Source organism: Gekko japonicus, unplaced genomic scaffold (assembly GCF_001447785.1).
Source record: "Gekko japonicus isolate JY-2015 unplaced genomic scaffold, Gekko_japonicus_V1.1 scaffold3327, whole genome shotgun sequence".
Classification (NCBI taxonomy): Eukaryota; Metazoa; Chordata; class Lepidosauria; order Squamata; family Gekkonidae; genus Gekko; species Gekko japonicus.
The window spans coordinates 71,503-143,200 of NW_015173781.1; the positions used below are offsets into that span (position 1 = coordinate 71,503).

Sequence of the window (71,698 nt, forward strand, 5' to 3'; positions counted from 1 at the left end):
GACTTGATCCATGTTTAATGGATGGGAACTGATCCAGTGGGCACAGTTCTTCTCTGCCCTTGTAAACAGATGGTTCTGTATACAGAAATATTTCCCCCTCCCTACCTCCCACCATCCTCTTACTGCTAAACATTCAGAATTCTGCAACGCCCCTGCTTCAAATTCTGCAGCGAGTATAAACGAAGGAAAGGAAGCTGATGCAAATGTGCAGGGTTTGTTCTGCTCAAAGAATGTGGGTGGGGAAGAAGGTAAGCAGGGAGCTTCAACTGCAGGCACGCCAGCACAGCGATCACACTCCTGCCCCTTATTCAGGCAACATCTGCTTTAACAATAGATCTCTCCTTTTTAAGGTTCCAAAATCTCCCTCCCACTGAAATGTCTGTTTCACATTATTTTCCCCAAGATAAATGGCTTGCATATTTCTATGCTGAATCTCACACTATTATTTCCTGTCCATATGGTGTCTCCAAAACCAGAGAATCATAAACGGAATGACAATACAGGGGAACAGCACAGTGCTTAAACACATGAATTGGGCACCAGATAAGGAGAACTGGGCCTTCATCCTAAACACATTGGCCCTGCCTGATCCTACGGTGCAAAGGCACAACACTACACATGCTTTCAAACTTGTAAAAGACCAGAGAGAGAGAGAGAGAGAGAGAGAGAGAGAGAGAGAGAGAGAGAGAGACGTGCCGCATATGTTCCCTGGCAATAGTTCCAAGCATAAGAAGACAGGCCCAGGTAACCTTCCTGCAACCCCTCACCCTTAACTAAAAGCATCCCTCGCACTTACTTCCCATCTGCACAGGTTAGGACGAATATATATGCAATATATATATATATGCAATAAAATAAATAAATAAATTTCAATGAAAATGATGACGAAGGGTTGTGTACTATAGCGGTGAACAGTACTTGATCACCTGCCAATTCAGTTCTCAATCTGTTCACCAGCTGTGATCAATATGGTCAAACTGTTAGATGGGAGTTTGAACAGTTTTGCAAAAAGAAGAAACACTTTGAATATGGATATATCAATGTCAATTCCAAAAAAGCTAAAATTATATTAAATCCTGGAATCTTTATTCAAATTACAAGCATTAAAAATTGTGGACAAAAATATCACACACAAGCATCTTTCCTATGACCAGGTGTGTGTGACATCCCCATGCATATGTGTAGTTTTACCCCCCAAATTTCTGTACACTAGGAAAAGGTACTTATATATGTAACCAAAGTTGACCGATTTTTATGCACAGTTGTAATGTTAAAATTTTATTATTAATATTATTCGATTGTCAGAATGTTATTATTAATATTAATTAATATATAATTTGATTGACATTCTAGAATTTAATATAATGCTAGGGTTTGGGGGCCCCCTCATGGATCACTGCCTTGTCGTGGCGAGGGGGCTTGCGCAGTTCAATGAAGCTGTGGGCTATGCCGTGAAGGGCCACCCAAGACGGACAGGCCACAGCAGAGAACTCAGACCAAGCGTGATCCACCTGGAGAAGGAAATGGCAACCCACTCCAGTATTTTTGCCAAGAAAACCCCATGAACAGTATCAAAAGGCTAAAAGATATGACGCCGGAAGATGAGCCCCTCAGGTCGGAAGGTGTCCAATATGCTACTGAGGAAGAGCAGAGGGCAAGTACAAGTAACCCCAGAAAGAGTGAAGCGGCTGGGCCAAAGCCGAAAGGACCCTCAGTTGTGGATGTGTCTGATGGTGAAAGGAAAGTCCAATGCTGCAAAGAACAATACTACATAGGAACCTGGAATGTAAGATCTATGAATCAAGGTAAGCTTGACGTGGTCAAAAATGAGATGGCAAGACTGAACATCGATATCCTAGGAATCAGTGAACTAAAGTGGACAGGAATGGGCGAATTTAACTCAGAAGACCATTATATCTACTACTGTGGCCAGGAATCTCGTAGAAAAAATGGTGTGGCCTTTATAGTCAACAAGAGAGTGCAAAAGGCAGTACTGGGATACAATCTCAAAAATGACAGAATGATTTCTGTCCGATTCCAAGGCAAACCATTCAACATCACAGTAATTCAAGTGTATGCCCCAACCACTGATGCAGAAGAGGCTGAAGTGGACCGGTTCTATGAAGACCTACAACACCTCCTAGAACTAACACCAAAAAATGATGTCCTCATCATCATAGGGGACTGGAATGCTAAAGTAGGAAGTCAAAAGGTAACTGGAATAACAGACAAGTTTGGCCTTGGAAAGCAAAATGAAGCAGGGCAAAGGTTAACAGAGTTTTGTCAAGAGAACACACTGGTCATAGCGAACACCCTTTTCCAACAACCTAAGAGACGACTCTACACATGGACATCACCAGATGGGCAACACCGAAATCAGATTGACTATATAATTTGCAGTCAAAGATGGAGAAGCTCTATCCAGTCAGTAAAAACAAGACCTGGAGCTGACTGTGGTTCAGATCATGAGCTACTCATTGCAAAATTCAGACTTAAACTGAAGAAAATTGGGAAAACCACGAGGCCATTCAGGTTTGACCTAGATCGCATCCCTGATGAATATACAGTAGAGGTGAAGAATAGATTCAAGGGTCTGGATTTGATAGATAGAGTGCCTGAAGAACTATGGACAGAGGTTCGTGACATCGTACAGGAGGCAGCAATCACCACCATACCAAAGAAAAAGAAATGCAAGAAAGCAAAATGGCTTTCTGATGAGGCTTTACAAATAGCAGAGGAAAGAAGGAAAGCGAAAGGCAAAGGCGAAAAGGAAAGATTTACCCAACTGAACGCAGATTTCCAGAGAACAGCAAGGAGAGATAAGGAGGCCTTCCTGAATGAACAGTGCAAAGTAATAGAAGAAAACAATAGAATGGGAAGGACTAGAGATCTCTTCAAGAAAATTGGAGAAATCAAGGGAGCGTTCCATGCAAAGCTGGCCATGATAAAGGACAAAAACGGTAGGGACCTAACAGAAGCAGAAGAGATTAGGAAAAGATGGCAAGAATACACAGAAGAACTATACAAGAAAGACCTCGATGTCCTTGACAACCACGACGGTATAATCACTGACCTCGAGCCAGACATCCTGGAATGTGAAGTTAAATGGGCCTTAGAAAGCATTGCTAACAACAAAGCTAGTGGAGGTGATGGTATTCCAGCTGAGCTATTCAAAGTCTTAGAAGATGATGCTGTTAAAGTGCTGCACTCCATTTGCCAGCAAATTTGGAAAACGCAACAGTGGCCACAGGATTGGAAAAGATCAGTATACATTCCAATCCCAAAGAAGGGCAATGCCAAGGAATGTTCAAACTATCGCACAATTGCACTCATATCACACGCTAGCAAGGTCATGCTCAAGATCCTACAAGCTAGGCTTCAACAGTACGTGGATAGAGAACTACCAGAAGTACAAGCTGGGTTTCGAAGAGGTAGAGGAACTAGAGATCAAATTGCCAACATTCGCTGGATTATGGAGAAAGCAAGAGAGTACCAGAAAAATATCTACTTCTGCTTCATTGACTATGCTAAAGCTTTTGACTGTGTGGATCACAACAAACTATGGCAGGTCCTTAAAGAGATGGGAGTACCAGACCACCTCACATGTCTCTTGAGAAACCTGTATAAGGGCCAAGAAGCGACAGTTAGAACCGGATACGGAACAACTGATTGGTTCAGCATAGGAAAAGGAGTACGACAAGGATGTATACTGTCACCTTGCTTATTTAATATATATGCAGAGTACATCATGCGAAATGCTGGCCTGGATGAATCACAAGCGGGAATTAAGATTGCTGGGGAAAAGATCAACAACCTCAGATATGCAGATGATACCACTCTAATGGCTGAAAGTGAAAAGGATCTAAAGAGCCTCTTGCTCAGAGTAAAAGAGGAGAGCGCAAAAGTGGGCTTGAAGCTCAACATCAAAAAAACTAAGATCATGGCATCCGGCCCCATCACTCCTTGGCAAATAGAAGGGGAAGTCGTGGAAGTAGTGACAGACTTCACGTTCCTGGGATCCCAGATCACCGCAGACTGTGACTGCAGCCATGAAATTAAAAGACGCCTGCTCCTTGGGAGGAAAGCGATGGCGAACCTAAACAGCATGATAAAAAGTAGAGACATCACCCTGCCAACAAAAGTCCGCATGGTCAAAGCAATGGTATTCCCAGTAGTCATGTATGGCTGTGAGAGTTGGACTATAAGGAAGGCCGAGCGCCGAAGAATAGATTCTTTTGAACTATGGTGCTGGAGAAGACTCTTGAGAGTCCCTTGGACTGCAAGAAGAACAAATCAGTCAATCCTCAAAGAAATCAACCCTGACTGTTCCCTGGAAGGCCAGATAATGAAACTGAAGCTCAAATACTTTGGCCACCAAATGAGAAGGGAGCACTCACTGGAAAAGACCCTGATGCTGGGAAAGATTGAAGGTCAAAGAAGACGGGGACGGCAAAGGATGAGATGGTTAGACAGTGTCAGCGATGCAACGAACATGAAATTGAGCCAACTTCGGAGGACGGCGGAAGACAGGAGAGCCTGGCGGGAGATTGTCCATGGGGTCGCGAAGAGTCGGACTCGACTGTGCGACTGAACAACAAAAAGGGTTTGGGGGAACTGGCATTGATATTTCCATATACAAGGTTTTTCTTCTTTTTTCAACCTCTTTGGTCACTTGCTTTGTTCTGGGTTGAAAATTTTCTTCCCCCTTTGTTGTTCATTTTCTCAGGTTGAACAGTTTTGACATACTGAATTGCTTCAAAAATCTGATTGTGGAAGCACACGCTCATTTAGATTTCCTGCTGCCCCCCACACCAGCACCAGCACTGTATCTCCTGCCATTACCACATTCTTTAACGTTAAAAAAATTGCACACCATAACTTACACAGATATGAGGTGTGCCAGTGTCCCTTATGTCAGCTTGCCTTTTTATCTTTCCTTAATGAAAAAGGCGGGCAAACTGTTCAGATCAGTAATACATTGAGATTGCACATTCTTGCACCGCCTCTTTAGATTGGGAGTTATTCTGAGGGGAAAGACCTTTTATTCCGTAGGACTTCCCTTGTCACAAGGAAGGGCTGCTCTGATTAGCTGCCGTCATGTGCTCATGGCCATGTAGTACAGAAAGCAAATAGTGCAAGAAAACATTAAACGGGCCTCTGAGGGAGATGCAAAGGTGCTTGGCATAGTGTTTGATTCAAACGCTGCATAAAACAGGGACTTGCTTGCCAACAGCCAGTTTGATCCCAATAAGTTGCGCAAAGTTCTCAGCATGAGATGGGAATAGCTTTGCCAGCTGTCTGCAACGAACTCGCTGGGTAGCCGCAGACAAGCGTCTCTTCCTCGACCTCGGCCACCACACTCTCCATCTGCAATGGTGGTGGAAAGTGCCCTCAAGTCTCAGCTGACGTATGGTGACCCCAGAGGGTTTTCAAGGTAAGAGACATACAGGGGTGGTTTGCCATTGCCTGCCTTTGCATAACAACCCTGGACTTCCTTGGTGGTCTCCCATGCAAGTACTAAACAGGGCTGACCCCCGCTAAGCTTCCAAGATCTGATGAGACTGGATTAGCCTGGGCCATCCAGGTCAGGGCCTATCTGCAATATGCAATAATACTGCCTTACTTTACCGGTTTGTTACAAAGACAATAACAAGATAATATATGTGGATCTCTTCGTACACTCATCTCTACTATATGAATGCTAGGCATTCATTATTACAATCAGTGAATAAGATTTTAAGCCTTTAATGAGCTGGGTAATGGGAAAAGGTGTAGCATTAAGCTAGCTAGGTTACATTTATTCTTTTAAAAGAGATTGCCATTGCCAATATCTTTCAAACCAACTCCTCACCAGGAAATCCCATGGAGACTGATATGTTACCCCTCCCTCTCATACAACAAGGGGCAGCCACCAGGGTGAGTGAAGATCTTTGCATCTTCAGTGCAGAGTCATGTTTCTGCTCTGTGGTGCTGATCAAAATGGTGCATATAATGCAATAACCTGATTCAAAAGCTCCCTGAGCATATATTTCATAAAGTCATGTGTGATGGTGTCATCTTATATATGTTGTACCTCTAAATGGTTCGATGATTTAATTTTTTCCCCCATGACGTCCTGCTGCAACTCAAAATACCCCTTGAAATGCTGCTTCTGGAGGATGGGGGACCCCCAGGAACAGGATGAGGGGAGAGTCAGAGGTCTGCTGCAGGAGGGTGGAAATCGACAAAAATCTACAGATGCCTCTTCTGTCAAGATGGCTAGCCATGTTAGTCTGTGTGTAGCAGTGGGAGTAAGAGTCCAGTAGCACCTTACCAGGGCTTTTTTTCTGGGGGAACACGCCAGAACAGAGTTCTGGAACCTCTTAGACAAAATTATTTTTAAAATGCTTAAAAGTTCATGAGTTTTCAGTACACAGATTGAAAACTTCATTTCCCTCTTGAGAGTTCTGGCATCCCCCCCCCAAAAAAAGCCCTATTAAAAATGAACAAATATTGTGGTAGTGTATGGACTTTTGTGAGTTACTGCTTCAGATACAGCTAGATTTCTAGCCATTATATCTGTATTTGAAGAAGTGACTCACGAAAGCTTATACCCCACCACAAATTTTGTTAGTCTTTAAGGTGCTACTGGACTCTTACTCTTTTCTACTTCTTCTGTCAGTAGACACAATCAGCAGAATGCAGCACATCATCAGCGTTTCTACTGTTTGGGAGAAGGAAAATTCAAAGGAAATATAATTGCTATCATGGCTGACACATGTGGTCCATTCCATATCTGACTACCACACATGCCCAAGGCCTAATTAATATGTTAGCTTTGTGGCTGTCAAAAAGGCCAACAAGTGAACTGACTGTGGGAGTAACTGTTCAGATCTGAGGAGTTCTAGGCCCAGTTGATACATGGCCTTTATGGTGACACTGACTGCTACAGTAAAGCTGCTCCTCTGTGAGGGGGTCACAGACTACAGTGGAAGCATAATCATGTTGGATCATGAGAGTAGCCCACATCATGGACGTACTCATTACACGAATATCTTCCAACCTCCATTTGGGGCTGCTATTGGTCTCAGCCAGAGGTCGATTCGGGGGGGATCGCGGGGGATCACAGTTCCCCTAGGTGAGGTGCAGGGGGCGGGGCACACGAGAAGCCCCGCCCCTTCTTCCGGCCGCCCCCTGCTTCCAGCCTCATTCTGTTGCAGAAGGAGGAAGAAGCAGGAGGGTAAGTTGGCGTCCTCCCCCTCTGCCTGGCCGAGGCCACTCCACGTGGCCTCCGCAAGGACTCCCAGCCCCATCCAGGAGCTTCCCCGAGGTAGCTGTGTTAGTCTGTTGCTGCAAAATAGTCCAAGAGTTCAAATAACACCTTTAAAACTAACAAATAGCACCTTTAAGACTAACCTTTAAGAATAAGACTAACTGAGTGGTGGGTGTGGCCTTATGACACACATCTGGTGATGTCAGGGGGTGTGGCATATGCTAATGAGTTATGCTAATGAGTTCCCCTAGCTCTTTTTCTACGAAACGAGCCCTGGTCTCAGCTATCCATCTGACATTTGTGTGTTATTGACGGGAACCAACCATAAGCAGCAGATTTACTGTAATACTCCACTTTACTGTAATATTGGTATCTTTGACTCTCCAAAACTTATACCCTGAAAATGTTGTTAATGGACTTGACTCTGGCTCTAATATTGCACAGTAATATTTCTGAGTGTACAAAGACTACCAGAATGAGTGGCTTAAAACAACTTTCATATGAACCACCACTAAAGCATGTTGCATACCAGCCTTTCTCTAGAATTAATTAAGGGCATGTGATCTTAGATCATATCCACAGATGTCCAGTTCCTTTAACAGTGTAAAATATAAGGGGATGTCTCTAAACTGTAAGTGCTATTGCTGCACACTCCACACAGTTAATGCTCCCAGATTGTCCTGCCTGTTTATCATCAGCATAAGTCTTGTCCCAGGTACCCCAAACAGGTGACTCTGGGAAGCTCACAAGCAGGACAGGAAAATATCTGCCTTCTCTACTGGCCCCAACAACTGACGTTCAAAGGTATACTCCCTCTAAACATTTAAACATCATAGCATGAGAATATAATGCAAATTTATCCCTACAGCTTGTAAAAAGATTGAAAGATTATCCAGGCTTACTCTTCATCCAGCAATGTGCCTCACCAACAATTCTAACTCATAAGGCATGTACATTTGGGCTGGGTGACTATTCAAATAGGCACCTGAAACTGTGCAGGTTGAGACATTCCTGCAGATATGAGCGTGAAACCGGGGGAAGGCAGGGTTTGGAGAGGAGGAAGGACCTAGACAGAATATGATGGCATAGAGTCCACCCTCCAAAGCATCCAAAGCAGCTACTTTCTCCAGGGGAACTGGTCTTTGTAGTCTGGAGATAAGTTGTGAATCTCCAGGCCCCACCTGGAGGCTGGCAAACATATGCAAAAGTCACCTTTGAAGCTCTGTTTACCTACTAGTTTCTGAAGATTCTTATCCTCAGGCCACACTTGAGCCACAAGGACTAGTACTTGTTAAACAAAGAAACAAACAAACAAACAAACACAGTTTCTCCGTGTAATGCAGAGCAATTGTGCTATGGAAGCCACCAGCCAAGGACAATCCATTGTAAATTTGCCACTTTGGCCTCACTTTCCGAGTTACAGAATCACAGGGCATGACACAGCCAAAGTGAAGCAACCATTGGCTCCACTGAAGGTGAGGTTGACCACAGCATCAGTTACTTTTAATGAATGTTTAGAAATCTCTTGGGAAAAGATTGGCATTATGTTACTATTAATAAACAGTGCAGAGAAAACACAAGGCGTTCACCTTGGATCTGTTTCTCTTGCATGGGCGGGAGAGTACCTCTGCAAAGCTGCCAACACAAATGGGAAGGCCAGGATTGGGCTGGATGGCCCAACCTGCTGCACCTGCAGGAAGCAGCTCAGCAGTTCCAAGAGGACAGCGACAGCGGCTGCAGCAGCAGGAGAAGCCACGTGCCAAGAACACAGGCTGGTTTCTAGGCACATCAGCATGCGCTCAGCAGGGTGCCACTCCTGAAGTGTAGCCTGAGATTGCTTAACCTGCGAGGGTAGCTTCAAGATCCAGCAGTAGGCTGCCTGGGCACAAGTGAGAGTCGCTCCTTGTCAGTAACACATTGGGCAGGGGGTCAACGTCCACACCTTTATTTCACAGTCCCAGCCTCTGAAGCCATGATTTTATGGAAGAGGGGTAGCTTTCTGTTTGGTAGATTACAGATGCCATTACAGATGCCATTTCCCCTATCAATTTATCTGGACCATATTTTTAAAATTTTAATCCTGCCTCTTCCCAAGGTTCAATGCATGTAAGAACAGTGTGCGGAGGTGGCGGTGGCGGTGGGGAGAATGTAATCAACATAATGCACTCAACTGCTGTCTCTTTGTCCTAACCATGAAAAACTAGCCTGAATATATTTCTTCCAAAAAAAATCATGGCTTGCGGAGTGCTTCCAAAAGGGCTTTCAGGCTGTGATGGACTGTGATGGACAGACTGTGATGGACCTCCGAGAGAAGGAAATGAAAAGGTGCTGCTGTTGCTGCCCCTGTGCTTTTCCTGCAGGGTAGGATAGAACTATCGGAACATGAATATCAGTGCACAGAGCACAGTTGCTCTTTCCTAGGGCTGAATTCCTAGGTCCCCTCGTCTGGTCCTTTAACTGGCCTATGAGTTTGCTCTTCCCCACGTTCCACTCTTCCTGATTTCAAAGTTAGCAGGGAGAATTTTTTTTAAAAAATCCAGACTTGCAGCATGCAGTTTGCCACAGGATGTGCGCTGGGCCAATGACGTGATTCCTTCCTACCCAAATAGGGTTGCCAGCCTTCAGGTGGGGCCTGGGGATCTCCCGCTTTTACCACTGATCTCCATCTGACAGAGATCAGCTCCCCCGGAGAAAATGGCTGCTTTGAAGGGGAGACTCTATGGCACTGGACCAGGCTGAGGCCCCTCCCCTCCCCAAACCCCACCCTCTCCTGGCTCCACCCCCAAAGTCTCCAGGTATTTTCCAAACCAGATTTGGCAACCCTATACCCAAATGTCACTCGAGACCACTAATATGCCACATTCCCAGATATCAAGAAAACAAACATCCCAGGAGTTAAGGGAGGGGCTGTGGCTCCAGAGCAGGGTGCCGGCTTTGCATGCCAAAGGTCCTCCGTTCAGTCTCTGGCAACCCCACGCAAAGGTAGCAGGGATCAGAAATGGGAAGGCATCTCTCTGCCTGGAGCTGCTGCAGTGCTGCAGTAGATGGATCCAGCTTGATACAAGGCAGAATATATGTGCGGTTCACTAGGACCAGAATTCTGGGTACGTGAACTAGGACAGAATCACTTGCCCGTGGACAAAGCGGGGGTGGGTGGGATATTTTGCTTTCCCCCCAGAAGGTCCTGCTGCATCCTCAGAAGCTGTTCCTGAGTTTCTCTCAGCAGCTTGATAGGACTTGGAAGAAAACTGCTTTGAGAAGGGGAGCCCCAGAAGTTGTGGTGTGCAAGGGAAGCTTCCTGCCTAGCTCTCTGGATTGCGACCTTCCTCAGAAGGAAGGAAAACATTTGTGGGCGCACTAAACATGGCCTATGAGCCCATCATGGGATGTTAAACCTCTTATTATCTCAGAACCAGGGAGCCCTGTGAAATATGCAATGCATCCCGCATTGTAAAACTGGAACTCTCTTTTCCTGCGGCATCAATGAAAGCTCCTATTCCTGGCTCTGAAGGCAGTGCGTGACAAATTCAGTTCATCACAATGTTCTGAAGCACATCACATGCCTCTGTAATCACATGGATGCCTTCAGACCTTGTGCACACTCCTTCAGGACAGCCATCAAACAGCATTTCAAGCTTCCTGTTACATGCCTTTCTTCCAAACCTCTTGTCACCCTTTTGGAGAGCCAGCTGTGATGTGATGGTTAAAAGCGGCGGACTCTAATCTGGTGCACCGGGTTTGATCCCCCACTCCTCTGTATGCAGCCAGCTGGGTGACCTTGAGCCAGTCACAGTTCTCTCAGAGCTCTTTCAGCCCCACCTGCCTCACAGGGTGCCTATTGTGGGGAGAGGAAGGGGAGGCAATTGTAGGCCGCTCCAAGACGCCTTTGGGTAGTGTGTCATGGCAGGATCAGGGGGCGTGACGCAAGCAAGCAAAAGTCCAGAAGCAGTCCGAGGTCAAGCCGAGCAAATCAGGCAGCAAGGTTCAAACAGGTTTAAATCACAGTCCAAAAGCAGGGTCAGACATACCAGAGTTTCAAGTCCATAAATCACAATGATACCAAAGGAGTCAGAGATGAACGCAGGGTCAACGAAGCCGAGGGTCAAAAGCCGAGGATCAAGCAGATAAGAATTCCACAAGGTCTAGAGCAGAGATGCAAGGATTCAGGTCCTGACAAACGATGTTTGCCAGTACAAATGACTGCTGGCAACAGACTTGGAGATATACAGTGCTAGCTAATCAACTCATTAGCTAGCCGGAAGCGAGGTCAGGATCCTGTCAATATTCAGGGCTAAGAGATCTTCTGGCACGCATGCGTGCATTCTGTCTTCGCTCTCTCAGCTGCTGTCTCCGTACATTCCGGAGCCTGGTTACAGGTGGTGGTGAGTCTGATGACGAATTACTGGGATGCAGCAGAGACTGATCCCTTGCAGGTGTTCCCTGGGAGGCTCTATCCTCCTCACCACTTAGATAGCTTTCAGCTACAGGATCCAGTCTTTGCCTCTCTGCTGCAGTACTGTCCTCAGGAGCCTGTAAGTCCACAGGCTCCTGGCTGGCAGCTGCCTCCTCAGGGGCATCAGCAAGGGCTGGCATGACATCAGCAGGGGCAGGCATGACATAGTGAAAGGTGGGATATAAAACCAACTTTTATTCTTTTCACTGATAAATTACAACTATCAGCTTGCAAACACTTTGTAAGAGTCTTATTGCTCATTTGCCTGGAATGGCAATTCATGTTCCACCTCCACATATAACATGCATGTCCCCAGAAAGTGGAATTATTTCTCCACTACCTATGGACCAAATTGCGGCCGCGTTCAGACTGGCAGTTTGCAGCGCTAGAGAGTCGCGTCAAAGAAGACCCAGAACAGCTTGGTCGCGGTATTCCCATTCACACTGCAGCAAATGAAGCGGGAGGATACTGTGGAGGAAGTGCAAGGGAACATTCGCACTGTTGGCCCGCCCCTGACAGGCTGTTAGTGGCTGTTTCTGTGCTCCGCTGCATGCGCCTATGCGCATGGGTGCCTGCCGTGGAAACAGTCAGCGCCTATTATCAATGACTGCGGGTTGTTCCCACCTTACAGCGATTGCGTTCATGCGTCAGGGAACTGGAATCAACCCGCTCTCCACACGGTTTGCTACCACTTCCACCAGGTACTTTTAAAACTCGGGAGGGAAGCGGTACAAGACGGTACAGGGCCGGCCCGAGGTTGTCCTGCGCTCTAGGTGAGCGCAGGTGCCAACCTCCCGGCGGGGCCTGGAGATGGGAGATGGGAGGAAGGGAGAGCCGGCCGACAGCGAGGTGGTGCCAAGGGAAGCCCTTCCCCTGGACCGCCCGGGGACCTCGCGTGGGGTGTGTGTGGGGCGGCGGCACAGGAGGCACCCTGCAGAGGCCCGTCGGGAAGCCGGGGAGGGGGAGGCGGGGTGCGGAGGATAAGGGAGACCTTCTCCTCCTCTCCCTCCCCCTGTCGAGAGAGCAAGAAGGAAGGAGGCAAGCAGCGGGAGCCGCAGCAGCCTCGGAGCTCCACCGGGGCGGGGAAGAGAGCCGAGCCAGGCTCCCCCCCACCTCCCAAGGCACGCTCTCTCAATGGGGGGGGAGAGGAAGAGAAGGTCTCCCTTATCCTCCCCACCCCACTTTCCTGTATCGAGAGGCAGGGGGGAGCGCGCCCTGCTGCTGGCTGGCTGGCACGGCAAGCCCCAGCACGGCTCCTCGTCCAGTGGGAGAAGGTAGGTGGGCAAGGAGCCAGACTAGGGATCACCAGCCAGCCAGCAGCAGGGCGCGCTTACCTTTGTGGGGGAACTTTGGCGGCCCATCCAGGGCCCGCCACCCTATCCAGGCTCCTCGCCCAGTGGGCTGGGGCTCGCGCATGCCAGCCAGCAGCAGGGCGCGCTTATCTTTAGTCCTGCTGCGACGCCTGCAGCAGCTCCGAGGTGGAGGGCTGGCTGGCTGGCGGGGAGCTCAGGCCCCGGCAGAGTTTTAGGAAATGCTGCGCCGTCGGTGGCGCCGCGGCCTCAACTTTGCGCATGGGGGGGATGGGGAGGAGAGGAGAGGATTGTGTGTATGGAGGAGGGGAAGGGAGGCTGAGAGGAGGTAGGTGGGCCTCCCCCCTCCCCCATGCACAAAGTTAAGGCTGCGGCACCACTGGCGCCGCGCTTTCTAAAACTCTCCCAGCGCCTCAGCGCAGGGGCGCTTCCCGCCAGCCAGCCCTCCACCTCAGAGCTGCTGCAGGCGTCGCCAGGCAGGACTAAAGGTAAGCGCGCCCTGCTGCTGGCTGGCTGGCGCAGCAAGCCCCAGCCCGGCTCCTTGCCCAGTAGGGGAAGGTAGGTGGGCGAGGAGCCGGGCTGGGTCTCGCGTGCACCAGCTAGCAGCAGGGCGCGCTTACCTTTGGGGGGGGAACTTTGGCGCCCCCATCCAGGGCCCGCCGCCCCATCCAGGGCATGGTGCTCTAGGCCAACGTCTAGTTGGCCTAGCAGGTGAGCCGGCCCTGAGTACGGCTGGGGGACACTGGACAGCTGTGCCTGTGTGAACCCGCCCCTTTAATCCGCTAGTGAAATGCTCCTGAAACGTTTGGCTGTCGGGCCAAATTGCCAGTCTGAACGCAGCCTATAAGTCACACTGGAGTTTCATGGCTGGAACTCCCAGATGCGTTATATGTCCCAAAATGAGTGGTGTGGGGTGAATTGGGACCATGGCCCTGAAAAAGTGGGATGTAAGTCTTCCTCCCTTCCCTATGTGCTCTTTACCTGATAAAACATTCAGCTGCTTTAAGATACTTCTCTCTCCCCCCCTCCACCTGGGCTTACAACAGGACTGGGGTAGGGCACATTTGATAGTTAACCCCTACCTTCCAAGGCACTGTAGCCACAATCCATACCAGTCCCTCCTCTGGCTGCTTTTTATGGCCCAGTCAGACACCTGGTGTTCCAATCTTGAAACTCCACCATCGTGTGTAGTTTGACCCTTATTTCTCGGGCCGTGACAAATGGAGATCTGTCATACGAGAGTTTATGCAACCAAGTATACTGCATGTTACTGCAAGAAACTGACATTTGTGAGGCAGGCTGATGTTTTGTCTGCACAACACAGCTTGTATTTTCAGCTCGCTTGCTGACCTTCCTGGGCTTGTCCTGCCAGAATAACTTGTACTCTCTCCTCCATCCAGTATCTCCGAGGAGTCAAGTGAGGACAGTCCCCTCTAATCCACCTTTCAAGGGGTTTGAAGAGATGAATGCCATAACGGGGGGGGGGGGAGTTGAAAAACTGGCATCATTCAACTGGTTTGAGATAATAGCCCAAAATGATGGACTTTGTGTTGGTTTGAAAACTTACTTGGACCTTCACATTCCATGTAGTTTATTCAAGGTTTAAACCCGTCAAAAAGTCAATAGACGGGTTTGAAACACAGGAGCTTCCTGTGTTTCAGGATTAGCCACTAGCACTGAATCAAGCTTGCCAACTTTTATACTCTGAACCAGAGGCACTCCATTTTAGGGCTGACCTCCTCACTTTGCCTTCATCCTCATAATTTTCAAGTGTTGATCATGGATTGTCTCATAGACCCATTCATCCACTCCTTGATCTCAGTGACCTCACTCCTCTCTCATTCACAACTGTGCAGCCCACAGTAATTCTCTTGGGTGGCAAAGTATGGGCATGTCCTGATTTAGGTCTATTAATTCTTCATCTTGCCAACCCTACATGTCATCACAAAGGGATTTCTAGCAGTTGGGGACTGTTGCTCACGGACAGAGAAGTACAGGGAATTCCTATCTGAAAAGAAAGGTTTTCGTGGCCCCAACACCAAGGGGAGGGTGTGGGGGAGGCTGCCGAAGGGCAAGCCCATTATTCCTTGAGCCCCATTAACTCGTTTATGACCCGGGTTTGAATAATATGTGCGCGACCTGGCTTGGAATAAATTGGCCACAGCTTCATTGGTTATAGCTATAAAAAGCCTTGGCACAGCATGGGGAGCTAGATCCTGGACATCAACTGACCCACTGGCCAGTCAATGATCTCCTGGCCACCCCGGCCCACTGGCTGGGACTGTGTGGACCATGGGGGATGACCACCACTAAGTGGTCTCCCCTGTCACCTGAGTGTGAGGGTAGCTCCTGGCAGCCGCTGGGCAGGGCACGCCCCTTGAAATTCCTCACCTCAAGATCCCTTAAGGGGATCACCATACTCAGGAAAATAGGCATGCAGGCCGGCTTTCCTGTGAATGGATCCAGCTACATGCTGATACCACCACAAGAGCCGGACCTCCTGCCATCCGGCTCCCACCAATGCTCCTATAGCTGTAGCCAACCCTATAGGTCAGAAGTGTCGAACTCATTTGTCATGAGGGCTGGATCTGACATAAATGTCACTTTGCCAGGCCAAACCATGTGTGCCACAAAATGCAAGATGAGGTACCAGAGATATAAACTTTATAAAGATGATTTCAGATGCTGAATGGCAATAGGCTTGATTGGGTGTGATATGCAGAAGGGTAGCAGCAGGCATGGAGATATCATCACTGGTAATGAGACAGGAAACCTAGGTCTCAGTTTTGGTCCAGGAGGATTCAGTCCATGAAGATGCAAAGAATGAATGGACATAAGTCTGAAGAAATGAGCAGTGGCTCACTAAAGCTCATAAAAAGGTCAAGGTTTCCCTTGCTTGAAAGCCAGTCGAATTCGACTCTAGGGGGCGGTGCTCATCTCCGTTTCCAAGCCAAAGAGCCAGCGCTGTCGGAAGACTTTTCCATGGCCATGTGGCCAACATGACTAAAAGCCAAGGCGCATGGAACACTGCTGCCTTTCCACCGAAGTGGTAATTATTTATGTACTTGCAGTTTCTTGCTTTCAAACTGCTAGGTTGGCAGGAGCTGGGGCCAGAGACAGGTGCTCATTCTGTCAGACGGCACTAGGGTCTTGAACAGTCAAACTACCGACCTTCCAGCCTGCAGTTCAGCGTCTTAACCTCTGAGCCACCATGGCCCTACTAAAGCTCATACCTTGTCACAAATTTTGCTACTGGACTGTTACTCTTTCAACAGCTATAAGAAACCAGAACATTCAAAAACCAGTGGGGTTTTAACCTTCCAGGGCATTCAGGTTGCTGACCTAAGAGTAGTAGTTCTCTTACAAAGGAATTTTAAAGAGAAATTAGAAAGAGAGACTGATGAATTGCAACTGATAATGAAGCTCAATGCATTCTCCTGGGCTGAATTGAGACCTAGGTTTCTTCTCTCATTACCAATGGCTGCTATTGTTATTTGGCATCTGAGATCACTCTCCAAGATATAAGGACAGATGGACTCACGTTCCGGCTGTATCTGAAGAAGTGAGCAGTGACTCCTGAAAGCTCATGCCCTGCAATAAATTTTGTTAGTCTTTAAGGTGCTACTGGGCTCTTGCTCCCTTCCACTAATAAAGATTGCAAGCTGTGCTGTTAGGTTTCTTTTATTATTATTTTTTCATCTGTTAGAACTGGAAAGGGGATTGCTCCAAGTGAAATAATGTGTTGCTTTCAAAATCCACGCACTGCTAGTGATGATAATAAAAAAGTTTAGAGGGGGGGGGGTTAATGTGAACAAAGACAGCCAGTGAGGTGGGATGGGAGAGATGGAGACCATGTGTTGAACTGGAATATATGGAACTATAAATGTATTTTTAAGTACTTAGCCATCTACTTCCATGGAATCCAATCCAAGTGTTGTAATTCCTAACCAGGGTCTCTTTTAAAGAAAATCCCAGATAGGCAAAGAGAAACCCAATCTTTTCTTTTAAAAAAACAACACAAAAACTTTTCAGAATAAGCCAAAACAATTTCCCATTACTTCCCATTATTCCAGATGCACCTCTTTTCTGCCCCCCTTCCTTTTCTAACGTGTGTGTGTGTGAGAAAGAGAGAGAGTGGTATATTCAATGTGACCAATGTCTGTATGAAAACGCAGTGATTGAAACACCATGTGAAGCTTCGTCCTGGGCTAGGATCCTAATCCCTCAATTACTATTGGTAGCCCAGGAAGAGCCGACCAATCACCAACATCCAGTTGAATGAGAGGGAACAATTGTGATTGTACCTTATTCGTGCAACCTCATAGGTTGTTATTGTAAAATAGGGCGTGGCTACATTAGCCGGGAGAGTTTAAAAGTTGATCTGTTTGGAGTTGAGTTACGAGTTGCTGAATAAAGCTGATTTTTTGCTGAATCACTCTCTGACTCATTTGTTAAGTAGCCGACTTAACAGAGAGAGAGAGAGAGAGAGAGAGAGAGAGAGAGAGATCAGGTCTCACACTAAACAGCAGAGCAGGCTTGTCAGAAGAATCTCACTCTATCTCTCACTGCCCCTCCCCCTCTCAGTATGCATACACAGGAAAGCTTATATCTGGAATAAAACTTTGTTGGTCTTGAAGGTGCCATGGGACTCCCTCTCCAAATGAGGGAAGAGAGGCTAGGCAATGCAGCAGCAGCCCCAGGAGAGGAAGCAGGAGGAAGCTTTTCTTTGCTGCGCACACGTGCGCTCTCTTTTTCCTACCCGCTTGCTTCCTTAAGGAGGAAGAGAGGGCTTTGGAGATGCAGCAGCAGTAATGAATGGGAAATTCAAGCACTTCCTCATGGACTGTATACCAGCCCTGCAGGGGCCAGATATGGCCCACAGGCCGCATGATTGACACCCTTGGTATAGGCCATCCCTAAGACCATGCAGCCAAATATCCATCCCCAGTGAGATAGGTCGACCCTGTTAGGCTGAAACAGACCCTGTTAGGCTGCCAGTCGATGCAAAATGTCCAGATGGTGGACCCTATGGCCCCCATGACCTTCACACGCTTGCCCAACGTATTGGTCATCTTTCTCCTTCCCACATAGATCCGCTCTAGGCAGAGGGCCCCATACCAAGAGCATCGCTCTAGCCAATCAGACCAGAATATGGTCACTGCTGGGAGCTCCTCCCTCAACATCTGCAGGTCCATCTTGGCCCAGTACGCCGTCAATGCCTGTGTGAGCCCCCAAGTCATTTGTACCAAGTTGTATCACTAGTGCACTGGGATGCTGGTGATGACACAAGCAGTGCCATACTGTGGTTAGAAGGGTGTCCCATGTCATACCTCGCTCACTGATCCAAGTAACTCGCACCGTATCGTGCAGGTCAAGGTCCCCGCCCAGCCCCACAAGGCCGCATCGATGTTTGTCTAATACACAAGACTGTGCCAAAAGATCCAAATGGACTTCGCTGGTCGCCTGAAACTGAATGAGTCAATGTTAAGCACCAGGAGTCAGCTGTTGACAAATGTTTGTCTGGTACACCTCAGATTGCCATTTCCCAGTGGCCTGGATACTATAATAGAGCAGCTGCAGAGATAGTGAGTGAGAGCCAGCAGATGCTGAGAAAATACAAGATTAATTCTGAGTAGGAGACGTAGAGCATGGGCTCCAAGTATAAAGTGACCTGATGAAGCATTGAGGGAAACAGATTGTTTACCCAGGAAATCTGTAGTTGCATGGCAATTGTTGGAAGCAGCAGCAGCACTGCATGACGTAAAATAAAGAAACAAAAGAAGAAGAAGCAAGTTCGTGGACTGTAATTGGACTAGAATCATTTTTGCACAGTGAACATTGGTGGGGTACGACCTCCAGGTGGTGGCTGCTATTACATCTGAACTCTGGGCGACAGAGATCGGTTCACCTGGAGAAAACGGCCACTTTGGAAGGTGGACTCTATGACATTAAGTCCCTCTTCAGGCTCCACCCCCAATACATCCAGGTATTTCCCAACCCAGAGCTGGTGACCCTAGGTATAATGCCATAGAGGCCACCCTCCAAAGCAGCCATTTCCTTCAGGGGAATTGATTTCTGTCATATGGAGAAGAACTGCTGTAATTCCAGGATACCTCCAGGCCTCACCTGGAGGATGGCAAGCCTATGGGCTGGTCATTTTGGTTTGGGAGGTTTTTTGCTTGTGCATCGTTTTACAAAACACCATGGTAGTTCTGGTTTCCTCCCCATATCTGGGTTTCACAGCTGAAAAAAATAGTGACATTTTAAAAAATAAAATTGGGCCGCAAAACAAGAAACCCCCACCCCCAAACAAAAAGAACATTTTAAAAGTAAGTTCACCACAATCATGCTGGGCAAAAAAAAAAAAAAAAAATCTGCCTTGTGATCCTTCTAATTAAATATGGACTGTTCCAGAGAAGCACTTTCTACTAGGCAACCAATTGTGTCATGATCACGGGCTGCTCTGATTGGCTGCCTTCCCATGCTCAAGCAGTAGTGAGCTCATTTAGTACATGGTTGCAAGCCTGTTCCCTGGTCATTCCAGGGAGAAAGCACATTCCAGCTGGCTACTGTCCAATGATGCGGCCAGGTGGTATTCCCCCTGAAACAGCGTTCTTCCTGGACAGGAGGAGTGTAACTTCCCAATGGCCCTTTGACTTCCAGCCAGTGGCAGGGGCCACAGTGTCTTTCTCCATGCTTCTGCAGACCCTTGATATTCCCCCACCTGCCTCAGGACTGTCTTGTGTCAATGCAGAGAGACTGAATGAGCTTCACCCACACCGCTCCCTGAGTTGTCCAGCCTGGGAAGCAGTGAACCACAATAGGTCCTTGGAGGGATTCCTTATAGACTCTCTCATACCATGAAGACCCAAACAAAATGCCATATGAAAAAAAGCGCGATTTGCCTGGGTCCATGCACCCAGATGACTATGTCCCAAGAATGCTTGACCCCTAACTCTCTACTTCCCCACAGCCCCGACATCACAATCGGAAGCCCCCAGCATGAATGGTACCACGCTGAGTGGGCTGAATGAGACCATGCTGCCCACCAAACCGGCAGCCCCTTGCATGTGGGTGTGCCTTCAGAGAACAGATGTGAGTTTTGGTCTCGCAGTATTACCATGGAGCCTCTGAATGACACACCCTGAAGCCGGATTTCCAGGCATTCCAACGAGCCAGAGTTCATGGACAACCTACCCAGATCCCCGAGTGCTCCTTTCTATGAATGATCAACATTCTCTGCATTGTGGCAGAGGAAGGTGGGGTCGGATAATGACTCATGAGGGCAACACCACCCTCGGTACCCAAGCAGTTGTTTGCCTGCTCATGTGCACTGTTACCACATTGGTGACTGCACTTTGTTTTATATGGTTGGCAACCAGACCTCAAGTTTTCCTAAACAGACCTGGCCTGTGTGTCTTCCCTGTCTCTTGCATTACTCACTGGGCTGGAGGTTGCTCTTTCGGCTGCCGGCTACCCCCTCCCCTCCACTGCTTACTCCAGTCCTTGCCTTGAGTCACTGGAAAGAGACTTTGCAATTGCTGGTTCCCGCCCAGCAACTCCTGGCTGGCTGCCAAGAAAGCAGGGCGTAGTGTATTCATTCTTTTCTCTCTCTTTTTTTTCTTGAAAGCCAGACTGATTCATAGAAACTGTTTTAAAACACAGTCAAAAGACACCACCCCGTTGCACATCCCAATACACCAGCAGGGGAAACTTATAACCCCGCCAGCCTGGACACTCCCTTCACTGCAGTTTTGGGCTTCAAGGCAACAGGCGTGCAAGACTGCCGGCTCCCTCCACACCAGACCCTTCTCCCTCCAGGTAAGCTTGTTTTCCACATACCTTTCTGCAGTGCTTGAGATATTTGCAAGCTTCTCTTCTTTTCTGGCCCCCAGAAACTCTTGCTTTTCTTTCCTCGGAATCCATGCTTGGAAGTCTCAGAGTGTTTCATCCCTAACAGTAGAGCCCTAAACAAACTTACACCCTTCTAAGCACATTGACTTCAATGGACTTAAAAGAGTGTAAGTCTGCTTTGGATTGCACCACAAGGCACTCACCCCTTTGGAATTTACTCTGCTTAGAAAGTCCAGCTGCCTTCCCTGCAGGAACCTTTCCCCAGGCCAGGCAGATGAGCCCAGGCACTGCAGGGACGCCTTGCCAGAGACAGTCACAACCTGGGTGCTGAGAGAGCAGCAAAAGCAGAAGCCCCTTGTGTGTGTGCAGATCTGAGAGGAGGGTTGGCACATTCCTTGAACAGGACATTTGCAAACTCGACTGGCAGGCAATGTCCTCGTCTCCAGGGGAATTGCAAGTAAAGGCAGTGCTGGTATTTTACCACTCTGGGAAGAACAGGTTACAGCAGACCTGGGCTGAGCTCCCTCCCGAGCCCCACAGCGGAGAGAATTTCATTCAACTTGGAGAGACTCCTTATCTCCCCACTCACAAGACACCCAAGGCACCCTGAGGTTGAACAAATTAAGGAGAAAAGGAGGTGGTGCTGACAAAGAAGAATAGAATTATGCATGCTGAAGGCAGTTCTGTGGAGGAAAACTAGTTCAGGGGATGATTCCCCAGTCTGGCACACTCTCTCGTCCTCACCCGGCTCTCAGCAAGTCCTCTGATTTGTTTCTTCTGATTAGCCATTAATAGATGAACCGTGTGCTTGTTTTGTTGAAACCATTAATTAATGAATGGGTACAATTATTTTATTATTTGAATGTGGCTCGTACCATGGGCCAGTGGTGTTCAGGAATGCAGAGGACATTATTATCTGAGGCATTGTGTGTACCCCACGATGCTCATGCTAAATACTACCTCTACAGTGTTCTATTTTAATTGATGAATACTATCAATTGACTGGAAGTTATCTAGATCTAGAAATCTAGACTCAGCTGATAGCCCTCCTGAGATCTTCCAAGTGGGTTTGGCTCTGCCTGAATTGCTGCCCTTCCTTTGCACCTCAGACGCAGCCACATTCCAGTGGTGGATGAAACCAGAGAGCATTTTTAAGATGATTGCAGCCCAGTCTTATCCATGATTACTCAAAAGTTACTCCCACTGTGTTTATTGGGGCTTGCTCCTGGCTCAGTGTGCATAGGATTGGGGCTATAGAGATCCTCACACACACACACAAAAACCCCTTGTTAGTGAGAGCACTGTTGCTCTTGAGAGACTTTTTAAAAACGCATTTGATCAGAAGAGGGGTGGAGAGATGTTATTTGACTACACTTGCAATCTTCTTGAAGGAGTGCAGCTTTACCTAGATGTGGTCCATTCCAACACATTAGAGAAAGATGGAAGGGGGGAAAAACCAACCCGAAAATCAAGTCAGGAACAAATAAGTTGAGCAACTAGAGAATAAAATAAAATAAAATAGAACTTTTTATTACACATTGCACAGGATTTTAGGATTAAAAACAACATATATAGGGTACCATTAAAAACTCAGGTTGCAGTATACGGTAACAAGATAGAGTTGCACATCCAATAACAGAGAATCACAATAATGATTACACGTGTATATTAATCAGAGGACCCAATGAGTTTTGGCCCTGAGAGCCTTCTTCAGTGGTCAAAATTATACTAACACACACCTAAAACTATAATCTTTTTCAGGCCAGGCAGTTTGTATATGAGCTACTAAAAAAGTGAAGCTCCAAATAATGGTTATAAATCAATTCTGCATAGACTGAGGAGCCCTCACTCATCAGAGATGGTAACAAAGTACTACCATTCTAGTTAAATCCCCAGTGTGGGTTCATGTGCAAACCAGAGACCAAATCTCTTTGGTTAATATAGGCCCCGGTCACACGGGCCAGATATCATGGGGGGGGGAGGCGTGGCTAATTGCCCCGGTGCAGTTTGATCCGCGATTACACGATCAGACGCACCAGCGGCACACCACAGGTCCTTCCCTCAGCAACGGTGGGTAAACGAGGGACTGGAGGGGAATGCCACACACCGGATCAATCACACCATGGGAGTCTGGAGGCAGCCCATGGCAAACGTTTACTAGTACTTTGGAGGTACTACTTTCTTAACGTGCATTTTCGGCAGTAAGCCACGGGTGCGCTCCACTTCCCAGATGTGGGGTGTGATCGCGCCCGGATAATCCGCCCACCATCCGTGCCTCTCCCGCGGCAACTTTGCCGTGTGACCGGGGCCATACATGTGTAACTACTATTGTGATTCTCTGTTATTGGACATGGAACTCCATCTTGTTGCTCTATACTACAATCTGAGTTTTTAATGGCACCCTATATATGTTGTTTTTAATCCTAAAATTCTGCGCACGGTGTAATATAGTTGTATTTTATTTTACCTTTCCAACATGTTTTCTTTAAGAGGAAGGCACTATCTGTGCACATGCAGTAAAGGGAATAACTTTGGTTGAAGGAACAGTTCAGTTTGCCCCTGGTGTAAATAAATCAGCCATTTTAAGGATTTTCTTCAGCAGTCTCAGCCAAGTATTCCATATCATCTAGTTTTGTCTCTGGATTCCACCCTTGCTCTTAGTGAAGATGTTCAGTCTATAAAATGGGTAAGCTCCAGAACAACAGGATCTTGCTGCTAGACAATATGGCAGAGCAGAGTTATGTAGCTAAGCAGACAGTTGTTTGGATTTCCAGAACCAGGGTCCTCAGTATCCTATCAATATCAGTAGTATGTGTTTCTTGATAAGATCAATGTTACATTATATAGAGCACTGAGACTTCAACTACCATTATGCTCAACATGATAGGGGTTTTGAGATTTTTAAACACAGGGGTGCAATCCAGATTGTTTTCATATGCGTTTGATCCTCTGTTGAACATGCACACTAATGCATACTAGAAAGAGTCATTGTTAAAGTGAAGAAACTCCATAGCCAATGTAAGTTGAGTGTTTGCATTATAGACTTGGGAAATGCAAAAGGCCCATCTGGAGGGCTCACCATTAGGTTCAAGCCTCCCCTCCTAATTTAGAAGTGGTCCTAAGAGCCAGTCCCATTGAGAAGACCCGCAGAGAAGTAAACAAGGCTCATCTATGAGAGTTTTGTGTCCTCCAGACTCACCCCACCCATGCTTCCCACCTATTGGCTAAAGCATAACTGATGAAGTTCATGAATGGTCAGAACTCATGAGCAGGGAAGCTGTGTCCAAAAATCTGTTCACATTGCAGCTCTGCACTGGGCACATAGGGAATCCAAGACGATTGGGTGGTGCATGACATGTGAAATGCCATGTGACAGGGAGCATGACAAAGACTGTATGGTTCTGCCAACAGCCATTCTCAGATGTTTCAGTTGACTCAGACTATGGTGTGTAGAAATAGGGCTGAAAAGATGCAACTTGCTCAAGAAATATCACATGGCCTCGCCTACTGCTGCTTCCCATGGGGCTGTTCTGTGATCAAGGTGCAAATAAGACTGTCAAGGACACAAGTCAAGGACACAAGAAGGAGCCCTGCTGGATCAGACAACGTCCAAATAGTTTATAAGACTAATTTGTATTTATATTTTTGTCATTGCAAAGCCTAAGGATGGAATTAAGCCCTAACATCAGCCTTGAAGTGTGCATCAGAGTAAACTTGAAGATCAAATCAAATGTACAATGGAAGTTCCACATCCATAACACCATAACACCCAGCGATTTGTAAAAGCTGTTATCAGACATGCTCTAGTGCTGCTTTCACACATCATTAAATAATGATAATGGATTTTCTTATGTGAAACAGGAGAATCCAGTTGCAAATGATTGGTGTAGTGCACTGAGAACATTAGCCAAAGCATGTGAAACCAGCTAGGGTGTTGCTTTGAAAAAGAGGTTAGGGGTTCATTTGAAACATTGTTTTGTTTTGCTTTCCTTAAATCAGTATGTTGTAAGGAAATGAAAAACATCAGTGGAAAGGCAACATACCAGAGATCCTGATTACATCCCAAGGCAGAGCAGCAGGAAGGCTGTCCCTACCAGTGGGGTGGATCCCACAGATACATTCTGCAAAGGGTGGTGTTTTCCTGTTGCACAAGGAGCTTCTGCTGGAAGCTCACTGCAGCAGGGCACGGCTCTCTGCCCCAAAGGAAAGCGCTTCCCTTAGCAGCATGAGTTCCTGGGAACCCACTCTGTGTGCACAAAGCTAAGGCGCTGAAGCTCTGGGTACTACCAAGATTCTGAATGATCAAAAGCCTTTAGTTTTTCCTAGGGCAACAGGAAGTCAGACAGTAATAGGGAGGTGAGATTGCACTGATGAGGTTAGGAAGGTCCAAAAACCCAGTTTCCTGTCCACTTGGAGTCCAAACCCACTTTGAGTATGATTTTTCTGGAAGATCATCCCAAAGTAGGTTTAGGAAATTACCCAGCATGGCAAGAGAAAACCTGGAAGGTGGACAACTGCATGGTGATGTGTGGAATTTGGAAGGCGAGGAAGGGCTAGTGGAAGCAGCCAGCCCTAGAGAGTAGGCTTTGAAGACTATTTGAAGAGACTTCTGGGGAGAGGCCATAATTCTGTGGTGGAGTACATGCATATCGAGGTTCCATCCCACAGTAGGGAGCTCAGGTTTGGATCAGCTGTTGGGAAAGACCTTTATCTGCCGGAGGCCCTGGAGAGCTGAGGTCTGCCAAGCCAGAGCAAACACTGTGTTGGATGGGTCAAAGGTCTACTCCTGGACGGCTGCTTTGCTGTGTGCTAAGCAGAAGCTTTTGCCATGTTGACCCGACTGGAGTCTGATGTGTTCAGCAAGCCACAACCTCAACCCTCTTCCAAACCCAGCCACTGTTGTTGCTTTCATACCCTAGACGTCAACAGCCAGATGCTGAAAAAAACAGGATGATTACAGGAAAAGATATTGTTTGCACCATGTAGAAGTGATGAAAATTTGTTCCCATTTATTTCTTGGCCATTTCTGATAGTGATTGTGTGTGCACGTGTGCAGGGGAGACATCTCAGGATCTGAAATGGAGGCTTGCAAGTTACAACTTTGAAGTAGTAATAATGGGTCCTCATTCTCATAACACAGGGCCTTGAGAGTAGGGTTGCCAACAGGCCTGGAGAAAAATGTCCTGTCATTTTAGCAGAGACTTAATGGCATGTTATTTCCTAGGTGGTGTAAGGTGTTATTTACCTCCATGCAGGGCTTTCTTTTTTTTTTTGAAAAAGAGGCACCGGAACTCTCAAAAGGGCAATGAAGTTTTCGATCTGTGTACTGAAAACTCATGAACTTTTAAACATATTTAAAAGAATTTTGTCGAAGAGGTTCCGGAACTCTGTTCCAGCACATTCCCCCAGAAAAAAGCCTTGCCTCCACGACATAAAAAGCTTTAGCGGAGCATTTCCATGCTATAAGTCTCTACTAAAGGGAAAGGACTCACACCTCAGCTTTGTCTGGTGTTCCTTAGCTGGGCAATAAGATTTTAAACTTAGGTCCCTGCCACATGGCTGAAAAAAATACGGGCAAAGTGCAGCTTTTCAGAGCCGCACCAAAAGAAACACGCGGTGGCGGGATCACATAGATCCCCTGAGCCGCCGCGCCATTGCTCCCCGGCACAATCAGATGCCGGGGAGGAAGCCACCGAGCAAAGACTGAGACAGCCGACTGCGCATGTGTGCGCATGCGCAGTTCGGCCAGGAGCCTCGGACGTGCCGGCAGGACGTGCAGGCGATCCCATGGCCGTGCTTGATGCGGCCTTTCTGGTAAGTCTACCTCTGTAGGTGGTTTAAGTACGGATTTTCGGCCTGAAGGGCCGGATCGGGGATGGGTGCGCAATGCTTCCCAGATGTTGCGGTGGGATTGCGCCCATTTGCTGCGCCCTCAATCCGTCCCTCTTCCGGCCCTAAACCTCCCGTGTGACCGGGGCCATAGACAGATATAAAGCCAAACACCTCATGTGTCAGGAAATACACACCATCAGTTATCTGTCCTTAAAACAGATGTCTTAAGGAGCGTACAGATGGCACTTAAAGGTGAATCCAACTGCTGAGGGGAAGCAGGACTGGGTCTAGTGGTGCTGCCTCTGACCTGGGGAGGATGAAAGAAGGCCCAGCAGAGGGACTGTGACTCACTGGCAGAATACTTGTTTTACTGGCAGAAGTTCCCACTATAATCCCTGGCCTCTCCAGTCAGAGGTGCTTAGGTAGCAGTTAGAAAAGAACCTTCTCTGCCTGAGACCCTGACCAGTTGTTGCCAGTCACAGTTGATAGCACTGGGGCTAAATGGATCAATGGTCTGGCAGTATTAGATAAATTCCTAAGCCTGGCCTTCTGATAAATGGGACAGTAAAATAAATATTGATGGAGATCCACAGTGATCACAGTCATTTGACAATGTTCCTAAACTGACTGTCAAATGGCTTAAGGTTTCTGTCTTCCAAGTACTGGACAAAGAGCACTCAAGGATATCTCTTCCCAGAATGCTTAGTGCTCAGTTGTGTGGCTGCATTTTATCAGTTAAGGCTGATATTTCAGGCAAGATTCTTACAAACTTTAGCAGACCATTGTTTATTTACTCACTTTATTTATAGTCCACTTTTCTCACTGAGACTCAAGGGGGATTACACAAGAAAAAATAATGCACTCAAAGAGTATACATACAATCAACAAACCAAAGTGTTTTACATAAGCACTCAAAAAGTGTACAGAAGGACATAAGATGCTTCCACGGGGAGGTCTTGTTCGGCCCACCCCCTCCAAACTGTTGCTGGTCTTGGGGGGGGGTTCTGCATGACATTGTTTATTCAGTTAGTGTCCATCTTTCTCACTGAGACTCAAGGTGGATTATAAAACAAGGCTATAAAAACCAGTATAATACATAAACAATGCAATAAAACTAGTTAACACAATTGCAGAACAATTAAATAAATACAGTAATAGAAAAGTGAGCAATGTTTTTGAAATTGGTCAGCAGAGACACGGACCCCTGTTTCTGAATCCAGAAATCATCTCAGCTTCTTTGCCTGAGTACTTTTGGTTATTTGCAAAGGGAAAGAAAAGTATTTCATTCATTTAGACCTTTCCTTTCTTCTCCTTTGCTTTAGCCTCACAACAACCCTGTGAAGTAGATTAGACTGAGACACCCAGCAAGTTTCCATGGCAGAGCGGAGATATGAACATGGATCTCAAAGCAAGCTTAGGGAAAGTGTGGAGGGGGAGGTGCAGATTTCCACACGTCCCACCCGTTTTGAGCCTATAGTGATATGCAAACCTCAGATTTTTTTTTTCAAAGTGGCTAAAGCCCACTGGAAGTAGAGTGGAGATCATGGGCACAAAGGAAAAGTAGTGTTGCCAACTCCAGCCTGGGAAATTCCTGGAGATTTGGGGGAGGTGCCTTTGAAAGGGGAAATTAATGGATTGATTTCATCTAGAATCTGTGGTATACCATAAAGTTTGCCCACCGCAGCTGCCATTTTGTCCAAAGGAACCGATTTCCGTAGTCGAAAGATCAGTTGTAATTCTGGGAAAACTCCAGACTTCACCTGGAGGTTGCCAACCCTGGGGGAAAGAATGAGGAATTGCCCTATGCTGAGGCTGCACTACAACTGTAAATACGTTTGCAGCCCCTATGAGACCCAAACAGAAAGAACCATCATTGGATTCCTTCTACTTTCTCGAAAGTTACTGCTGCATAAAGAGGTACGTTGAGACTGCCCCCTTCCTGTTTAGTTTGGTGTGGTGGGAAAAGATTTCTAGCCAATTAAAAGGGATTCCACCATGTTTACTCATTTTATTGCAAGAAACAGGAGCCCTCAGACCACTGGAATTTGGGAGAAAACATTTGTAGCCAAGGTTGGAATTTTCTTTCCAGTGTAAAATTGAAGGAGGAGAGTTCTGCTGTGCTGGTTGCTGCCAAAGATGTGGGTGGGTGTCTGGGGAATCCTATATTCCCAGCTGGCCCCACCCTATTCCCCACCTCTTAAGACATCATTTTTACTCTTGGGAGGCCTCTCTGGTAATTATGTAGGGTGTGTGGACACATCTCTTGATTAAAAAAAAGAGCAGAGTGCAAGCACATGTTTCCATCTTATAGACTCTGGTCAGAGTCTGAGTAGTGCTAAAAGCAGAAATGTTGGAGTCCAATGTCCATGTAATTGATGTCACTGGGCAGTGGCCCCTCTAAAGGAGGGGGAACTTGGAAGGGAGAGGAGCCAGAAAGGAGGAGGAACAACTCATTTAAGTGCCCTGAGAGTGGAGCCACAGCTCAGCAGTAAAGCATCTGCTTTCCACGCAGAGGTCCCAGTAATTTCCCTCTGCCCAGACCCTAGAGCCCGGCTGCTAATAAGGGCAGATGATATTGTTCTTGATGCATCAGTGATTTGACTGAGCAGAAGGCAGGGCCCCAAGGGTTTGCTACTGGCTCTTTTGTAGTGCTGTTCATTGCCAATTAACTTTACTACAGCAGGTGGGTGCTGAAGGTGATTTTCATGAATACTCTTTAACCATCTCCTTGTACCCCATTCAGCCCCTCTATAAGTCAATATTCTTCCATACTGGATTTTAAACTATGACCATTATTCTAGATAAATTAATGCCAAGTACAAGGTACAAGTACAGCGTTCCGTGCACCTTGATGTTTAGTCATGCCGGCCACATGACCACGGAAATGTCTTCGGACAGCGCTGGCTCTTCGGCTTTGAAACGGAGATGAGCACCGCAACCCTAAAGTTGGATTCAACTGGCTTTCGAGCAAGGGAACCTTTACCTTTACAAGGTATTCGTGTACGTGATGCTGAATCAAGCATCCAAGACAGAAAACTTGTTGACAGCCATCTGTCACTCCGGCACTGATAGCGTCAACCATCTTCTGCAGCTGGGCTTGAGCTGCTCTAATTAGTGTACAGTTTTTACAGCTCGGAGATACATGTTATCACTGTTTAATTGCAGTCAATCAAGTCACTGGTAGGTAAAGCAAGCTCAAGGCAATGACCAAGCAGGAAAGTTGTTCAAGAATTGGGAGGGAGCTGGCCTCATTTTTCTTCCCACAATGACTAACATGCCTATACGTGGGCGGCCAGCTAATAAACATTTTTCATGGGCTAGTAACTTTGTGAAGTCACTCACAAGGCTACCTTAAAGGCACAGCTGCCAGCGCTACCTGGAAAGTTGGCGATTCTAACCAGGAGCCAGATGTATGGCACTGGAGATGAAACAGGAAAGGTATTTCATTACTTCTTTGAGACTTTAAAAAAATATTGTGACACAAAGTATATTTTCTTTCTTTCTTTCTTTGTGATAAGTCATAAAATGCAGCAAGCCTCAGTTATGAAAACACGTGTTTTTATTGCCCCATTCAGCTCAAAGGCAGAGTATGTACATGTATATTCTTGCAGTGGGACTGTGGCCAAAAGCAAGTGTCAATGTGAGAGCTAGGTTGCATTTCTGAATTCTAATTTGAATCCTCTAGGTTTACTTCTCCTCTCTGTTCTAAAATCATGAAAATTACATTAGAAGAGTTCCAATATGGCAAATTATTTTTTTTTCTGGCACATTTATTTTACACCCCCTCCCCACCATGCTTATTTGCTTCTGAGGCAGGTCTCACTAATAACAGTTAACACAGTAACACAAGAACCTCAAAAGAGCAATCAGTAACAAGTAAGACCATCAATAAAACCAGTGGATAATGTCAGCAGTGTTCTGTCACAAGCCTTGCAATGATAAATTTCACAATAAGAATCAGAACAGAAAGGGGGAGGGGATACTTGAAGATAAGCTTTAGGGAGCACACCTGGGTGGCAACTCCAAGTGCTTCATGCATTAATTGAGCAATAGTTACAACATTCTTATAAGCCAGTATTATTCTCCTCATACTACACATAGGGACTGAAGCTTAGAATGGGTAGTACTTGCCTAAGGTCACTCAGGTGAGTCCATGGCTAGACTGTGATTTGAACCAGGCATTTCCAATTCAAACAAATGTGTTATTCTAATTCTTGAATCGACTCATCTCTCTTTATTTCTTACTTCCCTGTAACTCAGGAAAAGGAAAGCAAGGAATAACTAACTGAGTAGGTGTGGCAAATGACTGTTCTTAACAGGCAGGACTCCTTAACCACCTACTTGTTCGTAGAGGTGTGTCTCAATACCACATCCCATTCAAGCATGGCTTGTGGCTTGGTTGTGGCAAATGAACAGCACCTCTGGAACGTTAAATGCATGCAGTTCTTCCAGGACTAACATTAGCATTTCCGGATAGTTTTTGGAGCCCCACAACTGCATGAGTGCCCAGTGCCAATCCCTGGTCTCCCATCGTGCAGCCTCACCATAGGCCTCCTTTCCCTGGGCATTCAGGATGCTGGCAGGACCTTCCTCTTTTGAGGTGCTGCCACTTGTAGCAACAGCACATGGCTCCTCCTGTTGCTGGAGCATCTGCTTCTTGCCTTCATGAGCAAATAGCTATGGCCGTTAGGAGCCTCTCTGCTTGCTTGCCTCCGCCAGCCACATGCCTTCAGGCCAGCAGCAGGTCCCCCTGTGGAGACTGGCGGTTACAGCTGCTTCCATTCTCAGTCGGTAGGCCAGAAGCCGGGGATGTTGCCGCTCAAACGAATGAGTTGCAGTGATGGAACCCCTTGCCTGTCTTCTTCAAGGTCCACAGGGAAAGGGGCAGGCAAGCAATCAGTGTGGCTGCTCCTAGGGGCAGCAATTATTGAGAGCCTGCCAGCTCAACTGGGGGGAGGGGGAATAGAAGGCAGGCAGAGGGGGGGTCCTCAAAAAAGGAAGATACCTTGCTGAATCCCCAGCCACAACCAAAATCTGGCCCCGATTTGGATTTACAGTGGCTTCACACTTCGGTAATGTATTAGCTGAGCCTCTAGCCCGGTTAGGGCTGTGACAGACAGGGTCTGCTGAATGCATGGGGGTGGGGGAGCAGGAGCAGGACACCAAGTCCCACGTCTGATCTCCAGGCACAGATGGTCTATGCCCACAGAAGCTGTTTCAGGGCCCCAGAGTGAGCAAGAACCCTGGTGCATGCAGCGGTTGCCAACTCCAGATTGGGAAAGCATGGTGATTTTGGGATGCAGCATAGGGAAGGCCGGGTTTGGGGAGGACAGGGACCTTAGCAGGGTATAATGTCATAAAGTCCACCCACTAAATCAGCCATTTTTTCAAGGGAAACAGCAGACAAGTTGCAATTCCCAATCTCCCGTCCCCACCAGGAGGCTGGCAGCCACACCTGCCACTGCCCTAATTGCTGGAGGCTCAGATCCTCCTTCTGAGGGTTACACACATACTCAGATGCCTTCAGAGACCATCAATGAGAAAAGCTCAAGGCAGGCCTGGATGCCGGAGGCCTTTGCCAAGCCCCCAAAGTGATGAAGGCAACCAGAGCAGCTGAACCTGGGATGGGCCTCCCTCGCTAAATCTTAGAGGCGAGTAGGAGAGTCCAGCAACACCTTAAAGGATAAAAAAAAAATGTGGGTAGGGTTTGAGGTTTCTGTGAGTCACGGCTCCCTCCTTCAGAGGCGGGTGTGTCTCTTAAGGTCCGGGCGGATGGCTGAGGCACAGAGAAAGCCTGTCGGGCTGCTTGGACTCCAGCGCCACGGAGGCTTCCCTGACCCCTTTGGCCCTCACGCACCCAGCTGCTGCTGCTGCTGCTTCCTTCTCTGGCCGCTTTCCAAAGACCTCTCAACGCCTTTGGCAATTAGCCATTTGAAAAGGGGGGGGGGAGAGGGAATGCAGGATTCTCCCAGAGACCGGGGCACAGAGCAACTCGAAGCAATGCGTCAGGTACGGCTGCCAGCTCTGGGTTGGGAAATATGACGCCCTACAGTCCACCCCGCCAAAGCAGCCAGCTTCTCCAGAGGAACTGCTCTCGATGGCCTGGAGATCAGTTGAAGCCCCCGGGCACCACCTGGAGGCGGCCGGTCTCGTGCCGCATCTTTGTAGGCGCCCGAGGAGACCGCCGAGGAAAGCCGTCCGCGCTCCCCTCCTGGCCCCCTCTCCCCGCCTGGTTCTCCTTCCCTGCGCCTGCCCCGCCCCTCCTCCCCGCACGTCTGCCTCTCCCGCCTCCCAGCTCTCTCTCTCTCCCCCCCCCTTCCTGCCGAGCCAGCTCAGGTCACGTGGCGCAGCAGGGTCTGGGCGCTCCTCTTCGCTGCGGCCATTCCCCGAGTGAATCAGCGAGAGCCGCGATGGGAAAGCAGAGACGTCGCTCATGTTTTCCATTCCTCCCCTCACCGCAGGCTGCAGCCGAGATCTTCCCGCCAGGGCGCTTGCCCGAGCCTGGCCCAGCCGTGTGAGGCGTTGCGGGGGAGGGACGGAGGGGGAGTTTCCACCGCTTCATCATGGGTTTCCCCTCCAGGGAAATGCTCCTGATCACCAGCCAGGGCTTTCACACGCAGCTGCCTTCTACGGAGCGAGGCCGTTAGCCTGGCACCTGGCACCGGTTCCCCAGGGGCGCAGGCCCAGTCGCTGTCACGTCACCTGCCCCCCTCCCCCCTCCCCAGTCCTTTGAAGTGGGGCTCCCACAGATTGAACCTGGGAGCTTCCGAGGGCGAGGGAGGTACTCTGCCTCGCAGTTCAGTTGCTCCCTTCCCAGCTCCATTTAGCCCCTTTAAAAACTTGCTTGGTTTGATTCCCCGCTGCGTGGTTATTTATACGTTGCTAGGCCGTTAGCCCTCCAAGGCAATGCGGGCACGTGCAGAGTACAAATAATCCCTGCTCATAAAAAGAAAGAGGCTTGGAAGTTTTACATACCAACACACGCCCTCCCAGGAGATTTTCCCCGTGGGAGTACCCGACCTGCCCAGTCAGGCTGAGGTGTCAAGGACAGGGTGTTCAGGCTTTGCACACCTGTGGCATTGTAGGTGGGAATGGAACAAAAAGAGGACTCTACCAAGAAGGCAAGCCTAGGCAGTATTGATTTGGCTTTGGCTTTTGGATCAACACCTCCCTGCGGTCGGGGCTGGGTGGGGGGAACCCTGATGTCTCTGATTGGCAGCTGGAAGTGATATATGTTGCAAGAGTTGCAGCTAGCTTGATGAGCATTATTTTATGTGTTCCTTTGACTGTTGTTAATGGTATGCTTAAGTTTGGTAAGCAACCTTGGCGTTGCAGAAAGGTGGACTATACATATTTTAAATAAAGAAACATATGAGCCAAGGAATGTTGAAATCCTCACATTACGTTGCCTGATAAGAGGTTATCCTGGGGCACTGAATTTCCCATTTATATCCTCCCCCCACAAAAAAAAAAAAAACTAGTTTCCTGTATCAGGAAGGAAGAGTGACCTCACTCTGGGAGTGTGTGCAACTGCACTTTCCCCTGGAACAAAATTCATAGATATTGTTCCATTCAGAAGGATTTGAGACTCCTCTGATGCCAAAGTGTCACATTGTCAAAACTGTGCCTCCCCAGGATCTAGACAGAATACAGGACTAAGATTCAACTGCCCTCTTACTTCCTCATTCTGGAAAGGATTGGCTGGATGAGTTAAAAAGACCCCAGTTGCAGTCATACTGATTCTTGGATAGGTGATATGCTCTGTTGAGGGAGATACCCAGTAGCTGGTTTATCACAAGCCTTGCCCTGTATAGTTGTATGCTCCAGCTCTTGATTAATCACTAATTTCCAAATGGCGTAGTCCTTGATTTAAGCCACTGTTAGATCTATTACTCATCCTTCGAATAAGATTTAGGGTGTGTGGTTTTTTTCTTGCCAGTGGTTGATAAATTTCTGAGGAAGGGACAAACCATAGTGAAGGAATGCAGCACACTGTAATCCTTCCTGGATGTGTTTCTGGAAGGCAAGGCGATTGCAAGCCAATTTGAGACTCCTTAGGGTAGAGAAAAGTGGGGTATAAACTCTCCTCCTCTTCCATGCATTATGAAAAATTAGATGCTTGCTGCTATACTGATTGGTCAGTTCCATTGCACACAACTCCTTCCCCCACTTGGCTACCCAATCAGCAGTCTTTCCGCCCTCTGCCCCACCTTCTTGCTGCCATCTTTTCGCTTGCCTCTATCCCTCATCCCCTTGTCCCCCGCACAGCTTTCTAACCCCATTCACAAATTACAGTGAGTGCACATACAATCAGTGTACAGTGTGCACTTGATTATTTCTTAGATGTCTATAGAGTAATTCTCTGTTGACTGTAATATATCAAGTGTTGATATACAACTGAATGTGTGGAAGAAACCCCACATTTATCCAGGGACTGGTTCCTGGTTTCATATGCAAAGTGAACACGCATTTGGCTCTTCCTTTCAAACAGATGGGCACACATACAGGCAGGATATATTCAAACATGTAAACAGGGCTAACGTGTATCCGTGGGGAGATGAGGGGTGCCTGTCAGGTGAGCATGCTGGTTGGTAGCTATACCGATGAGCCAGGAGGAGGAGAGGTCCACTGGTGAGCATCACCCCAGTTGCCCTGGCAACTGAGACACCCTCCTCTATTATTGCCAGAGGTGGGATTCTCTTTCTCTCTTATAGGCTCCTCATTCTCCTCTGTCCTTCCATGGTGACTATTTATTTACTTATAGGCTGCCGTTCCCTACAAGTAGGGCTCAGGGTGATTTACAGCATGTCTCAGATTAAAATCTAAATTAAAACAACCGATAAATATCAGTAGGTAAGAACAATGCACATGCACATACACAGGATGGGGGGGGGGGAATTCAGCTCCCCACCCTCCCTGGGCGGAGGGGTTGCGAGGGATGGGGGAAGTGTATGAGAGTGCCAGAGAGTGCCCCATCGCTGTCCTCAACGAAAGGCCTGGCGGAACATCTCTGCCTTACGTGCCCTGTGGGAAGGTAGTAGCTCCCGCAGGGCACAGATGTCTTCCGGCAGAGAGTTCCACCAGGCAGGGGCCAGGGCTGAAAAGGCCCTGGCCCTGGTCGAGGACAGCCGGACTTCTCTCAGGCCGGGGACCACCAGGAAGTTCTTATTCCCTGAGCGTAGGCTTTTCATGGTGAGGCCTTCCCTATCATAGCAAACTGCTTGCCTGACCTTGAGTAATAGGTCGAAAAGGCGCTAATCGGTGCTCTCTTGGGTTAGAACAACTCAGCAACATTGTGTTTGAGAACTTGTGAGATTTAATTCATGCCTCTGAGCGTCTTCAGAAATTACAGCTGTTTTGGAACTCCCAAAGGGTCAGCGCTGGGCAAATATTCCCCTTTCCTTCCCCATACCAGGCAGTGTTTCTGTATACTTCATCTGTCACCACCAAAAGCTTATGCAAACATTCAAGTACTTCTGTAGCATTCAGCCAACCCTCCCTTCCTCCTGTCACGACTAGCTGATGATCCAGTGAGTGAAAAAATTGAGGGAAGCCTCCTCTACTCCCCTCCCCCACGTGTGTCTGTGTAAAGTGCTGTCAAGTCACTGCTGACTTAAGGCGACCCCAGCAAGGGGCTTTCAAGACAAGGGAGAAGCAGAGGTGGTTGGCCGTTGCCTTCCTCTGCAGTCTTCCTCAGAGTTCTCCCACCCAAGTACTAACCAGGGCTGACCATGCTTAGCTTCCAAGATCTGATGAGATCAGGCTGTACCATCTCCCCTCCCCTCCCCTGGCCCACTTGTGTCAAACTTTCATTCATGACAGGTATTAAATGCAAGCAGTAGTTGTATTCTACATGTGTGAGGCTGTATGAATGGGGGTTTGGTCAGTTTGGTGAGAGCCAGTTTGGTGTAATGGTTAAGTGTGCGGACTCTAATCTGGGAGAACCGGGTTTGATTCCCCACTCCTCCACTTGCACCTGGCTGGATGACCTTGGGCAAGCCGTGGTTCTGATAAGAGCTGTTCTTGAAAAAGAGCAGTTTCTGTCAAGAGCTCTCTCAGCTCCACCCACCTCACAGGGTGTCTGTTGTGGGGAGGGGAAGGGAAAGGAGTTTGTAAGCCGCTCTGAGACTCCTTTGGGTAGTGAAGGGCGGCGTATAAATCCAATCTCCTCCTCCTCCTCCTCCTCTTCTTCTTCTTCTCCGCAGTGACCATTTCTTCTCTGTGCCCCTTTTCCAAACAGAGTTTCTACATGCTTGTGTCCTCTTACAGTGCCTGGCTTTGCTGTCGGGACTCATAGGATCCTCTGGTCTGAAATACTGAGTAACCAGCAGTGCAATCCTATGCAGAGTTACTGCAGTCTAAGCCCACTGATTTCAGTGGGATCAGTCTGGAGGAACTCTGCTTAGGTTTGTACTGCAAGCTCATGAATGCATTCATTGTCCCCTCACTCTTCCTGCATTCCAGATTGGTGGTACAGATTTGATATTTTCACATGACAGAAATGAAGGGGCCAGGGTTACTTTTCTTATTCTTTGTTCAGAGGTGTAAAAGGGGGGGGGTGTTCTTTGAGTTGGGTGAGATCACATGGACACAGTGCATATTTCCATTGTCCTTTTCTGCTATGGCTAGATGTAAATATCATCAAACTTCCAATATGTTACAACTTAGACCTAAACAGCCAGAATCTTCCAGTTCTACTTTACCCATCGGCACTGCCATTTCCTGTTTTTGGAGTTGGAGATATGGTTTGGAAAGTCACCCTGTCACTTATTTAGAAGGATCTGACAGGGCTTTAGGGAATGAATTCTTCTAACCACATAACAGCTGGACTGGAGACTATAAATAAGTGCTACACCACAGTGTCTCCATACATTGTTACTGCTGTTTATCATTCATTTGGTACCAGCTTCCCCCCCCATGGATGAAGGTCCTGATCCAAGTGACAGTTAAAATCAGCAAAGGATGTGGTTCGGTAGATGTCCTAGAAACATGATGCAATGGCACATACATTATGTATGATGTAGTGCATATCTATGAATGTTTTCTCAGAAGTAAATCCCACAGAGTTCAATGAGACTTACAAGTGTGCATAGGATTTCAGCCCTCATCTCAATCAGACTTCACCCAAAACATTAGTGCCACCTGTCTACCTGTTGTTACAGGAACCCTCATGGTAGATATCTTGGTCTGGAAAAAAGGGATGCAGATCTCTCATCTGGCTCAAAAAGTAACTGCATACTTTCATCATCCCCCCCCCCCCCAAACTGGATCATCTGAATGTGGCAAACCAGCAATCAAGGAAGACTTCCAAGAACAGGGTCCCAAACACAGCATTTGCAAGAAGTATTTGCCAAGAGCTCTTTATTAGAAAATGGTTATCTGTGGACAAACCAACAGTGTACAGGAAATAAAGAGAAATTACATAGTTACTTACAAAACACTGCTGTGGGCTATGTCACTGGGAGAAAACCTGAAGAATAAGGCAGAATTATCCTTGGATCAAATTTATAATCAAAAGTCACCATTCCTAGCCATTCCTTCAGTCTGATCCTGGCGAACCAAGCATTTTACTGCCAAGGGTAGGTTGCTTTTCCACAAAAGATAAAGACATCTCCTTGGTGCTTCTTTTTAAAAGGAACCAAATGCCACAGGGCATGGGTTTATGGCCTCGCCAAGCTGATTCCCATGGGTGGTTTGGGATATCTCACTTCCAGTTGAGAAAGAAATTAATTAAGCATGGAGGCCCCATAATGAAATGTACATCTCTAAGCAAGGATGATTATCCATCTGGTTTCACATGACAGAAGGAGGGGTGTGGGCCATTGGTGTTGAGGAACAGAATCACCAGCTAAGGAAATGAACATCTTTTTTGCCAACACAGAAGATCCACTTTGAGATGTGGAGCTTACACTTCCTTGAAAAAAAGATGGGGTGAGGTGCATCCTGTCTTGCAGAAACAAGTGCAACCTTGTGCACATTTACGTGGGAGTCAGTCCCTCTTGAACTCGGTATGAGAGACGTGCACAGGGCAGAGCTGTCGGTTTGCAGTTACGGGGACTTACTTGGTTTTGTCTGGACAATCAAAACAGGAGAACATTTTCGTAGTGCAGTTCCAAGGGTAGAAATGGTCATACTGCAATTGCAAATGAGTATTTTGCAACAGCCTGGAAGGTGTCTTGAAGAATGCAAAGGGACAATTGTGCAATCTAAAGTCAGGCCAAAGGTTAAAGGGAGGGGGGTGGTGCTGAATAAGGGGCTGCAAAGGGAGGGGAGGGGAGAGAAGGAGAGCACTGCCTTGTGGAAGGGGGGGGAAACATCTTTGTGTCCCAAAAGAGATCAAGTTGCTTTTTAAAAGCTGCTATCTCTTACACAGAAGAGTGCAAGTAGATGAAGGGCAGGGGGCAGAGAAGGCAGACTATAAATAAGGAACACGTATGACTCTGCAGAGCAGTGTGGTTTAGGTTTCCACAAATATCCGAAAAGGAAATCATAAAAGATATAAGCTGGACCATTCTTACTGAGGTGCCACGACTCCCCGGTGGCTCATCTCCTGTGACGTATCTCCTTCATAACCGTCACACTTTTCTTTCCCATAACAACAGCAAACCATGAGCCGACTGCTTTACAAAGTCCCTTGATAAATCAGTGAAAATGAAGTTTTCTTCACTCAGTGATCAACCTTGCTTTCACCCAGATCGATGGGGCAGACAATCCCAAGAGAACTTTTTCATTGTTATCAGTCTCTCAGGGCTAAAAGAAACCAAGATATTTTTTAAAAAAGAAAAAAGAAAGAAACCACAAACACTTAAACGTGATCTCAGAATTTAATCTTGGAATTTAAAATATTTTTGCCCAGTTCTGATGTGTTCATAATAACGACCTGTTGATCCAAGTGGCCATGGCAGATAAGATGACATTTTATGGCACTGGTCAAGTTTGTGAGAGATGGAGGACTGGAAGGGGTCTTAGACCTTTATTTTTACAGCAGCTCAGAATCATTTGTGCTTGATGGAACCTGGGGTGGGGGGGGGGGGGGGAGTTGCCAGCATTCCAGTGGTGGCAATCAAACAACTTGTCTGAGGAGCTGCAGGATTCTCCTAGCTGGAATTAACACAGGGGGATTTCAAACATAAGAAATTATTACTAGATTTTGTTTTAGGAGGAACCTACATGTGATATTAGCTTATTTAGATACTAATATGCCACTTTTGTCCCCAATGGAGACCCAAAGCAGCTTACAATATTGTTTTCCACTCCTCCATTTTATGCTCACAACAACCCTACGAGGTAGGTTAGGTGGAGAGAGAGAGAGTGACTGGTGCAAGGCCACCCAGAAAGGTTCCATGGCAGAGTGGGGATTTAAACCCAGGTCTCTCTGGTCCTAATTTGACACTAACCACTATAGAACATGGGAGTAGTTCTCAGTGGTCCCCATCTATATACTAATAGCCAAGTTGCCCCCGTGAGTGCGGATCGCTAAATCCGCGCTCCGGGGGCACTTGAGGGGGGATGTTTAAATCCCCCTGAAAGTGACAGAGCGTCCCCTGCACATGTGCAGGGAACGCTCTGTAGCTGGCCTCGCTGCCGCGCCGCCGCCTCCTCCTTGGAGCCAGCCGGGCAGGCGGGGGGAGGACCGGCCTCGCCGCCGCCAAGCCCGGCAAAGGGGGGGGGAAGGCCCGGCCTCGCCGCCTCCGCCTCGGAGCTGGGCGGGGGGGAGGACCGGCCTCGCTGCCGCCGCGGAGCCAAGCCGGGTCGGAGCCGGGCGGGGGGGGGGACCGGACTCGCCTCCGCCACCTCCGCCACCTCGGAGCTGGGCGGGGGGGGGGGAGAGGACCGGCCTCGCCGCCGCTGCCTCGGGGAGATCGAGCGGGGGGGGATGGAGGAGACGGAGCTCTTCTCCCCCCCCCACGAGTATCGCGGGTCCCCCTCTTGTTAAGTTCTAAGAGGCAAAGTTTAAAAGTTGAAGTCGTCAGGGCCTGAGGAGTGTCCTGATGTGCACCTCTTTACTGTCTGCTGTGTAACTGAACAGGTGCCATTCACTCCCATGGGGAAAAGGAAAACAGGTCACTTGCGTACAAGCGGCCCCCAGGTCGTTTGGCCTGCAGTGAGGCTGGTTCCCACAAATTAACTCTGTGGGTCGCACCCCCAACAAAGGGTTACTCTGCATGAACCAGCACCTTCTTTGGGGGAAGCAGGTGGAGTCTTTACCCTTCCAATTTAGTGCTCGGACAGCACCTAGGGAGTCAAAAGTGCAGGCACTTCACAGGCATGCCCTTAGGTGAAGGTGACCACAAACACAAGTACCCTTTTGTCATGCCAAACAAGGGGCAGCCATCCTTTCTGCACCACTTTCAGGACATTTGACTCAGAACTAGCTGGCAGTGGTACAGTCCAGGAGGGGATGCCGATTGCCCACAGTTAGTCAGAACTTGTTTCTCAGACAGGACAGGAAGGGAACAGGAATCAACTTAATTACAAAACAAATGGCATCTTTCTTCAGAAATGCACTGAGGCAAATTCATTGTATCTAAAAAGATTGGGAAGCTGCCTGCTTGAAAGCGAGGCTTGTTCTTGGGCTGGGACCATCACAGTACCTTCATTGATCCGTCTCCTCCAGTAATGGGCCTTCCTAAATGTCACAGAGCACAGCCCACAAAGCAGTTCACATGTTGCCTGTGGACATGCCAGCCCTCACTCTGCTTACCAGAGGCCAGTTTGCATAACCAGCTGAGCTAAGCGGGAGTTTCCTCACCTCCACCAAGTCAGACTGCTAAAGAAGAGATTTGACTGTTTGACTGTTCCCCTCCTCTACATATACACCCTCCAAAAAGGGGGGATTTGTCAATATATTTGCAGATCCGTTTTTGTAGCAATGTGTCCTCCTTCAAGTTGGGCGGAGTTTAAGATACCTGTCTCGAGTGTCTTGCATATGCATGATCATTTGGAAATGTCCTGAGATTCAGCACCTCTTTCATAGATTCTCCTTGTGGCTCTTTTTCTCTTTCACAGAGTTCTCGGCACTAGAGACACCTCTGCAGCAGAGCCAAGATGTTGGTGCTACTGGCTGGTATTTTTGTGATCCACATTGCCACGGTGGTCATGCTGTTTGTCTCCACCATTGCTAACGTAAGTGACAAGTCAGCAGACACAACCCCTGTCATTGTTCTTGGGTACTCTTGGGACTGTGCCTTTTGATCCCCTCCAGTTTGGTTACAGACCAAGGAAAGAAAGCACACCCTTTCCGTCTGAGAGCCGATACACTCATTCTTCAGAGGCTTGTATGAGGGCCAACTCAGTGGTTCTGTGAGACTGCAAAAAAGACAGATTGCGTTCTGTGTGGCTTAATGTCCCTCAGGTTTGCATACCCACCACTGAAACCTCTAACACAAATCACGCCCTGAGAACAGGAATGTTTCCTATTTATTAAGTGAAAGAAACCAGCAATTCAAGGCAGCCTAGAGGTGTGGAAGGAACGGGTGATGTTTCCACTCTCCTATCCTAGAGTAGAAAACACCTGGGCACTCCCCACTCAAAAACCAGTTGAGTGAGTGAGATTAGAAGATAATAGTGTTGAGATGCTGTATCACCCCACCTGCCAGACTGTCTGCTGTATAATTATAAGGTCCTTCCCTACTCGTCTGTTTCTGGATCTATAAAATATTCTCACGAACTGTTTGGGCAAAGTCAAGCACTGTGACGATTATTTAATGTCATTCTTGGTTGGGGTGGGTAAATGTTGCAGCCTGATGAGCACATCTGGTTCTCTGCTTCTGGGGAGGGCTCAGAGTTGGGCAGCAGCTCTTCCTGTTTCCAGCAACAGCTTCCTAAACAGGAATAGTCTTTGAAAGAAAAAGGGAGACCGGGATGCGGGCTCCCTTTCCCACTCCTTTGCCATCAGTGGGACTTGCCTGTTGAGCTGTCTCCCAAGCTGCAGTTTGGTAGTCCAATGCTCCTGATAAATTGTTAAACAGACGCTGGGCCAGATGAAAAGCTCTCCGCAGGCCAGATGTGCTCACTAGGCCCTCATTGGCCCACCTCCTGATCTAGACAGATCCCTTCGTACCTGAAGCAGAGCATCATATTCCTCCCACTCTGAAGCTGTCAGATCTCCAGTGTTTTTGCCGGTGCACGCGAGCGGATGCTGGAGAGCAGCCACACTCAGGACCAAAGCATATGCTTTGTGGCTACTTTTGAAAACAAATCATCAAAGTGTAAAAAAAATTAAAACGAGTGGAGAAATAATTAATTTCAGGAGGTACACTGGAACAAAATAATTGCAAGTGTTACATAACTAGGTTTATTGTTGAAACTTGGGTGAATGTTAATATTCACATGTAGCTGCTGACAAATCCAGATACATTTTGTAAAGGTCCAAAAAAAAAAGGAGTATGTTTGTTCCCCTCTTTTCAAACATACATCAGCAAATGCTGATAATCACATTTGGCTGCGATTCATGGTGAGTATGAGACCTTTTCTTGTAATCTTAATTCCTTAAATCACCCTTTCTGCGAAAACAACAGAGAGCCATGCAGCGCGTTAAAGGCCAGGCTCCTTCAACAAATTAGATGCTTGAGTCCCCTTTTGTTCTTGCTTCAGGATCATCTCATCATTGTCCTGCCTTGTCTCCCAGTGCCTGTCCTTAACTGACTCACCATCAATTAATTTAAGAACCAAACGCATTCCAGACCCCTCCTCTCAGGCCGCTTCCTTCTTCCTTCTCAACTGCTTATGACTGTAGTGCTCCCTGGTGGACACTCACCTGTACAAACATTACCCTATCACAAATACCATACAGATAGAGAGCCCTTTGCAGTACACTTCAACAGGGTGAGGCAAAGTATTTCAAGTGCTTTCGGCTGAGCCTGTGAAAACAGAACACCCCAAATGATTTCCATTTTTTAAAAAGGTATATAAATTATTTTGATGCTTCAGGATTGATTAGTCCTCCCTGATTCCAAGGAACACATGCATTGTAATGAATACATATATAAGTAACATGTTTTCTATTTGATTTTTGGTAAGCACCACTGTCTGTTCGTCCGCGTGCTTCTTGTAATAAAAGACAGATTATGTTAGCAAAAGGGAAAATGTTCAGCCCTATGTATGTGCTAGCACTAGCAGCAACTACTCACTGAACTGCAAGATCAGCCATGTGTTGTAAGGGAGAATGGCCTGCATATCCAGGAGGAAAGATTTCGAAGGACCTATCAGTCTGTCACACGTACCTCCTGTATGAAAGATGTTAGCTGGCAAAGCTTTGGGAATGGTGATCTCTTCAGGCTATCAGCAGCATGGGATGCAACAGGAAACGCAAAAGGAAAATATGAACATTTGAGGAAAGCAAACAGCTCTGCCTCTTTGCCAACAACACACAATAGCCTGACTGGTGCAGTTTTGAAGGGAGGTTTGTATATTGAGAATTGGGGACTCAGAAGCAGTGAAAACGCCATCTAGTCCAATCCCTGAAAACTCAGACCAGGCCATTTATCCCCCCCCCCCCAATAAATCAACCAACTGCAGAGAACAGGTGCCTCAGCTGCAAGGTTTGAGGCCAGAATCATCTGCATATCTAATAGCCAGGTATGGCCCCCATCTGTGGGTGTCTAGATCAGGGCCACACTGACACTAACCAGATTAGGGTTTCCACTCCACAGTTGGGGCCAGGGGATTCCCCGGTTTTGTGGGCTCCTGCCCACTGCCAGCCAGCTGGCCTGTGGAAAGCAATCCTCGCCACCCCCCAACTAGCAATATTGCTGAAAATAAATGTGAGGTGCCTACATCACTCAAAATGACCTAGGCACGTCAGTGACGTCGGGGCAACACTGTGGTTTTGGGGCAAAACACTGTGGTTTGAGGCTGATTTTACCATAGAATTTTGCTTAAAAACCAGAGTGTTGTCACTGATGTGCCTGTGTCACTTCCTGGTGATGTAGAAACGTCACATGATGTCACTTCCCACTCCCAGAACATCCCCCCATCCTCCTGCCGGTGTTTCTGATGGACCTGGAACTCCTAAACCATATTTTGTTGCAAATGTGAGGGACCCACTCCAGGTGGTGGCTGGAGATCTCCTGGGACTTCAACTGATCTCTAAGTGGACAGAGATCAGTTTCCCTGGAGAAAATGGCTACCATGCTGAGGTCCCTCCCCTCCCCTACCCAAACACCACTCTCTCCAAGTTCTACCCCCAAAATCTCCAGGTGTTTCCCAGCGCAGAGTTGCTGCCAGGCCACAGTTGCTGCCGGGCCTGGCCCTGGCGATCAGTTTTCCCACAAAGGCCAAAAGGGCTCTGCCCCCTCCCCCAGCCTTTAACTGACAGAAAGCAAGGCTAGAATGTTGTGGTTGCCTAGCAACACCTACTAAGGGCTTCTGCTTAAAACTCCGGCACTCCTTTATAGTTTTTTTTTAACTGCCTATTTTTGAAAAAAAAATTCAGATTTTTCTGCAAACCTGGGGTGTTTTTCAGATTTGTAGCAAGATCTGTCTTGTCTTTTCAAGACAAATGTGGCTATTAGAATATTAGGGTTGCCAAGTTGTTTCTTCGCCGCAGCGGGGGGCTCCTGGGCGGCGACTGGAGCGTGCACACGCTGCACGCACCTCACCAGGAAGTGACGTTAGGATGCCGGGCACGCTGGAGGTGGGGCCACGACCATCGGAGGGAAAACCATAGAATTTTCCCTCCGATGGTCGTGGCCCCGCCCCCAGTGTGCCCGGCGTCCTAACGTCACTTTCTGGTGACGCGCACGTCGGGGTGGGGTTCCCCCCGGGGCCCGATCCGCCGCCGCCGGGGAACGGGCCTCTGGGGCAGGGGTTTCCCCGCCCCCCCCCCCGGGGGGACTTGGCAAGCCTATAGAATATACAAATGTGGGCCTATGAGACTTGTGGGGTTTTTTTCCCCCCATCTTCCACTTTCTCATTGGGCCCAGGCACAGCTCCTGGATTGTGTTGCATCTGCCACCAGGTCTGGCAAGGTTCCACACCTCTGTGGCTGCTGACGGGTCCTGACTAGGTCCTGGGTTCTGCTGAAGATGGGCCTGGCGTGGCCCCAGGCTGCCGTGGTTGCCACTGGCCCCGGTGCAGCTCTTGGGCTCAGCTGCAGCCACCAATGACCATGCAGGAGGAAAGTGCAGTCTCTGCACTTGCACAGAGAGAGGTTTAAACCCTCCAATTTTTTTTTTAAGATTTCAGATTTTTCTGCATTCCTGGGGGATCCCCACGTTTGCAGCAAAATCTAATTAGTGTCAGTGTGGCCCTGATCTATGGATTTAGATATCCGCAGATGGAGGCTGCATTTGGCTATTAGATATGTAAATCAGTTGTAAAAGCAGGTCTCCAGGCCCCACCTGGAGGTTGGCAACTCTACTGACGATAGGTGGCAGCTAAAAGGTAGGTTGGTTAATGGCTGAGAAGGAGACAATGAGGCATAGAAAGGATATGGGGGTTGCCAGGAGCAGGAAAAGTTCTTAAGGGTTCCCTACTGTGCCAGTTGTGCTGTAGTTTTCCTAGGTAGAAGAAGTAGAAGAGAAGAGATTGGATTTATACCCCGCCCTTCACTTGGAGTCTCAGAGCGGCTTACAAACTCCTTTCCCTTCCCCTCCCCACAACAGATATCCTGTGAGGTTGGTGGGGCTGAGAGAACTCTTGACACAAACTGCTCTTTTTCAAGGACAGCTGTGCCAGAGCTTGTGACTGGCCCAAGGTCACATCAGCAGGTGCAAGTGGAGGAGTAGGGAATCAAACCCAGTTCTCCCAGATTAGAGTCCGCACACTTAACCGCTACACCAAACAGGTAGAGGCTGCTGGGGGGGGGAGCTGAAGACAGAGGTGCAGGTAAAGGTAGATTGGCTGTTGGGTGGTGAGAGAAGGAAGCAGGAAAAGGGAAGAGGCTATGGGGGCCTTCAGAGAAAAGAAAAGAGGAAATAGTGGAGGAGGGGGAAATGAGATGCCCTCTGCAAGTGCAGATCTGAGCCTAACCCATCCATCAAATGTCTTTTAAAAAGAGGGACATTTCCTTAGAATTCAACATTTTGACCCCTTCATTGGTCATTCCTGTTAGCCCTGAGAAAATTAAAGGAATCCCACAGTCATAGGGGTCAAAAGAAGAAAGTATTTTGCCAATTTTGTTTTCTACTTATTAGTTCCACCCAGTTGTTATTTTTACTCAAAGGGTGGAGGGAAGAAATCATTCCATCTGAGTTTCAACAAGGCATGGCAAGAAATAGCACAATTTCATCTGATCATAGTCAGTCTCTCCCCTGTTAGGGCTATTCACGTCATTTTTGAGCATTTGGCAGCAACAGGAAAAGCCTGCTCTTACTGCTGTCCAAGGGTGGTGACCTGGTTACTCATGTTTGCGCAAAGGTGCCCCATGCATCGAGCTCAGACATGCTTCCTGAAGGACAACTTTATCAGGAAAGTAACCTCACTTCTCATGAAAAGGAGGGCACATGCTTTGCAACCAGGAGGTCCCTGATTCAACCTCTGTCCTGTCCAGCAAAAGGACCTCAGAGATCAGGTGTTGACAAAATCCCGGACCCTGGAGACCCACCACCAGTCACAGTAGGCAACACTGAGCTGAAGGGACTGACAAGGTAGCACTTCCGGTAACATAATGACTTTATCAAAGGCCGCTGAAGCAGTTACAGTCAGGAAACTGATGTCTAACTGCCCTTGAGGAAAAAACTCACCTCAAAATGAGTCTTAGGCCCCTGCCACATGGCAGGGGATAAGTCGCTCAAAGCGCGGCTTTTAAAAGCCGCGCCAAAGTTGAGATGCTGCGGCGGGATCCCACGATCCCCTGGGCCGCGGCGCCTTTTCTCCCCGGCACAATCAGATGCCGGGGAGAAAACACAGTTCAGATGGGGAGCCTGCCGAACTGCGCATGTCGGAGCATGCGCAGTTCGGCTAGGAGCCGGGGGTGAGCCGGCGCAAAGATGCGCCGGCGATCCGACGGCCCGGCTTGCGGCGCTTCAAGCAGAAGAACCACCAGGTAGGTGGTTCTTTGTAGTGCGGGTTTTCGGGCGGAAAGGACAGATCGGGGATGGGCAGGCAACGCTTCCCAGATGTTGCCGTGGGATCACGTCCGTTTGCTCTGCCTCCGATCCGTCCCGCTCCCGTCCCAAAACACCTAGTGTGAACAGGACCTTAATAAATCTACTGATTCCAAGACTCCTGTGAGACATCTTTATTTCTTGTGACGCTGCCTTCCCATCCTCAGTTCCCCAGTTTATGCAGAATGTGGCTTTTAACATGCTGCTACAAACACTTCCCAAAAAGAAAAGTAGGGGTAGAGCAACAGCATATGAATCACATGTAAGGGGGTGGATGAACATAAACTGGCTTGCCATGTGCTGGAAGCCAACAAATCATGCCAGCTTTCCCTGCAACTGCCACCTGCCCTGCTAGCTAGGCGAATATGCCCCAAGAACCCCAAATATCACATGGAAGAAGGAGGGGGGGGACTCCTTTTTTTGGATGCGTTTCAGGACAAAAAGGCTTCACTTACCATGCAGGCCTAAGCAGAGCTATACCCTTCCAAGTCCACTGACTTCAATAGACTTAGAAGGGTGCTCAGGACTGCACTTAGGTTCCTTGATACATTCATAGAGATGAGGCAGTAAAGTGAACTGAAAGACAGCACCCCGGAAAAGGGCGGCTCTAGCTCCACAACAGTAATCCTAAAGAGCAGCCAGACTTCATCAAGCAAGCATTCCTCTACAGGGAACAAGATCGTTCTCATCACTACTGCAGATTGTTGTGATTCAGTCAGGCAATTGCAGTGTAGATTATTGCTGGAAAATTTGCTCCCAGGTACCGTGATCTCAGTTTAGATTGCCCTCCAGAGAAGCTGCACACTTGAAATGACCCCAAGCAGTTTGTTGTCTAAAAGGTAGCTCATCCTCTTAATTAGGCAAGTGACAGGAAGCGTGCCCAGATAAGTACTGCCTTCACAAGAGAAGCAAACAAGAAGTAAAAGTGCTGTCATCTAATTTCCTACCTAATGGTTTAACTGCAGGGGTGGATTGGCCATTTAACTTACCAGGAAATTTCCTGAAGGGCGCCCTCAAGCTGCAGCAGCTCCACCAGTGCTTGGTTCAAGCCCTTCTCTGCAGCAATAGTGACTGGTGTCAGCTCTCCAGTTGCTTCCTCCCACACTGCTGCCAAAGGTAATGGCTGAGCCAATGCCTATTGTCAGTGCTGCTGATTGAGTCTCATCTGATCCCAGCTCTGCTGGCTCCTGGCACCACAGTGGGTCACTCCGTCTGGCTTGTTCCTGGGCCATTTACACTCCCTGGTCTGCCCCTGTTTTGTGGGCATAGGTATGGGGATCTGGGGGATGCTTGTGGCTTTTTAGGGGTTGCTAGGGAATGAGTCTAAAGCTGCCGTTCCCCTACCGGGTTCTCTAGAAAGGACTTATTCATGTGGGTTCCAGGGGATGGTTGGAAGGTGTGCTGAAGTTAAGGAGGTCTGGGTGGGAGGCCACGCAGAGTCCCCTCTGCATGCCACCTGAAGCTCCACGGCTGAAGAAAAGCAGAACATAAACTGTGCCTGAGAAACCACTTGGGGACTGATGTTTAAATGACTTATGACCAAACCTCCATTAATAAGCAATACTTCGTAGGATTTGTTCCACTGGATTTTTGGGATATTTCTTAGTTAATCTGGTTAGGACTGTTAGGTGCCCAGTACTTACCTCTGAGCAGACATAAGGAGCCTCCTTGGGTCAGCATATTTGGAATGTGCATCTGACTCCCAAAATTATACGTATATCTGGATAGTCTCCAAGAGAAATAGAACAGAAGAGTCCATTTTTATGGTGAGACCTGACCATATTCCTCACCCTCTCTTTCCATACAAAAAATTCTCAAGGAGGGTTCAGGGCAGAGTCTTTGAAAAGGGGCTATCACATCACAACGCGCTCTAATATTTTTGATAGTACAAAATTAAAAGAATCTATAGAATGCCATTGGATTCAGAGTACAATAGTCCAGCTGCCCCTTAAATCCAAGATTTTATTAAAATTATATATACCCTGCTTTTCTAATCTATAATTTCTTCCAAGTGTCTAGCAATTTTGTCAAAAAGCATTACAATAAAACCAAATTAACACTTGTGTCCGAACCTACCCCACACCAAAGATTCAATCAGAGGATCCCCGGAGGCAGCTGTTTGATAGTTTCCCCCAGAACTAATTGCTTGTTCTTAGAATTTAATGTGGTGGCAGATTCACACAATGTTTATAGCAACTGCAAATCATGGAAGGGCTGGGAGGGACCTCACAAATTGCCTGGCCCACTCTCTGAGACTGAGGCATCTCCAGCCACGACCAAACCCATCCTAATTGCCTCTGGAAAGGCGAAATTGTATCTGATGTGCTGTAGCCAGAAGGCAACAACCAAGCACCAAGGTGTGTCAGGGCCAGATTCTTCTACGGAAATCCATCCTCCATTCAATTCAGAGGCTGTAACTCAAGCAGAGAGCTTCATGGAAGGAGTGTCATTTGCACTATTCGGTTCAAGTGGTACTGAGTTTACTGCTCTCAGCTTCATTGAACATCGAGATACTGGCCCTTTGGAAAAGTCATCATGCACACTCTGTTTAAGATCAGCATTGGATGAAATATGTATCTACCCAAGAATCTCACTTTCTGCTTTAAAAGAAAATAGCTCTCCAGAGCTACAGAGAGAACGAACAAATAAGGCATGACTGGGGATGCCTGCAGTAGGGCCATTGAATAGAAGACTTTGCAGATGCTCTTCCCAGGGCCTTCAGTCCATTCTCCCTCTGTCAGCTTCTGCTCCCAGTGGGCACTGGGCACGCATGCATCTCCACTGTCCCATGCTCCCTTCAGAACATCCCTAGATTTGCTTCCAGTTTCCCACTGGTACTTGTTGATTTTCAAGAGATTCTGGAATATCTGTCACCAGATGAGTGCTCTTTCTCTATAGGGCCAATTCAAGCTACTCAAGTCAGTTATTTCCCAGCCATCATGTTAGGTGTTACAAGTTAAAATTACACTCAGTATTTCTGGGGTTAAATGTTTGTTTGTGTTGCTCACAGGAAATCACATGTTTCATGTAACCAATGTTAGTTTAGGACTACAAGCCCGGGAAAATTCTCCCTGATCTAGGAATTTCATTGGAAGTAAAGTGTCAAGGTGTTTTTGCATTTTATGGCTCCTCTTCCCGTCTTTGTCTGGAGTTCTCAAGGAGAAAGAAAGAGAAGCCATAGCTCTTTTCTAGTCTTGTCTTTTGTAGTGTAAGGATGTAGCCATTTAGCTCTGTTGTTATTTTCATCCCAATTACCCTTCCCTATGCTAGAATGTAGTAAAAACTTTCTATTTTAAACACACATGGACTCTGAGTCTGAATTATTTTACTCTGGCATTGCTAAGCTATTTTATCTCTGCTGAAAACCAATTTTCAAAACCCAACACATCAGCAGCACAAGTGGTTTTTCCACCAGCAGTGTGGGCCTGGGAGGGGATGTGTGCCCCTCATTTAGGGTGACAAAATAAATTGGGCCAGCCCTGTGCAGATAACTTTTCCCCCTGGAGTCTTAGGTTCTGTCTTGAACCCCAGAATACTGTTAGCTGTTTTTTACCCCTGGGATCACTCTGTGCTACTTTATGAATAGAGCAAATGTTCTGTCCAGATTGCTGAGTAAACCGGTATAGTGTTCAGCCACATCAGTAATTGTTTTTGTTATTTATTTGATATTTTCCCCAAAACATGCTATTCCAGACTTCTCCAGATTTGTAACCAGAATGAACAGAAAAAAGATACATATTTCCCAAATTATGGAGTTCTCTGGCTATAGAATTTGAGCAGCCTTTTGGTGCAGGAATGTAGACCTTTTATCTGGACAGAGAGGCGAGGAGAATGATGCAAGCTGCTGTCGGCCCCCACTGGGGAGAAAAGTGAGGTATAAATGAAGTAAATATAATTATGTAAAATGCTAGTTGCTATACTGACCTTAGTTGCCTTTCTAGGGCCCCGGTCACACGGAGCATTTGCCCCGCTGAAGGCACAGGAGTCCCGCGGAGTATCCGGGCGCAATCACACGGGAACATCTGGGAGGCGTAGCACTCCCAGGGCGACCCCGTGGCAAGCCGCTGAAGCCGCGCAGTAAAAAACTAGTACACCGCATGTACTAGCAAACGCTTTGCCATGGGCTGCCTATGGAAGCCTCCTGGTGTGATTGCGCCGGCGCGCGGCTTCCTCCCCCGTCGTCCTCTTTGGTGCGGGGAAGCCGCCGTCGCGTCTGATCACACAATAGCACATCAGAATGCGATGGCGCAAATAGCCGTGCTTCCCCCCCCCCGCGTTTTCCGGCACATCTGGCCGGGGCCTAGATTTAGCATGGCAAGTCAGTTTCCTTAATGAGAACCCCATTAAAAAAACATGCATTATTCTTCTGTTTTAATGTAGGCCTGGATGGTAAGCAGCAGAAACTCATCAGGACTCTGGCAGGACTGTTTTGGAAATGATTGTGCAGATGTCCACTTCCCAGAAGATGAACTCCGTAAGTGACTGTAGGGTTATCTTTGCTTTTTCTGCACTGTTTGCAGCCTTGCACTGCACTGGTATTGCCCTTGGCCCCAGGGTAGTGCCTTCCCACTCATGTCTCTCCCTCTTTCTCTCCCCTGTGTTGCCAGCTGCCCTCAAGACAGTCCAAGCTTTCATGATCCTGGCCATCATCTTCTCCTTCATCTCCCTGGTCATGTTCATGGTGCAGCTCTTCACTATGGAGAAAGGGAAACGCTTCTACATCACTGGAGTCATCCTGCTGATTTGCTGTAAGTTAACACCCTCCAAGAGGGCATGTGATGCTTTGGGGAATATGATCCCTTGACGTGGAGGGAAAAGGACCCACCTGAGGCTGCAGTCCTGTGTACCCTTACTTTGAGAGTAAGCCCCATTGAACGCGGTGGGATTTCCTTCCAAGCAGACATGCACATGATTGTGCTGTATGCATGATCAGGATGTGGGATGACAGTGACCTTCTGGTGGTTGGAGAGTAGATTGGCTGCAGTGGGATTTAGGGCACAGGACAGGGCCAAGAGGCTAAGTGTCCACCCCACACCTTTACTGGAAGTATTGGTAAGCCCACCTTCCTCCTGACCATTCAGGGCCCAGGGCAGGGTCTTGCTTCCACCACTCAGAGCCAGGCAAAGGTTGTCCTGTGGGGGGGGGGGGAAGGAAGGAAGGATGGAAAGGAGGAGGAAACCACATAGCAAGGAGGCTTCCATGAAGCTGGCCAGTTCCCCATCTGGCTTGAATCCTGCTATGGTGAGTTTAACAGGGACTGAAAGGTTCCTTTAGTTACTACAAAAGCACACAAGACCACAAGCAGACTTACACAGAGCCACGTTCCTGTTTGCCTGCTACCAAGACAAATCATTCTTGCGCAAGTGTTGCTCCCAATCACACACAAAAGAGAGAGGACTCCTCTCTCTCCCTCCCCCCTCCCCGTCTCCAGAGTCCCATAAGTCCTGCTATGGCTGGTTTTGGATTGGAAATTCCTGGAGATTTGGAGGTGCAGCCTGGGGAGAGCAGGGCTTGGGGAGAAGAGGAACCCCAGCGGGGCGTCATGCCATAGAGTCCACCTTCCAAAGCAGCCGTTCTCTCCAGGGGAACTGATCTCTGTGTTCTGGAGATGAGTTGTAATTCCAGGAGCTCTCCAGGCCCCACCTCGAGGCTGGCATCCTCAGTGGCAGGAGAGAGAGGGACAGGATCGACTGGCAGGAGTGTGTCCCAGCCCACAGCAGTGTGTTCCTGGCTAGGAAAATCAGCAGGCTTCTTGGGTAACTGGCTGACCTGTCCCTCTGCCAAAGAGTCAAGGAGGGAGAACATTGAGTGGAAAAGCTGCCAAAGCCCCTTGCTGTGCATTCTAGGGCAAGAAGATGAATGACAGGGGCTCTTGGGCTGCTGGCCAGCTGCATCCAGAGAGAAGACAGAGGATGCTGCATTCTGCTCTTCATCCTCTCAGCTACAAGAGTAGCCATGTCAGACATGACAAGGGGGAAGAATCAGGGCAGTGATTTCTTAGCTTCTCTCCAGCCAGAGAACAGAGGCAGTGTTCGAGGGGAGGTGACAACCATCATATTTTTACCAGGTGCGTAGAGCAAAGTGAGGGATAGAAGCAGGGGTCGTTTTGTAGAAAAAGAGCTAGGGGAACTCATTAGCATAACTCATTAGCATATGCCACACCCCCTGACATCACCGGAAGTGTGTCATAAGGCCACACACACCCGCCCCCAATGGTCCTGGCCGCCGCCGCTGGCCTTGCAGCTCCACTGCCGAGCCCCATGAGGGGCCCGGTGGTGGACCTGCAAGGCCAGCGGGAGTGCAAGGAAGCCCCGTGAAGGCCCTCCCTGGCCCCAGGCAGGCAGGGGTGAGGAGAGGCAGGGAGGAAGCAACTTACCCTCCCTCTTCTCCTGCCTCCTCCTGGCTGAATGAGGGCCGGAAGCGGGGCGGCCGGAAGCAGGGGGCGGGGCTTTATCATGTGCCCCGCCCCCATACCTCACCCGGGGGAACTGCGATCCCCCCCGAAATGACCTCTGGATAGAAGGAGGCTCTGTCTGCATGGTCTTCTGTACTGGCTATCAGAACCAGTGTGCACTACAGGAATAGGGAAGCCCTATGGTGCCATCCTAAGCAGGTCTACTCAGACTCCTGCTCACATCTATTCAATGGGGCTTACTACCAAGGAAACGTTCTTAGGATTGCAGTACATGGCTACAGCACACTTGTCTGAGAGCAGATCTCATTGAACTCCTTGGGACTGGTGTTTAAGGAGTCATCATGAATAAGGTTAAATTGTAAGAGAATAAGTGTGAAACAGTCTTCAGATGATTGGGTGGAGGGTGAACTGACGCATCTGCACTATGGAGGAAGGCTTATCAGGCTGGGAAATGATTATAGAGGGATACAACAGAGATCTCTAAAATTATGAACACTGTGTACATAGAGGAAATGGAGAGAAAATACTCTACTCTCAATCAAAATGCTAGAGCTCAGGGTCATCCAATGACATTACTTGCCAGTAAACTGAGAGTGAACAAAAAGAAATATTTCTTCTCTCTGCACATAATGAATGTATAGAATTTGCTATCACAAAAGCTCTGGATGGGTGCTAGTTTTTTGGGGAAGAGATTACACACAAAGCTGCTGAAGGATTTGGTTCTGATTTTCAGAAAACAGCTCAACACATTTGGAGTTTCCACCTCTTTTTTCCCTTTACAACTTCCAGATAGAACAAATTGGGCAAAAAGTCCAGGATGGGGCTACAGAAACACTGCCAACACCGCTACTACCTTGCTTCCAGGGCCAAGCAAGGTGCGGTGCTTGCCTCATGCAAAGTGGGTGTGAGCCATCATAGCCACTGGGAACCAGCCGCCTGAGCCCCAGACAGGGCAGGTGCAAGTGGCGGCAGGAGCCTGCTCTTCTTCTTCCCCCCCCCCCCCTTCTTTGACAGGGTGGGACTGTGGGCAGTTGTGGACGTTCCAAGCACGGGAGCGGGGGCAGCTGCCACTTTTGCCCATTGGTTAAGTCCACCTCTGCAGACCCCGGATGACCAGAAGGCTGGAGACAAGGAACAGAGATGGTACTTATCGCCATGCTCTGCTTGTGAAGCTTCTTGGCACATAGAGTTGGCTGCACTCAGAGACAGAGCACTGGAACTTTTTTCTGGCCCATCACATATGCTCTGATGCAGGTTTACATTTCAGGAGCTGCTCACCTTTGGGTTGACAAAATTCCTCTTTCATTTTTCCTAAAAACAAACAAAAAACAACAACCCTGGAAATCTGGTTAGGGTTAACCTACGAATCCCTGTATGCGTCAAAGTACCCCACATGTGTGACTGGGTTGGCAACTACGGCGCCGCCATGGTTTCACTGGGCTAATCCAGAGGAGATTTATTCCTAAATGTTCAGGGAGACTTTGAACCTGTGCAAGGGGTCAGAATAAGGACCCTTTGACATGAGTTACTGCATCAATACCAAGTGTTCGAAGCCTTACTGTAACAGTCTGCTACAACACAAAATTTAGCAATGAACCCTCTACTTGAATGTTTTTCATGTTCAGATCAGACCTGGGAATCAGTCCTTGTCAATCTGTCCATCTCACTTGCCTTCTGGGCTCATTCCCTTTAGTTACCACTGTGGCATCTGTGATCATCTGGATGTTCTTGTCGTCCCCACCCCCCTTTCTCTTCACAGGGCTATGCATTACGATCGCTACCTCCATCTACACAGCCCGATTCCCACAATACTTTACCCAATCAAGCCAGTATCACCATGGCTACTCTTTCATACTGGCTTGGATCTGCTTTTGCTTCAGCTTCATCATTGGTGTTCTGTACCTTGTGCTCAGAAAGAAATGAGGGCTCTGAGGATGAAATGGGGTGGGAGGATCGGAAATATCGGGGGGGGGGGCTTGTGGGAGGGATGTGAAGTCATTTTTGCTCTGAGAACGGTTTGCCAAAAGAAATGAATCATACACTGCTCAGCTAACTTGCCCAATCCCAGACATGAATCCACCAGAGAGAGAAAACCTGGTCTGGGCCCTCCATGTGTAATGGATAAACGGGACCATGAAGATGCTTGAAGAACCACCAAAATAGCCAGGAGCTGTCTTCTTGCTCTCAAAATGACTTGCACAATTCCATTGTAAAGAATCTTAAATTTTCTGCCTCTCCGATGACAGGCAAACTACTTGAGATACAAGCTCTTCAGCTTTCTTCCCTAAACCTTCAGCAGCTGCCATGCATTCCCCCCATGCTCTCTGTGAGCTAGTCCCACTCATTGTGGGAGGTGTCAAATTTCGTGCCCACTAAAATGATGGTACAGAATCCCCTAGCTACATGTAAGTGGAAGCAACCTGACTGTAGTGAGACCGAATCCCAGTATTACATTTTCTATTTCCACCACCTCCACGTTGCATTCTTAAGAAGGAAACGAGACTACTGGTGCTGAAGAGATTAGAAGAAAAACTAATAAGAGGGGATGAAAGAAAGACGAATGTGGGTGGTGGAGGGGAGGCCAGGGAGGGGTAGAAACAGACGGGCAAACAGTCCTACAGGATGGGGTTCTTAATGCTGGAAAGAGGATCATTAGCATGGGACTTCCATTACAGTTCACAATATGTCCCTGCAGCCTGAAGACCTCCCAATGTCCCACTGATGCCACTGAACTGTGAGGTCTGTCCGTGATACACATAGTCTACAATCAATGAGATGGGAAGGGCCCCTTCTAGTCCTGTCACTGTGACACTCTCCTGTCATTGTTGATACCTAAAAAAGGGGGAGGTGTGCTTCTGTCCAGAGGATAAGGTTGCTACTCATGGATCTTGCACTGAAACTATGATCTGTCCTGGGTGGAGGAGGGGCCTTAGTATTGCAGAATAATTCTCCCCCATAGGTTAGAACTGGCCACCCGAACCAGGGTTCCCTGTAACTATTCCTTTCGGGGAAGGACCTTCACGGTGTTGCATCAATCTTCAATTTTCCCCTGTACTGTCAGTGCACACAATGTGACCCTCCAGAGGGGTGAGAAGAAGGTCAGCTCATTACATTTGGCAAACAGAGATCCAAGCAGGAAATGGCTGCACGGGAACAGAAAGGATTTATTACAGTGTCATATTGACTGTCTGCATCAGGATGTTCAGGCCGGGTACTCCTGCCAGTTAGATCCGTCTTGGTAGCGAGTGGTGAGAAGTTGGTTGACCCTCCCTCCACTTCATCCCACTCAGTCTTGTGTGAGGGGGTGACAAAAAAGGCTAGCTTTAAATGTGAGGCAGGCGAAGCAAAGAAAGAGCTCCCCTGTACAACTTGGCACGACTTCGCAGCCTGATTTGCTGCAACCTGTGCAAAACTACTGCGTGTACTTATTTTGCAAGCCAGAAATCTGTAGCCCTTGTGGATCCTGTGCCAGAATGCAAACTTTACCCATGTAGCCAGTGCAGTGCACGTGTAAAAGCCCCCTGGGGGAGCTCTTTTGCCTCACCAGCATCACATTCAAGTCTGGCCTAATTCAAGGCTGCAGGCTTAGTATAAACAGTATTTCCCTTCTCTCGTTGTTATATTCTTTTTACATGTAAGCTTTTTGGAATTTGGTGGATATGTTCTAGTATTGTACTTGCCATTTCTCCATGTGCAGTCATTGTAAATATTTTGATACAGATATCCTGACTGTAGGGATATTAAAAACCCAATAAATTCCATTTCCCTTTATCATACAGCAGAGTCTTGTTTGAATTTATTTCATTTCAGTAGGTGTAAATATTCCTTTTCATCTCTCCAAAGCCAAGTCTGACTGTAAAAGCGAGTGCTCCTCCATGACCCTCCGCTAACGATCTCCCAGCCCTATAAATAAGGGCCCAGCTAGATAGCATGCCTCTCATAGACTTTTTAATGTGAATCGGAGGACAATAGTTGGGGATCACATCTAACTGAGACTTATGGCACCTACAGATGTTCCACATGTAAGAAGCAAAGCAGCTTACCACCACTCCACCCCTATGGATCTATAAGCAGACTGCTTGGATTCACAGTGAATCATCCATCAGTCACTGTTCGTCATGAAGCAGTGGAACTTCCATGTATTAACAGCAGTAAAAATGTTTTTACAGCTGCTGAGGGCAAACAGCAGAAGGTGGTACCCGCCAGTGTTCCCTCTAAGCTGAGTTAGTGTGAGCTAGCTCACAGTTTTTTAGCCTCCAGCTCACAGATTTTTGTCTTAGCTCAGGAAGGACGGCTCCCGAGCAAACTGATTTATGCAGTCCCCAAATCGCTCGCTCACAACTTTAAGGCCCGTAGCTCACAAAGTAGAATTTTTGCTCACAAGACTCCACAGCTTAGAGGGAACATTGGTACCTGCTGTCCTGCATCTTTAGAGCTTCCCAGGGCTATGACCTGGCACTGTGGGAGACAGAGACTTGGATGCAAAAAGCAGAAGCGATTTCTCTCTAGGCAAGGGGAGATCACTGTTCACTCCTGATGCCCTGCTCTTAGGGGCAGCTCCTTTTACCATGAAGAAGAGAAGAGATTGGATTTATACCCCGCCCTTCAATAACCACAGGAGTCTCAGAGTGGCTTACAAACTCCTTTCCCTTCCCCTCCCCACAACAAGACACCCTGTGAGGTAGGTGGGACTGAGAGAGCTCTTGACAGAACCGCCCTTTCAGGGACAGCTCTTGTCAAAACTGTGGCTTGCCCAAGGTCATCTAGCAGCTGCAAGTGGAGGAGTGGGGAATCAAACCAGGTTCTCCCAGATTAGAGTCTGCACACTTAACCACTATACCAAACTGTTGAACTGCTCCACAGTTTCCACTGGTGCTCAAGAGTAGCTGGAGGGAGGAAGTAAGGAGGAGCTCCACTGGGAAGGAAGGCAAAAGAAGCCCCTTCACGCTAAACATGGTTCCAGAATGGATGGATCTCTGTTCCGATCCAGCACTGCAGAAGCCTACATTATGACATTCGTATTCACTGCTTTCTATCTTATCTATCAAACAATGATATTAGTTCATTTTGCTCCACCCAGAAACTTGGAAAATTCATTTATTTTAAGAGAATCGGACATAATTCATCCCTCAGACTGGTTACACTCTAGTTACACTTAGTTTCAATGCCACTCATCAATGTTGTGCCGGGTATATGCTTTGAAGAGCAACCAGCTTGCTAGTTCAAGGGTACAAGAGATCCAGCCTTAGTTTCCCTCTAAAGCCTGTGCAATTGCATCACAAAAAAACATTGGCCTGGCATATAAGTGAATATGTACCAATGAAAATAGCATAACATACCATGCTAAGAGGGCAAATGAACTTCACTTCTCCATTGAGTGGTATATCTTTTATATGGCCTTCATTCCTCAACCTGCTCCTTGTCCCACTTGAGCTAAACACCGGTTAATTCATCTTAGCAAGAAAGGTTGAAAATACAAATACATTCTGAAACATTTCAAAACCTCAGCAGCAAGATCCAAGGGGAATTGTTGGCAGCATAATGAAGATGCCTGTTTGAAGGTGAAAATAAAGAACAAGGGGGCAGTCAAGTTAAAAAGAGAGCAAACCCAGAAAAATGTGAATAATCGGGAAACAATTTAATCCTCCTACATTTTGGGGTTCAAGTGGTCCCAAAAGGATATGAATACATTTATAATTTCCCCCTTGTGCCACTTAAAGGGGCAAAAATCAGTGGTCTATTGTTTGGTAATGTTTCACATCCCGTCCCATTGAGTTCTTTTTTAAGTTGAAGGCTTCATTAAGATGTCATTGAGCTCAGTTAAACCACAATTAAAATGAATGGGGAACGTGAAATACTGCACCTCCCAGATATCGGTCAGCTCCCACATTTTAAGCAGGGTCTGCAGTAATTAGTACTTGGTTGGGAGACCACCAAGGAAGTCCAGAGTCGCTAAGCAAAGGCAGGCAATGACAAACTACCTCTGATTGTCTCTTGCCTTGAAAACACTATGGGGTTGCCATAAATTGCTGTGACTTGGCAGCACTTTCCACTCCAATATATATTATATATAGGAGATTACCCTTTCCTTATTTTAACTGCTGTTTTCATTAGATGAGAGTTTTCTCTGTGTTAGAGTAATACAGACCACATATATTTTGGTATATGTATGTGTATGTATGTACACCTCCAATAAACTTTAAGTTGATGGGAAATGTGCATCAGGGGTCAACAAGACCCCAAATAATCTCCAGTCAGGTGATTTAAATTGAATATCCAAGGAAAGCGACTCTAGCCCGAGAATTATCAAGCCAAAAAGGAAAGCTTTTGTGCAAGTGTAAGAGGTTAGAACCACTTGGAATTATCTGAAGAACAGAGCAGTGTGACTCACAAAAGCTCATACCCTACCACAAATTTTGTTAGTCTTTAAGGTGCTACTGAACTCTGACTCTTTTCTACTCTGATCATGGCCATTATGTTTAGAATGCACCTTAACATATTCTCCCTAAAATATACTGGGTTCAGACATGTTGAGTGATTAGCTCATAGTTTATTAGTGGTTCTAGCTCAAACTAAAGAGGACTCTAGCAGGGCCAGAGCCCTGCTTATAAGCCCATAAAACAGCACACCCATCACACACCCACTCCCAACAATAGGCTATTTACAGAGGCACTCCTGGGTGATAGGTCCATCCCAGGATCCTAGCAGTCCATTGTTCTGTGTCCCCAAGCTGGGGCTGACAAGATTAGGTTCAGTACGGAACACCCCTCCCCCCCAAGGTTCAGAACACCCTAGCACACATAGCCTGCGTTGCTTGTGGTTTGAGCGATGTGGTTCTGTCGGCAGTGTCGGGACTACTTGCTCTGGTTCAGACGCAGCAGCCGCAGGACTCAGGGGCAGCGGTGGTGTCAACGCGACCTCGGGCCCATCTGTTGGTGCCTGTTCCAGCATTGCACTCACTGGTCCATCTGGGGTTTCACTGGCTGTGGGCTGTTCACTGGACGCTGGTACCCCTCGCTCTGGCTCTGGCTCCGGCAGCTCTGGCAACTCTGTGTCATCTTTGTCCGGGGTTGTTGAGGGCTGGCCCGGCTTGGCAGGGAGGAGACGGTGGCAGAGTTGGTCAATGTGCCTCCTCAGTGCCTGTCTGCCATCGATGGATACTTCGTAAGAGAGGGGGCCAGTGACTTGTATGACTTTGGCTGGAATCCAGGCGGGGCCGCTGGAGAAGTTCCGGGCGTAGACGGGGTCGCCCGGAAAGAAGAAGAAGAGAAGAGATTGGATTTATACGCCACCATTCACTACCCAAAGGTGTCTCAGAGCCGCTTACAAACTCCTTTCCCTTCCCCTCCCCACAACAGACACCCTGTGAGGTAGGTGGGGCTGAGAGAGCTCTTGACAGAAACTGCTCTTTTTCAAGAACAGCTGTGCCAGAACTATGGCTTGTCCAAGGTCATCCAGCCAGGTGCAAGTGGAACAGTGGGGAATCAAACCCGGTTCTCCCAGATTTGAGTCCACGCACTTAACCACTACACCAAACTGGCTCCCCCCAGGGTGCCGCTTGATACTCAGGGATCGCATGATGCCTGCCGCATGATGCTTCGCTGCACGGTTGGGGTGCATCTGGTCTAGGCGTGTGGTGAGGCATCGCCCCATAAGTTCCACTGGGCTGCGGCCGGTAGAGGTGCATGGGGTCACCCATTGGCCAAAGAGGACGGTTGCGAGTAGTGCCCAGGGCGGTTCCGAACTGGTCTCTTGGCAGAACTGGCAGCGTTTGATGCAGTCCTGTATCTCGCTGTCCATGCCAGGCCACCATACGTAGCTGCGGGACAGTGCCTTCATCTGTACAATGCCCGGATGTGTTTCATGAAGCGCTGCTAAGACTTGTGGCCACAACAGAGGTGGCACCACGACCCGGCTTCCCCACAACAGGCACCCCTTGTGTGCCAACAGTTCATCCCATTGGGAGGAGAACATCACGAATTCAGGGCCTGTGTGGCCAGCAGGCCATCCCCTCCCCACCTAGTCCAGAACACGGGAGAGGATGTGGTCCCATGCGGCGCGGCAGGAGACACCTGATACCTGGAGCGGGTGGTTGAGAAGGTCCTCCAGGAGCAGGATCTGGTGAGCAGAAGCTGGGTCTGGGTTGCAGGAGGGCAGCAGCAGGTGGCTGAGGGCATCGGTGTGTGCCATCAACTTCCCGGGGCAGTGGTAAAGATTGTACTGGTAGCCTGCCAGGAAGATGGACCAGCGCAGCACCCGGGGAGACAGCATCTGTGGCATTTGGCGGTCTGGAGCCAGCATGCCGAGCAGGGGTTTATAATCCGTCACAATGTTGAAGGGCTGCCCATAGAGGTAATCGTGGAGTTTTTTCACGCCACGATTGCCAGGGCCTCCTTGTTGATCTGCACATAGTTGATCTGCACATAGCTCAGCCGAGGACAAGGTGCGGGAGTCATAGGCCATGGGAACCTCTCGGCCATCGGGTAGCTGATGTCTGAGGATGGCTCCAACTCCATACGGGGATGCGTCGCAGGCCAAGACGAATGGGAGTGCTTCATCAAAGTGAGCAGTACTGCATTCAAGGTGAGCAGCTCTTTGATGGCACGGAACACAGTGGCTTGCGTAGCACAGTCACTAGGGTCAGCTCCTCGTGGCTGATGAGCTTACGGCGAAGCTTAGGTTCTTGGATCCTCATGACGAACTGGTTGAGCAGGGTCTCGTCCAGGTTCAAGAACCCAAAGTGGAGAGCCAGCCGGCGAAGGTCGGCAACGAAGTCAGTGGCTGCTTTGTTGGGCTTCTGTTGGTGCAAATAGAAGTCCACACGATGCGCCAACTTGGTGGGTTGCGGCACGAAGTAGTTGGTGAGCGCCTTTAGGAGTTCTTCATACAAAGATGCCTCCAAAGCGACAGGCGCGACTAGGCCCTGGACTAGCCGTAGCGTAGCAATTCTACAGGTGCTGAGCAGGAGACCCCTCTTCTTGTCTGTGTCAGTGATGCCCTGGAACACAATGTAGAACTTCAGCCACTCCAGCCAGGTTTCCCAAAGCTCTGGGTGAGCGGGGTCAAACTCCGGCAGATGTCCTGTAGCGGCAGCCATGGTAGCAATGATCCCTGTAGCGATGCGGTGAGTGAGGCTCAGAAGCTCGGGGCGTGATGCGGTGCTGGAGGGCACGGGGCTGGCTCAACAGGATCCCACCTTTGTCGCCAGTGAAAAATACTGGGTTCAGATGCGTTGAGTGATTAGCTCATAGTTTATTATTAGTTCCAGGTCAAACTAAAGACGACTCTAGCAGGGCCGGAGCCCTGCTTATAAGCCCGTAAAATGGCTCACACATCACACACCCCCTCCTAACAATAGGCTATTTACAGAGGCACTCCTGCGTGATAGGTCCATCCCTGGATCCTAGCAGTCCATTGTTCTGTGTCCCTAAACTGGGGCTGATGAGATTAGGCTCAGTACACAAACAGACACACACCCCTATTGTCTCCTCCATCTACTTTGTGGCTGCGACGAAGCAGACTGTAGTGCCATTGCCACAGCAAGTCTCCACAATAGCTGAGCTAGGTCATCAAAAGCCTCCCAAGATATATATACTGCAAGACTGTACCACTTCACAGTGCTGGTGGGGCATTTAATACCCAAAAGGTCCCTCAAATGAAGACATCCCCTCAACATTCAAAACGATCATGTCAGGGGAAGGCAAAACTATCACCTCCTCCCTGGTGATATTGTATATCTGTAAGAAGTAGGGGTGGTTTTTTTGTTTGTTTTCTAAGTGGGGGCATTTTCAAACATTTAATCCCACCTTTGTTCTGGCAACAGATGCATCCCGTGGGGCCACTGATTAGATAGCTTGGCTCTCACACGCCAATCTTAACCATGTTTACGAGTAATGGAATCAAGTACATTTGTTCAGGGCTTCATCTTTAATCTCTGAAGTGCCAAAACGCCTTTCACATTTCACTTTGGACCAGCTTTTTCAAATTCCATCACAGTTCAGCCACCATACCAATCATATGTTGAAATGCCCCTCCTGAAGGTTGCATAATTTCTGCTCTCTAATTCCCATCTCAGCATTGTTCCCTGAAGCACAGCAGTGCAGGATCTGAGCTCTGTTGTTTTTCTGCAATGCCACTAGAGGTCAGGGAGAGACAAGCAATAGATTTGCCACTGATCAGTAACATTTTGGGTTGGCGTTCGCCGGTGGAAGCCAATGAGCTCTGACCTGACTGCCAATTACTATAGAAATTGGCAATGTGTGCTCCCAACTGCAATCATGTCCAATATTACACAAACTTTTCCAGTGACCTTGAAAGCGGACTCATTAAGGCATCTGTGTGGCTGATGCACCAGAGATCTGTGACATGACTTCTTTATAGGAGGTGAAACATACTTTCCTCCATAGTCTCAGCACATCATTCAAATTACACTGTAAGTCTTCGGAGCGGTCTTCCAAGTGCTCTCAGGCAAATGCTGCAGCATGATATTTTTTAAAGGTGGGGTGCACACACATCACGGAAGACACAAGAGAGAAAGAAGAACACTCTACCTCCGTAGTTATTTATTTAACCTTGTTCTTTGTTGTCTCAAAGCCACTAGCCTCTTGAGGTGGTATAAAAAAATTAAATCACACAATCAGCCGCTGGCAACAGTAAAAACCAACACAGCCACCAATGACACCACTAAAACAATTGGAAAGGACTCAAATTGGGACTCCTACCAGTTTGGACTAGGGTTACCAATCTCAAGGTGGGGCCTGGAGCTCCCCTGGATTACAACTGATCAACAGGCTACAGGGGTCCGTTCCCCTGGAGGAAGTGGCCGTGTTGGGAAGCAGATCTTATGGCACTGCTGAACTTCCTCCCTTCCACAAACTCTTCCCTCCCCATACACCGTCCCCAAATCTCTGGGAATCTCCCACACGGCAGCATGTTACAGCAGTGAACAAACCCTAGCTAGCTGCTTCAGACTGTATAACACAATGCCTTCTAGGCTGAATTGTCTATCCTGGGCTAAGATCTAGGGATACAAACTCTGAGTTGGGACATTTCGGAGATCTGGGGGTGGAGCCTTAGGGAGGGTGAGGTTTGGGGACGGGCCTCAACAGAGTCATAGAGTCCACCATCCAGAGCAACCATTTCCTCCAGGGAAACTGGAGCACATGACTCGGGGAACCAGTCACTGAGCTTTCAGGCCCCTTCCCCAAACCCCACCCTCCTCAGGCTCCACCCCCCCCCCCAAATCTCCAGGTATTTCCCAACACAAGAGCTAGCAACCCTAGGGCTTACAAGCTGCCTCCTCAGTTTACATCACTGAATAGTGTGAGGCCTCCCGACCTTGCTCCTTTCTCTAAATGACAAGGTCAGTTCTGGTCAGTTTGCTGTCTATGCAGTGATGACTCGAAGTGCACTCATTCTGTTTCCATTTCCTCATCTGTTTTTCAGTTTTTTCTCCGAGGGATGAGAGGGGACAGAACAGTTCATTGGATACCTGCCTGAGCCGAACAAGTCCTCCAGTCAAACAGAACACTTAGCCCAAGTTCCTGCTACACAGCCTCTTTGCCTATGGGTGTTTCTGTGAGTTGGCTCACTGGGTTGGGAGGAGCTCATGTCCTATCTAAGCAGGAGCCCTTCTTGCCTGAGCCAATCCACCTGTTGGGCAGAAGCCTGATGGTAGGAGCAAGCGAAGGCAGGTGGGGAGGTAAGGGATCAAAGCAGAGATTGCTGTGGCCCATAAGTGTAAACCTCGGGGGTGCCAGGGTGCCGGGAGAGGGGTGCTGAGCCTCCACGGGGCAACCACTGCCCAATATTGACAAACTCACATGAGGGACTCCGTTACAATGGATGGCAGCTGAAGCACAGGAGTGGGCGGGGGGGGGGATTGCAGATCAGATGCCTTTTTAATACTTCCTTTCCCCCTGTGTGCCCCGAGAGAGAACACTGGCAAAGGTAATAGGATGCCCTTTTCTCCTGGGTGGAAGTTTTAAAAAATTCTTTTCTGCAGTCAGAGAACAGGAAGGCAGCCCAAGTGCCTCCCAGTGTATCTGTATACCAGTGCTAATGGGGCAAGCTAAATGGTCAAGCTTCACCCTTCCCCCCTTCCCCAAGCAGGAAACAGAGAGAGAGGTTTGGTGTCAGGAAGTCTCCAGGTGGTTCCTGGAGGTTTCCCAGGATGACTTTTCCCAGAATGCACCTGCAGCCTTGGTGGACCAGGACAAAGCGTCTGGGGAGACTGATGTAAAGGAGGTGGAGGCATATGTTTGATAAAAGAGTTTGATCAAAGGAATGCCTATACACACTAAAGAGTTGGTCAAGTAGGTGTGTATTGACAATTGTTCACCACTGATGCAGGTACAGCGAGCATGAAGTGGTTTCAAGCATTTAATAGTATTATTGTATTGTGGCTTACTGTGCATGGTGGCTGTTTGGATAAAAAGCTATAAACTTCGGCAAATTTGAAATGCCATTACAAAAAGTTAGAAGCTGCACCCTGCCTGTCCCAGCAGACATTTGCACATATTTCCCGAGGACCTAAATGTGTAACATCGAATGTGTACTGGCCAGAATATTCAGACTGTGTCCAAGATTCCTTTTTAATGTTATTTATAGGTAGCTTTGTTTTTGTATTATTTTAAACCTGGACCCCCTGCCTCCATAGATAGTAGCAATAGAGGCCCCTCCCTGTGACGTCACTGGCTACTCCCTATGATGTCACGGGGTCCGGGTTCTTTTAAGGACCTAGCATAGCAACTGCTCTGGCCCAGCCCCGGGAAAGTCTCCGCCCTTGCTGTGGCCTAAGTGTCTGTCTGTCTGTCTGTCTGTCTGTCTCTCTCTCTCTCTCTCTCTCTCTCTCTATCCCCGGAGGGATATTTTTTATTATATTTTTTTTTATAAAACTACAAAGAAAATATAAGGGAAGGGGATTACATCTAAGGATAAAGGTGTGCGAGTGGCTCCCCTGAGGTCTGGGGAGAACGACCGCCATTGCTGATCCACAAACCGGAAGTCCGCTGTGGCCTAAGTCTCATTTCCCCCTCCCTAAAGACCACTGCCTCATGTCTGGCACCTTTGGGGAAAGGGGCAGAGCCTCTGCTTTTTGTTTTTGTGAGGTCAGGTGGGAAGCAGAGTGGTGCCACGGGGTGGAGGGACAGACCAAGAGCCAGAGGCTGGTCTTTTCTCCATACAACCACACACAACCCTCCCCTTTCCCCCAGAGTTGAGGCCTCTGAGCTTCTGCTCTCTAACAGCAGAAAAGAACACACAGCCTACCTAGTACCATTTATTAGGACCAACTAAAATGACACACTGTGCAAGCTTTTGAGCTCAACAGAACTGGATGTCACAAAAATTAAAAGGGCGGGGGGAAGCAGATGTCTCAGCTCATGATTGTAAGACCCAGTTTTCCCAGCATCCTATGCCAAATGCTGAGCCAAACATGTACACTTAAAAGGTGCAGGTGTCAAGTTGTCCCCCCCCCTCAAGGAATCCCCCTCACTCCCCCCCAGACCCTACCTGGAGGTTAGCAAGCCTAGCCCACTGAACAAGGGAGTACTTTCATACCTGTAAATGGGGAGATTTTTTTCCCTCCTGGCCCACAGTCCAGAAAAGGATGATCGTTTGTGAGAGAGCTACAATCCATAAGAATCTCATCCTAATTGGGGGGTGAGGAGGGTGGGGATCCAGGAACGTATTCAGTGATCCTCTCTGGCAAATACTACAAAAGGAGGAGACAGAAAAAGACAGGAAAAGGGCCATCTGTTGCTGTAGGTAGTGGAAAGTGATGTCAAGGCGCAGCCAACTTATGGCGACCCCCGTGGGGTTTTCACGGCAAGAGAGGTTCAGAGGTGGTTTGCCATTGCCTGCCTCTGCACAGCAACCCTGGGCTTCCTTGGCTGATCCTGCTTAGCTTCTGAGATCTGATGAGATTAACATTATTCTTTACATGGCAGCTGTGGTGGTGAAGTTTTTCTTCCATCTTTCCCAGCCATCATAATCTTTATGTAGGGGGATATTGGGGGGGGGGGGTTTATTTTGAAACAGCAGTAGTGAAGGCTGCCAAACTCTGAGCACACATAAGTAAGATGACCTGACTAGACTTTAATTGACACTATACCTTGTGCATCATCTGAAGTTTATCTTAAATGTTCTTAATATAAAGACTACCAGGTGCTTCCTTTTGCATGCAGTGTGGGAACTGTGTGTCATATTTGAGAGGAATTTGGTTGGACTGCTTTTTGTGTTTCCACAGAGTGGACACCATCAAATGCTACCTCTTACCAGAGGATATGCTTTTAAACTAACACTAGCAATAAAGTTAAACTATTTGCCTGTATGCATTTCACAGAGGACGTTTATAAGACCAAATTGGGAGGGGGAGGCGGAGATTGGATTTATACCCCACTCTTCACTATCAGGAGTCTCAGAGCAGCTTACACTCTCCTTTCCCTTCCCCTCCCCACAACAGACACCCTGTGAGGTAGGTGGGGCGGAGAGAGCTCTTTTGTGGACTGCTCATGAAAGAACAGCTCTGAAATAACTTGTGACTGACCCAAGGTCACACCAGCAGCTGCATGTAGAGGAGTGGGGACTCAAACCCGGTTCTCCCAGATTAGAGTCCGCGCTCCTAACCACTACACCTGAAAAATCTGCTTCCCATTCCTCTACCTTTTAAATGTTTGTTACATCCAGCCTGATGAAGAGTTCTGGTGTGCTTGAAAGCTTGCAACATATTTTGCATTGACTTGGTTGGTCCTAGCCCAGGCTAGCCTGTTCTCATTAGATCTCAGAAGCTAAGCAGGGTTGGTTCTGGCAAGTATTTGGCTGGGAGACCTCCAAGGAATATCAGGGTTGTGATGTGGGGTTGCCACAAATCAGCTGTGACTTGGCAGCAATTTCCACCACCAATTAAAGATATTACATGGATTTTTTTCGCCCCATGCCTGACTTGACTTACTACCCACTGCCCTTCAAAGAGCTAGTGAAATTGCTTGAAGAAAAACAAATTCGATTGAAGAAAAATAAACTGTGTAGCACAGTGAAATAAAGTGTGGGAGGGTGTAGCCTTTCTTTCCTTTTGCTTAAGGTAAAGGTAAAGGTTTCCCTTGCTCAAAAGCCAGTCGAATCCGACTCTAGGGTTGCGGTGCTCATCTCCGTTTCAAAGCCGAAGAGCCAGCGCTGTCCGAAGACATTTCTGTGGTCATGTGGCCGGCATGACTAAACACCAAGGCGCACAGAATGCTGTTACCTTCCCACTGAAGTAGTACCTATTTATCTACTTGCAATTTCTTGCTTTTGAACTGCTAGGTTGGCAGGAGCTGGAACTAGAGACGGGAGCTCACTCTGTCATACGGCACACTCGGGTCTCGAACTGCTGAACTACCGACCTTCCACAGCCTGCAGTTCAGTGTCTTAACCACTTGAGCCACCACAGCTCCTTTTGCTTACATGTCCCCAAATGTGTGTGTGTATTTCAGCATGCACATGAACACATGCACACACCCACATCAATGTGAACAGGAAAGCTTGTGCGTAACTTGGTCCCCCAACCCAAGGACTGTTTTTAGATTAGCAGGGAAACAACTTCATCTCATTCTGTGGGTGTCTCTCTCCCCCCCCCCCTTTCACTTTTGAGTGTGTGGAAGCTTCATCCTCTAGTCTGCACAACAGAATGTCTATTATGGGGGAGGAATGAACGGAGCCCAGGAAAACTGGCCTCTGGCTGACCTCAGGTGACACAGCAGCCTTTCTGCCTTACTGAAATTACAGGCAAAGCCTCCATCTGAAGTCACCAATTTTAAGGGGAGGAGATTGTTGGAGCAGATGGCAGAAACCTGTGCTTTTCCCCCAGCAGGCCACCCTGCCCTTTCTTACAGGGGCAAGCAAAGCACTTGCCCGTTCCAGCAATCAGACTAGCACCTGGCCGCTAGGATGGCCCAAGAATCCTTCCCAAGCTGGCAATGTGGTTGGGGGAAATGCTGTGCACAGAAATGCTAGCCAGGCACAATATCAGCTCAGCATCCTGGTTGGACAGTATGCCTGTCAGGCATGTGCCTGTTGAGTCACTTTCTCTCCTTCCTGCCCCAAATAAGTGGAAAATCAAATACAGAGCAGGCAAATGGAAAGTCAAAGAAGAGTGCACCCATAGAGATCACAGTTGTATCAAAGACAGTGACCAGATGCGACCTATTCAGTTACTTACCTAAAGCCGAAGGAAACTTAGGGTTAGGCTCGGATTTCAGTTATTTGGGTTCTGAACACATCTATCTGATAGCTTTTCTCTCTACACTTATTGTACCGAACATTTAGTAGACTGTGAGAGCAATCCTAAACCCATCTGCTCAGAATCCTAAGTAGGTCTGTTTTGTGGAGCTTATTCCCAGGAAAGTGTTCTTAGGATTGCAGAGAGCTGAGGGTGATGGAGCCTTCCTTGACAAGGTGCCCACAGTCGCCAGGCTTTAAGATGAAATGGGGAAAGCCCATGGGGAAAAAAGCAGGCCGGTCTGTTCTCTCCCCTCCATCTCTTTTGCCATCTGTGAGGAAAAGGGCAAAACTTCCTTCTGCTTTCTTCCCTCCCGTCTCTCCTGCCAGAACCTGGCTGATGAGAACTAGCAGTGCCTGTCTGCTTCACAGCCGGGTGGGGGGTGGGGAGATAAGCAAGCATTCTAGGGCATGGCTTCAAGTGTCTCTCCAGCATCTGGGGGAGAAAAGAGAATGTTCACCCAGCCAGCCCCTAACCTGTCATGCAGCGTTGCACATATTCCCCACTGTTGTTGCCACCCACTGCCATCTCTTTCATTCCTTCACCACGACACGCAAAAATGTACCGGGGAGTGACTCCTGAAGGTCAGCTATAGGAGCCTCTTTGGCTCCAGTTGATTGCTACATGCCTTTCATTCCCACTCATTCCATGGGGAGTGAGGCTGTGAAGAGCTGTGGACTGGAGGCCCTGCCTTGCTTTTCACCAGTGATGAGCAATCCTTGAAGCCAGCAGCCGTGATGGGGACTCAGCATAACCAGACATCAGACAGATTATTCAGCCGCTGACGTGGAAGCATCTAAAGCAGGTAAATAAAAGCAAAGCCCCCCCCCCCAAGAACAGCAGTCCCTCGCAAAGGATGCAGGCACAATTGAATAATACTTAATTCCCCCTCATGCAGCCTTGGAACAATTCACAATAACCATACAAGTAACTGATGTAGGATATTTAGCATGAGGTGGGGGCCTTGTGGGAAAACAGCATCAAGTCTTGTGATGGAAAAATGGCATCGTTTGGAAGTATTCATTACTTCTTCGTGACCCATTTGCTACTGAAGGAAACAAAGTAAAAAAAAAAGTTATTTTTAGTGTTCCTTAAGGGTCTAAATGAGTGTTTTACATGCGGAGAGGCATTTCATGTGAGCAACTGAATGGGTAGCATGCTAGTCTGTTGCAGTTGCCAATGGAAACCTTTGATACATTTACAGTACCTATAACCCTTTCCTAAGGTTAGGAAAATGGATGTTTTTATGAAAGCGTAAATTGCACTTCTGCAAT

At 48.1% G+C, this 71,698-nt stretch overlaps 1 protein-coding gene across 1 annotated transcript; it reads left to right on the forward strand.

The window, feature by feature from the left end:
- Positions 1-20,705: 20,705 nt before the first annotated feature.
- On the forward strand, positions 20,706-57,933 carry EMP1 (epithelial membrane protein 1). Its single transcript, XM_015423535.1, has 5 exons — positions 20,706-20,836; positions 41,711-41,827; positions 52,132-52,225; positions 52,359-52,499; positions 55,926-57,933. Exons 2-5 carry the CDS (start codon positions 41,750-41,752, stop codon positions 56,087-56,089), a joined length of 477 nt encoding a protein of 158 aa, XP_015279021.1. The 5' UTR covers positions 20,706-20,836; positions 41,711-41,749; the 3' UTR covers positions 56,090-57,933.
- The last annotated feature ends 13,765 nt before the right edge of the window (positions 57,934-71,698 follow it).

Excerpts from the sequence above, each read along its gene's own strand:
- EMP1 (XM_015423535.1), top strand. The coding sequence starts at position 41,750 with ATGTTGGTGCTACTGGCTGGTATTTTTGTGATCCACATTGCCACGGTG. Across the intron at positions 41,828-52,131 it reads TTGTCTCCACCATTGCTAAC|GCCTGGATGGTAAGCAGCAG; the intron begins GTAAGTGACAAG and ends GTTTTAATGTAG. Across the intron at positions 52,500-55,925 it reads AGTCATCCTGCTGATTTGCT|GGCTATGCATTACGATCGCT; the intron begins GTAAGTTAACAC and ends TTCTCTTCACAG.